Consider the following 72,089-nt stretch of genomic DNA (forward strand, 5'->3'; position numbering starts at 1 on the left):
TTAGCTGCACTGGTTTGGCAGTGACCCGATTGAAGCTTACAAATATAATGTACCAAACACAAATAAAATTCGTCCAATCTGCAAGCGATTGTTGATGTGACGTTAGCAATGCCACGCTTGTTTACCATGTTTGGTAAGGCATGTTTGAACGTGAGCAATGTCATTTTAATTAGTTAAAATTTGTTAACCTGTGTATATGCCTAGAAAATAGGGAGGAGGAGTTTACAGTGTTCAACAGATTAACTAGTTAAATGCTGAAGTCAGAGAATTCTTAAATATAATCGAGGACCACACATGTACACATATTTGAGACTCAACACGTGTTTTTATGTGAAACAAAATTAATTTATAGTATTTAGTTGATTTAAAGATAAACAATTTTGTCATAGGCTCCTGAATTTACGATTCATGAAAACTGTACACCTACATTTTCACTGCTCGTAAATGAGCAACATTTTAAATCCAAACCACACGATTCCAAGATTCTCTGTATCCTTCAACAAGTTTTGGAAAGGATCTGTTACTCAGATATGTAAATAACCTTGGCACATTAGACAGGGAGAGGGGGCAGTTTGGTTTGTGCCTCCCTGAAGTTGATTTTATTACAAAAATGTTTTCTTTTTTGAATTGAGCACTAATAATTTTGAACACAAACCCTACAGTCTGTTTGTAGTACTTATATGCATAAAATAATGCTGGTTGCATTCATGAGGGACTCTTTATTGCTGGATTGGTTTCATAAATAAAGTTAGCGATGCATTCATGTGTCTATAAGAAATCCTTGTGGCTCTTATCAGGCATATCATTAAAAATTGCAAATCAGATCAGAATTGTTTTTGGTGTTAGATGTTTCAATCTTTGAATGACTATTAATAACATTTACCTTACCTCCTGAATGCAGTGTATTTGGAATTAAGATGGTGGGCAACCATGGTCGTTCTTGACTTTATTCATGTAATTCATTTAAAAAATGTATACTGTAAAAACCATGCTAAAAACCCAATTACAATATATTAAAGTGCTATGGTGTTACCTTCCAAAACCATCACTTTACCATGCTTACAATATATTTTAGTAGGGGTGGGACTTCCAGCTGGGTAAATTGATTAGAAAGCCCATTCTATATTGTTGTATGCTTGTTTGTTTTATAGGTTCTGGCATGTTTTATTAGAATGTTGGCATTCATAACGAGATGAGGGTGGACAGATTTATTTATATGTATTATATGTTGTGCGTTCATTCGGTGAATCAATAATTTGAGTGAATTTTTTTCTCTCTCCAGCAGCCAGCAGAGATTATGGGGTATTGGCGAAGTTGTAATGAAATGAACCGCTAAGAGTCGACACAGCAGTCAAGGTTTTCTCATGTCAGAGACGCTGTATAAAATCTTTCTGACAAACCTTGACAGAATCTCCAAGCTATAGTCAGTGACTGAACCAAAATAAAGCTGTTTGTTTCTATGATGCGCTGAGAATATGTTGAGGTGTTTTGAAAGGCTATGCTATATTTACTTACCAAAATATATTTTAGTATCATACTAAAATGTAAAGTGCTCCAGGTATTGTCAACATCAATTCCATTAAAAATACAGTAGATACAGATAAATAAGTATGTTTAAAGAAAATTTTGTTGTGATGTCCTGAGGTTGATAGAAGATTGAGCTTCTCTTACTCATTTGTTTACATGCACATACAAAAAGAAAAGAGTCCAATTTACATCCAACAAATACTGTATGTACAAGACTTTTTCTTTGGTCTTTAACAGTTAACCGTACCAAGTGCGTCTCAGAAGAACTGCGAAATAAACAAGATGAATCACAATGAAATGTTTTTGTTCCAGTTACAGCTTTTGAACCTCAGACTACTGTTTGGATTATAAAGACATCTGTTGAGTTTTAATCTCATCAGTAAGGAAAAATCTCTTTAAACTATTTTTGGTGAAATCACATCTGTGTTTATGACATCAAATTAAATCCTTTATTCCCCAGTTAGATCTCTTAGTCTAACAGTGGTTATCAGTGCAGTACTAAATATAATATCTGTAATATTCATATTCGTTTTAATTGAACTGTGACCGCTGTGCCAATGTCCAACAGGCTTTTTTCCTGTGAATAACATTTAGAGATTAACTTTCCGCTGAAGACTAGTTGCAATTCTCTGCATGTTCACCCTTCCTCCGCCTAATGAGCTAACACATGCCGATTAAAGACTCTGGACTAATTGTGACGGAACAAGTGGAGTGAGGGTTGTTCAAATGCCATTGCCCTCCGGCTGGATGCCCTCCAATCTGGATGGCAGAGACGCACGACTTGTGGGTCTATGAGACAATAAAGCTGACGCGGGACATACCGCTGCTAAAACCGCCAACTGGAAACTATATGTGGTCATGATCGGAGAGCTTTCTAAAGCTACCTCCCATTAGGAGTCCATGGGCCTCATTTATAAAACGTGCGTACTCACAGATTTGATCGTAAAACATGCGTATGCAAAAATCCACGGCAACGTTCATATTTATAAAAACGGTCTTTGACGTGGAAAAGTGCTTAGCGCCACGTCAGGGTCTGAGCAGACGTAAGCACGTTTGCTTGTCCAAGTGCTGCAGGTTTTTGGAAATTAAGTCATTCTTGCCGCTTATATAGGATTTGGATGTTGAAAGTGAAGTGAAAGTGAAATGACCTATTAGTCAGATATGGTGACCCATACCCGAAATGTGACCTCTGCATTTAACCCATCCAGAGAGTAGTGAACACACGCACAACAAGTGGTGAACACACTGTACACCCGGAGCAGCTATCACTGCAGCACCCGGGGAGCAAGTAGGGGTAAGGTGCCTTGCTCAAGGGCACCTCAGTCGTTACCCGCCGGCCCTGAGGATCGAACCGGCAACCTTCTGGTCACGAGTCCGACTCTCTAACCATTAGGCCACGACTGCGGAAATCTGAAACTGTACAGGCGTTTTCTGTGCGTATGTTCATTCTATGAATCACACATACGCACTTTGAGAAATGATCGTGAAATCAAATTTAGGACATTTTATGAATGAGGCCCCGGGGCTTTAAGAGGCTAAAGTGAGGACATTACAAGTGTCAAATGGCTTTAAGTTAGCATCTCCCACGCACTCTCTTGGTCACATGACTTCTTCCTGTAAACATTTACCAGCACCAGTGGTGGAAAGGGCTGAGATTGACTGGTGGAACCCTAGTTGGGGACATTTCGTATGGAATGGAACAATCTCCCTTGAAATTCACTTTCTGGACTCTGTAGATTAACATAAAGAAACGTACCCCATGTGTCAAAACATCTATATTCATCCTACAGATAGTTTACTTTTTACATTTTAAATGAGGGTCTTACTTTAGTTATCAATAACCTTTAATGTCAAATGTGTAGATTTTGTAAGAATGTTGACTTGGATGTTAACGCTTACACATATAATCAGTGGAATTCATGTAATCACATATAATTGTCTCACATAATTGTTCAGGAAGTCATAAATCCGACATTCAGTCTTCTTAAACTAAAACAAATGCTGTGTTGATTCAACCCATGGTTGGGTAACATATGGACAAAACCTTGGACTAAATTCACATGCTATCCTTCTGAAACCTTCTATCACCATATTTTGTGATTATTAGTCACCTTTTTATTATTAGTCACCCAGTTTGTCAATGGGTTTTGCAAATATCTTACCCATAAAATGGATTCAGAAGTGCTTGTGAACTTTGACAACACAGTATTTTATAATTGAACAAGTACAGTGTTTTTTCTATTTCCTGAAAAACAGCAAATTTGGTTTTGGAAGGACAACAAAGATACGCCGGGTTGTTTCAACCCATGGTTTGCTCATACAGTTTATGAACATTTTTAAGGTTGGTTTTGTCCTTATTTTACCCAACCATGTTTTAAAACAACCAAGCATTTTTTTGAGTGTATGGTTGAATTTCCCTGTGAGTTTTTTATCGCCTCTTCTCAAAGGTATTGAAAGCATTGAAGCAATCGCCTTCAATTTTTGCCTCATTGTTAACATGTCCTCAACACTAATGTGATTGATTGTCATTTAAATCGCCTTATAATGCAGTTTCTTTAATAAATGATGAGATCCTAGTACCTGATGCATTGATTATTTCCTTATATTATGCTTGATCTGATTTTAGAGCTCACAGTGTGAGGATAACCAGACCAAACATATGTGATTAGATTTAAACAGCTCAACAGTCCCTTTAATTGTCATTTGTTATGTACATTGAGGTAATTCATACTACATGATAATATTTACTGAATTATTTGCCGTGTGTTATGTGTCTGTAGAGGGAGAACACGATATAAAATTAGTGTTTATTGGCCCGAGTGATGCGTGAATATCTGGCAACCACAGCTGCCAATTTAACAGGATTTATGAGTAAGGGTCTCGAATGTTGACCCACGAATCATGTAACACAGACACCTCCATTTGTTCAGCCTTTACAATGACACGGGGAAATAGTTAGATTTTTTTTATTATTTTACACAACATAAGAACACAGCAGATGTTGTCTTTCTGTACATGGATTTTTTTGTGCCTTAAAACTAAGGCAAAATTAACATCACCGAAAAGAAAAGGTTTGATTTTAAAAAATATCAATTTAATAACAGGTCCCAGTACCGAGTCTTTATATACTTGTTTTAAAGTTTTCTATAATATGCAGGAAATGTCATTTCCTTGAATAGAAAGGCTTTTTTGTGAAAACTCGCAAGTTTATTTCCATCCTTAGACAAAGCTCACATCCAGTAGGAGCCTCTGGCAAGAGGACACAGGAAGGCACCAATGTTTTCCTCTTACCATGATGCTCGGAGAGTGTAGTGAAGGTGGAGGTGAGTCTCTTTGATGGTTGCTATGTGGATCTTAATCTAAGCAGCTACCACCTTCAGAGGAAGGAGACCCTTGGAGAGGACTCCCTCAAGGCTAGCATCCGCATAATTCGTGGGCTTCCAGAAAACAAAAGAAATGACGGCGGAAAATATGATTTGAAGATGGAAACAAAAGAAACGGTGCAAATCTCTGACTCGCGTGCGTTCAGGCACATTCACTCATTCACACGTGTATATACTTTGAGTGCCTATGCACGCACACACGCACACACTCACGCGCAAACAACTGCACATACACAACATGAGAAATGTAGGCACATGGCCTTCAGAACAGAGTTGTACATTCACACCGTGCTTTCTAAAATCCACTCTGAACTGGACAATGTGGCTTTCTCACTGTCTACATCCGAGTTTGCCATCTGTACCAGCATTCCGTTCATGGACATACTCCGCTTGCAAAACACGTCCCCCAGCTTCTGCGGACCGATATAGCAGTGATGTTTTGACAGGTTCTCGTTTAAAGAGTACCTGCGTTTGGCTCGCACTCCTTCCACAGGCAGTGTCATATACTTGGATGCAGAGGGGCGTGCCCTCCGTAAGATCGGGGTGTCTTTGAAGCGAGAAGAGGGCGCAGGGGCGGGCAGGAGAGGCTGCTGCAGGGCGGTGGAGTTGTTGCGGTTGGTGTTTTGCGTCTCCGCGTTGGGTAGCGCCTCCACCTTGGGCTCGGCGCCAGCCGTGGGAACGGGCTTTGGCGCCGGTTTGCGCTTTGGCTTGAGTGATCCTGAAGAGCCGGGTGTCGTCCAGCTTTGACTTACAAGGGAAGTGGTAGTGGAGCAGTCCAGAATGGAGGTCTCCGAGGTGTGGGTTTGGGAATCTGGAGGCTGGGCAGAACTCTTTTGGTAATCTTCACCTCCTTCCAAGCTCAAAGCACCTTGTTTGGACACGGAGGGGGTGACTGAACACCCCTGTGACTGCGCCCCGTTGGTTTGCGAGTGCACCTCGGTGACCGAGGTCCCCTTGGTAGCGTCGCCGCTGTTGCACACCTTATAGCGGATCATGAGGATGATGATAAAAATCAGGACGGAGGCGACGATTATGCCCCCGATGATAATGATCATTGTGCCGCCCAGGAACTGGGACTGCATGAAGTGGCAGCGCAAATATTCAGACTCCGTAGTGAACTGCACACAGCCCACAACCCGCGTGGCCGTCAGCGAGGTGATGCCGTCGTCGTAGATGGCCAGCACGCAGAGGTCGTACTGCGTCCCTGCAGCCAGGTTATTCACCAGGAAGTTTTTACTCGTTGGGGGAATCATTCTGTTGGGCAAAGGAAAGAACAGTGTTAGAATAGAACATGACATGTTTCATTCATCCGTCTTAGCAACCTCAAGAGTGAAACCAGTGCCTGCAAAATGTTTTTTTTTTCTTTGTTTGTCCTCACAGTGGATGTTATTTATCGCTTGGTGCTCTAGCCAAGAAAAGACATGACACCAGCTCCATTTCACTAAATTCACAAATATTCAATACTTTAAATAAATAATACATATTAATGATTTAATTAATAATAAAAAAATAAATATTCTGAACATATAATAAATATTAACCAATAATTATAAAATTATATTCGTGAATACAATTTCTAATATTTATTTTTTATGAATGAATATTAAAACTAACTAATAATAAAAGCATACAGTACAATTATACAGTTTGCAACCAGAAACATTGCAATCACATGTTTGCAGCTGTACATCAAAAACAGTGTCCACACTTACAATATTTTCTGATTTCATTGAAACGGGACAGAGATAAAGTGCACATTTAAGACCTTTACAAAAATGTAAATATTTTGGCAGCCTTTTCTTTTAAATGGCAAACTCAGACCTAAGGGAGAATGCATTATGCTATTCTGGGCAAACTGTGATATCTGCACGATCTCTTATCGGTTTTATGTTTACCCTGCTGAAGGCATGTTTAATCACGTCATCTAAAGAGCGTGAGACCGAAGCGGCATTAAATCTTTATCTACAGGAAGTACCGCTGTACCTGCGGGTACCCAGGGTCCGCTACCGCTCTCCTAGTGGTTCGTCGCAGACGTGAACAATAGCATCTCTTATCATTCTTCCCCATGTGCCCCACCTGCCTCTTTCACAGCCTGGCAAACATTCAGCGCATTCAGGCTTCTGAAAGAACTGCTCTGTGCAAACCGACTGGATTTGGAACACAAAGGCTCTCAGTAGAAATGGGCTCATGCTCTTCTGCCCCGGTCGGTCAGAGCGTTTCAGCACGCTGGGTGATAGTGTGCGCCACCGTCCATACAAATGAATCAAGGGAGGTTTTTAATTGCGGGGTTGTTATAAGCATCACAAAGTGTGTATAATGCTGTTAAGAGGTTAGTTGATTAGGTCGAGTTTCACAAAACGGTTGAAAACATTTGCATTTTTTGTGCCGGAACATTAACAGGTGCGCGTGCTGATTGTAATGTTCTTATAAATGATCAACTGTACTGCTCTCAGTGGACTGAGTCTGAGAATTTTATCTCATTTATAGAAGCTTTATAGTTAAATACAACATCTAATTAGCACCTGCTGCGATTCATTAGCATCATGAATTGGTGTTAAGAGAAGAAAAGCTGTAGGATTTGCCCGGACCGACAGTCAGATAGATAAAGGATGGGACATCATCATTGTGACCTTAAAAAGGAATTTAAAGGGCTAGTTCAGCTTTTAACATGAATATGACTGTGGAACACAAAACATATATTCTGAAAAATGTCTCGGTGGTTTTGTGTCCATTCAATGGTAGTCAATGGGATCCAATGTTACATTCTTCAAAATCTCTTCTTTTGTGTTCTGCAGAAGAAAGAAAGTCATACAGGTCTGGAGTGACATGAGGGTGAATAAATCATGATAGAATTTTCATTTTTGAGTGAACTATCCCTTTACATTCACGTCATCTGGCGATACTGGCAAATATAGCAATTTCTGCCCTGTTTGTGATGTCTATTAAATTATGTTGTTGTACATTTCACTAAAACCAGCCAGTTACCAAAAGTGTTGCCGAAACTGCCGGTGTAGTATATCAATTTGATAACAACATGGGGTATAAGCCTCACTGGGCTCTTCTCTAGTAAAATAGGTCAATATCTATCTGTAGTCGTTCCGTGGGCTTCATTCTCATCATTTCAAAAAGGACTTCCCACACGATGTTCTCAGTACACAAATTACAAGGTAATTCACTGCAATACTGTGGGTTTGACTGAACTGAACACTCATGGGCAATGTGTGCGTTATTGTGATTAGCAGCTCATTTACAGCGGCCCATTGAGATAAAGTAACCCAAAAACCGACTCTCTTTTTGATTCCCTCAAGCGTGTCTGAATAGAACATAATTATGAGAATATATTAGGGCGTACAGAGAGTATGAAAGGGAATAATGTTCGAGATAGCACTAAAACAGAGATTGGCTGACACGTGCAATGGTTCGGAATATTATCGCTGCTGTAAACTTAAGTAATTAGTTAATTGTACAGTTTTATGTGCTCTAACTAGACACTTTAGCTAATGCTAATCAGAGGTCTACAGATTTTATTCATTACTCAGGAAATTATATGATAGTAAATACCGAACGCTTAAAGCTCCAATAGAGCAAATGACACAAATAGCCCAATGTTTTAAAAATGACTTTTAAAGCCGAAGTGCCTAATTTCCAACACAATTTCATGGCAATTCAAATCTATTTTACAAGGTGGATCATTCGTAAGAGTTTCTCCATTGTACATTTTAGTGCAATCTGCTTTTGCACCAGTGATGTTAGGTTTAGGCGTGAAGCTTCGTTATTGCTTTTTTTTGTAAAACTCTGATTGTTTTTGTACAATTCACATTTTATCAATTAATACGAAATCTCCAACTCAATCGATTACATTTTCCTGTGAGATCAGGTTGATAATTTTTGCACTTTCACGCGAAATGAAATAAAGGATGATTTCAAAGATGCTTTCTAAAGACGCACCCCTATTTTAATTGGTTGGAAAAACAGATAGCCCCACCCCAAACCCAGACTTTCATTTAAATCTATTGGATGTTGGTGTGTCAGGCTAGTCAGGATGCTCAAATAAATGTTTTGTTACACTAATCACACTAATTGTTAGCGTACTGTTTACACTAATCGGATAGCAACCAACAAATGACTTGCATAACAGTCGATGCATTTCAACCCGGGATGGGTTTTGTACCATCAAAAATAAAAACTACACACCAGCTTCAACAAGAAAAAATCTGAAGTCAGTGTACAAGAACTGCAGCTGAGTATTTGAAAGCTGTGTCAGACGTTCATAAATATGTAGAATACAGTAGTTCTTGTATACAAAAAGCACGGAAAAAATATTATATAAACGCAGCAGTCATTTCACACACAACGTTTTTAAGTACCGCAGCATTACTTGCTTAAAAGAAAATTAGAAATGGATTTCTGTTCTCTGGTTTCACTTGAACAAAGAGCACGCAACTGATTTAGAACAACACACAAACTGGTGATGGCTGTGTGTGCTAATGAACTTTGCATAAGCTGTTTTCCAGGTTTGGCCTCTTTAAAACCAAGCTGTATCACCTGTGTTTTTGTAAAGACAATCCAATCAATTCCATTTAACACAAGGTTATGCATATCATCCAGGGATCCATTCAGGAAATAATGACAGAAGATTAGATGATCATATACTATATACTAAAAACTGAAACTGTGCAACATAACTGTCATATCTGATGTCTGTAAAAAAAAAGTTTATTTGAGTGTGAATTAGTAATCCTCGTTTAAAATATAAACAAGGAAGTATACCTTAAACAATTGCTGAAGTGGTCACTGGGGCTGTACCCTTTCAAAAACTTCACTTTTGCACCTAAATGGTGCATAGTAGTACCTCAAAATACATGTTCTACCAAATGTATACATGTGTCTATACTCAATGGTACAGGACCCTTTTAAAGGGTACCGGCCCAGTGACAGTTTTTGTACTTTTTTTCTGAGAGTGTCGTTTTTATGCACTTCTCAGAAAAACGTAGTTTAACACTAGTTGCGTACTAAATGTTAACTACACTTAAAGTAATTTAGTCCCAAGTAGTATACTAGTACTCACTACATACTTAAGTACATATGAACTATACTTAAATACACTTTGCTAATTCACTTTTCTTCTACAAAACACTAAAGATATTTTGAAGAATGTTGGTAACCTGAACAACGCCAGTACCTGTTGACTTCCATTCTATAGACGCAAAACCAATGCAATGGGTACCGCCTTTATTCAGTTACCAACATTCTTCAAAATATCTTCTTTTGTGTTCTGCAGATAAAAGAAAGTCAAACAGGTTTGAAATGACAAGAGGGTGAGTAAATGGTGACAGAATTGTCATCTTTTTGGGTGAACTAAATTCTATGTTCAATGTAGATCATTAATCATCAAATAAGTAAGAATGACTGTTTCTCTAGCCTTCAACTTCCAAAAAAGTTTGTTATTCTCACCTGTAAACAAGAGAATCATCATAAGTTCCATTATACTGAATCTGAAACATGCGTATTCCGGGTATATTCCTCTGGAAGTTAAATTTGATGAGAGCGGTGGATGAAGTGGCTTCGGCGATAACCACCCTCTTATCCAGACTGGTCTTGGCATCGCCGGTGTGGTTACTGCCGTTTGCTCCAGCCCTTGTAGAAGTGGAGATGTCTGAAGAGCCGGGGTCAGGCTCTTGGATGTTGTTGGTGCTGTTGCTAATGTGTGGAAGCTTGATAATGACCAGCTCCACAGTCTGATGGGCCTCCCCGGCGGGATTCGAGGAGATGCAAGTGAAAGAGCCCGTATCCTTTACCGTGCTTATCAGAATGTCCAGCGTGCCGTTGTTGTAAACCAACGTACGTGACGAGTTCGAAATTAACTTCCCGTCAGGAGATATCCAGTGAATGACAGGTTCCGGGTCTCCCCTGGCTTTGCACTTCAACGCCACTCTCTGGCCCTCCAGAACCCTCATCTCGTGGGAGCGGCGGGTGATGAGGGGCGGCTCGCAAAGAAACTCCTCCTCCGGGATGGACCAGAAGTAACGCCCGGAGAGGTGCGAGGGCGTGGCACACGTCTCCAAGTCGTCCTCACGTTTAAGTCGCCTGAGCCACAGAAGCTCGCAGTTGCAGTGTAGAGGATTTCCTCCGAAGCTCAGGGCAAACATGCTAGAGCTCAGAAGACCCGACGTGGCAAGAACCTGCGCCCGCTGGAAAAGAGGGTCCGGTGGGAGTTTCTGGAGCTTGTTGGAGGTCACGTCCAAGCGATTGAGCTTCTGCAAGAGGGAGAAGGTTCCCTCGGGAATGTAGTCGATCATGTTGTGGTCCAGGCTGAGAGTGTGCAGGCTGGTCATCCTCTGAATGGCCTCCCAGGGGATGGATTCCAGGTTGTTGTAGGATAAGTCCAGTTCTTCCAGGGCTAAAAGGTCATTGAAGGCTCCCATGTGAATGAGGGTCAGTTGGTTGTTGTTCAGAATCAGGTGATGTAGCTTGGACATGCCACTGAAGGTGTCGTTGGATATTCGGGTCAACCGATTGTGATCGAGATGCAAGGCTCGTAGGTTTTCCAGGTCCGCGAAAGCATGTGGGGTGATGAAGCTTATCGTATTCCTTGACAAAGTGAGATCCACCAGCTTTGTCATGTTGGCCAAGTCTTTTCGTTTTACACTGGTGACAAAGTTATCAGCTAGCCGGAGCTCCACGGTGTGCCTGTCAATGTTGGGCGGGACAAAGAGCAGTCCTTTTTTGGCACAGAGAGTTGCGAGGTTGGGGGACAGAACTTGACACACGCAGCGCTTCGGACAGATCTGGGCCTTCACTGCCATTCCAATAACCAACAGGCAGACAAGCAGCTTTTCCATTGTAAATCAGGTACTTACACCTGGAAAAGAGAAAGGAAAATGGTGTGATTATAATACGATTGTGACTTTAAACAACAATTTTATACAAATCAGACTTTTATTATTGTTAGGACATTGCTGTAGTTTCAAAACTTCAGACGTCAAAATTTGCGTTTTTTCAGGAAATGGAAAAAACACTGTACTTTTTAAATTATTAAATACCATGTTGTCAAAGTTGACAAACACTTTTTAAATCATTTTATTGGTTAGATATTTGCAAAGCCTAGTGACAAACATAAAGGGTGGCCAAAAATAAAAAAATATGGAGATACGAGGTTTCAGAAGGACAGCAGCGATTTGTTGATTGATCATGAATTATCAAATGTACAGGATTATACAAACACATGTTAGAACAGAATGCTGGAGCTATTCTGCCGTTATTTCAGGTGTTTTGAGCAGTTTATCCTGTACAGTACAAACAAAACCCCACAAAAGATGAGAAAAATCAGCACTTTTGAAACACATCAGCAGCAGCATTCCAAGCATAAAACCAGTGTTGCCAGATCTCAAGAAAAACAACCAACCTGGTCAGATAAAAACATCCCTACACGGGACTCGTCTCAACAAAATAAGAGTAGAGTAAATAAGTTGACACATTTTTCCTATTCTATTTGTTAGGGCGTTTAAAAAAAGGGGGAAATTATTTGAATAAATTTGGTTTATTCTAGCGCAATTCCAGCATAAAAACAATATTAAACAAGAATTTAAAAAATCCTTTACCTACCAATGGAGAAAAGAAAACAAATGTGTACTTACATATTTGTAGAAAGGCAAAAAAGTAATAATGATTTACATAATAATACAATGTATACATAATTTACATAATATAATAATGATACACATTTACATAATAATATAATACAAGAGAGAGGGGGAAAAGTTATATTTTGGTCAAATTTCATTGCACCAATATGGACCAAGCATAATTCTCAGGCCATATTTATAAACAACTTTAAAAAGTCGCTTAAGTTAAGTGCACATGGCAACACTGCTCAAAATAGACCCACGTTGTCTCTAAGGAGCGTGCATTTATTTCAGGCTCAGCATAACACAAGACTAACAATCCTCATAACACACAGGAATCATTTCAACACATCGGTTTATTAAAGCTCTACCAATTAAGCACAACACTAATGCATTCTACACAATGTGCTCTTGTGGTTGGAGATTTCAAGGGTTTTAACATCTTCCTCTCGTCTCCTCGGGCTTCAACACATCTCTTAAAGGTGTGACTCATTTCTCCCACTGCAGAGTCCTTCACTTTGCATTAGAACTGTGTGGGTGTGCAGAAGAGCTGTTTCATAATGACTGTGTGTGTGAAGACTTTTGTGAGACCCTGACCGAGTGGGGGCACTGGTATTATATTTAATTATATAATTGCAGCGAGCTGAGTGTGTAATGACACAATACAGGGTCTAACAATTCATAGCTCTCGTAGAGTCTACTGCATGAAAACTCTGCCATCATTAAATGCAAAAAGAATCTGACATCAGACTATAAAATCAGTATCAGACGTGAAATTACAAGAGCATGAGACAGAACCTTCTGACTGACTACATTATCTTGTTGGTAAAGTCTTAAAGGGATAGTTCAACCCCAAAGGGATTGTCATCACTTGATTGATTTTCTTTCTTCTGCAGAACGCAAAAGAAGATATTTTGAAAAATGTTGGTAACCTAACAATAGCGGTACCCATTCACTTCTATTGTACAGACACAAAATCAATGCAATCAATGTTGTTCGGTTACCAACATTCTTACAAATATCTTCTGTCATGTTCCGCAGAACAAAGTCAGTCACACAGGTTTGAAATTACAAGAGGGTGAGTAAATGATGACAGAATTTTTATTTTTGGTTGAACTATCTAACATTGCAAATCTGTATGCTTTTCTTTCTTCAGTGAAACACAAGAGGTTCAATTGTAACTACAAGTGAATGACCCAACAGGGCTCTAAAACTCCAAATAATGACACAGAGCAACAGCAAAATGCCATAACAAATGCATTACATTCAAAATAATCACAGCTTTAAGTGGGGAACAAAATAAAAAGTCACTAACATTACCTCATCCAAGACGTGCGTCTAATTAAATGACTGGCATGCCGTCACATCACATTAAATCACATAAACAAGATTTAATGGCTATTTCAACTTATACATACCATCAACTTTTATGATACTTTTACAGTGCTTTTATGCCTTCATTTTTGGACTTGCACAGCCTCTGTTCACCACGGTGAGCAATCAGTGACTGCCCATTTTTAGGTGAACTATCCCTTTAAATAAGAAGGATGACTCATTCTGTTATATTAACCTCAGCACGTGCACGATAAAAATAACACAAGTAAAACAAATGTAATTCTGCCACCCAATGCAGAGCACATGCAAAGACCATGTTCTTTCCCACACTGTAAGTCTTTACTATTGATTTCCATTCCACTCTGTGGATAGAATTAAGCACCAGGATTTGAGTGAGAAGGGCGAGAGAGGAAAGGCAAAGTGAGATAGTGAGTATTAAGATACTGTGCATATGAACAGTATGTTGAGTGTGTGATTCATGGCAGTGGATCTGATTCATGAACACTGAATCCACAGAAGAACAAGTCATATTTTTGATTTATTTATCATAGGACAAATTGAGGTCATGTGGATGACAAAATAGAGTCAAACCATTTAAAACAGGTTTTCAATTTTCAAAGCAGCTGTTCACTTGAGGTGACAATTTTACCAGTATTAACTGTAACAGTGTCAATCTTAACACGTAGTTCACTTCTCATCCCTACCGAACAGCTAACAACGTTTTTCTAATGCGTTTTTGTCCATTCCAATCTCCAAATATCCTAAAATCTTCGGATTCATCAAACTCATTTGTCCTTTACGCATTCAAATGCAAGAATTAACACATTAGCACTTTCCAATTATTTCACAGACTTGCATCCGCATATTTCCTGCTTCATTAAAGGGATATTCCACCCAAAACCAAAAATTCTGTCATCATTTACTCACCCTCAAATTTTTCCAAACCTTTGTTCGATTTGGAAGAATGTTAGCAACTGACATTTTTGGGACAAAAAATCCTGTAAAAAATGGATAAAGTACTGGCAGAAAACTACCAGTAAATTTTCCTTTATTTGACTGACATTTCCGTTAATGCTAAAATGCAATTTAATGCCGTGCAAAATGTAAAATACAGGCAAAAACGAATACGGAAAATTCCTTCATATTAATACAGTATATTGTGCACTATTTTTACAGATTTTTTTTAGAGTGTACCATAGTAGGGAAATTATTGTATCATTTTTTTGTTCTGTTGAACACAATAGAAAGAATATATTTTGAAGAATTTAGGAAAACATACAGTTCTAGGGCACCATTGACTACCATTTTAATGTTTCCTACTATGGTAGTCAATGATGTCCCAGAAATGTCAGTAGCTAAAATTTTTCCAAATATCTTTCTTTGTATTCAACAAAACAAAACAAATTATACAGGTTTGCAACAACTTGGGGACAGAATCATGAATCATGTGCATTTTCATTTTCATTTTTGAGTGGAGTATCCCTTTAAGAGCATTCAAATGAAGAACAAAAAATGAAGAAAAACGATTTTTAGGCATTTTGAACAAGTCACAAAACTGCTTTTTTCTTTATGTTACTCCTGTTCTGAATAAATTTGTACACAAATCTCAAAATTTAAGATGTGATCTTAATAAAAGGTAATCACTAGTTTGCAAGGGTTTGGTGATGCAGGAATCACACACCTTCTCTACGTTTTCCACAACGATGTTACTATGTGCCCCAAACAAGGAAAATATTCTAACTAAAGAAAATTATGTGTCCGTTATTAGCTGCTCGTGTTGCAATGCATTACGGGTACTTGTTTTCTCTCTCATTCAGGAATGTAGCACCATTAGCTACACTCAAAAAAATGATTTTACGGTACTGTTCACTTCATTTAAACAATTAATTTTGTTTTAAAACCATTGTAGTAGGTTTTATGTTCAAACACAATTGCATTGTGTTAATCGGACTAAAAACAGTAATGCTTTGGCTTAACTAAATGTTTACATTTTAAATTAACATGTTTCAATCAAGTAGATCAAAATCATATTTGATGCTTGTTCAATTTACTAAAATAAATCAAGTTAACACAACATAAATTAATTTAGTTGTGTTAAAGTAGCGTTTCCACTTCCCATCATGCTTTGCACGGGGCTGAATAGGGAGAGTAAAAGTTGCATTATCAAAATGATGAAACAGGGATATTTGTTCATGTTTAATACTCTTTTATGTTTGTATTTAAAAGAGTTTCTGGTATGTTAATGTTTTTGGGGGGTTACCATTGTGGTAAAGTGTAGAGCATGTGCTTGGGTTGAGGACCTGCTAGCCAGATTTAAAATTGCTTTAATAAAAAAGCAAGTACTTGGGGTATGCCGAAAGCTTAACAAAACCAACTTCTGGCTAACTCCGAACAATAAGAGCTTTATTTAGCTTATTTAGTGTGTTAAAAATAACAGCTAATATCTTACCTTAAATTAACTTATAATAATGCATTTACGTACATACACCCAAAGTGTCCTTGCACATTTCAGTTGCATGCATAAAGATCCCGTCTTCACCACCTCGTGGGATTCTCAGAGTTGCACCTTTTAGAGGGTTGTACTTTCAAAGCAACTTTGTATAAAAGGACAATTTAGTTACAGACAAGTGACTACAGTATAGTAAATATCAAAGAGATAAATAATAATAATAACTCATGAAATGCAGAAGAAATACCCTTGCACACATCACATGGAACAACAGAACACCGCTCAAGTTTGTGTTCACAACCACACTTACACAATAAACAAAAAAAAAACATATACCCACTACCCAGTTGCATTGCTATAGAAAGTTCTGAACTTGGAATATGGCATGATGTAAAATCCCATATCTGCTCCATTAAGAATAAGAAAAGGGATACACTGCAGATGTCCGTGTAAATATGTTCTGCTGTAAAAGTCTTAAGAGGGAGGCTGACTTTCCCAGAGGACGTAGATTCAAACTTCAACAAGAGAAAAATGGAGCTGTATGTTTTCCTCGCGCTGAGGGATGGCAGCAACATTTTTCAGACTGCTTATTCAAGATTAATCATCGCCTAATGGCAAAACAGAGTGCTAAAATCTCCATAAAAGAGAGAAAGGTACAGACTGAGAGAGATGGATTGAGATAGAGAGGAAAAAATCATCAAAACATCCGCTGTGGTTGCCTGGAGCAATGACCACCCACAGCATTACTGCCAGTGAAACACACAATACAGCATCCATACTAAACATCTCTCTCCTCATATTCACATCTCTTCCTTCATTCTGGCCAGCTGGCTTTGCTGCCCGCCCTACATGATTTGCTTTCCCTCATACAGGGAAGAGAAAGCACACATTAGTTCTCTTTATTATGTCAATTCCATCTCCTCGACAACAACGAGAGCAAATGAAGAACGAAGATTGCAGTCATCTCACATTACAGCTTTATAGTTTCAGGAAATATCTCAACAACGTCACAAACTGTGTTCTGATCCTCCAGCCCATGGGGGGTCTTTAATATTCAGTTGTTTTCTCTAATGTCTCATTTAGAGTTTCAGATCAGAACTCAACAAAGCAAGATTCATTTGCCAAGTCTGCATATGCACAATTTCTTATCAAATTTGAATGCTATCTACTTGTGTACCTAGATACTCTTACTGTGCGTGTTTGAGGAGAAACGTCCTTAAATATTTCATTTGAAACATAAGTAAGAATCTCCAGAGCCACGCACGATCACGCAATGAATCTAAGATGCAACATTTTCCTCTGTGTGGCAGTGCGTCCCACGTTGTTGCTTCGTCTCTCTTGTGATCCCTGCAGTTGTACATGAAAAGGCAAAATAAAGCAATATTGTACACCTCGCCCTGCTCCGCCAACTTTTCCCAATTTTCTAGAGTTACGCTTTAGGGGAGCAGAGTGCAGCAATCATGGGAAATCTGCGCTCCGGTGAGATAACCTATTGTTCGCCACTGATCAAACAGGAAGAAACCACGTGAGCGTGTCGCATGCAGACGCAACTGCTAGAGACAGAGCTGGGTCACTTAATTGGATGGGAAAATGAATTCCGCCCCGCATGCGATGAGATGAATTTTAATAAAGCATGTGAGCTTGTGACACAGGACAGATCCTATCGGGGAATCTCATTTCTCCTTTGGTTTGTGTGTAATCCCGGAGTAAAAGGCTGCGGGCTGGAATTAGACACAAAGAAGATGCGTCTCTGCCCACTGACCCTCGTAATGCCGCTCTGCCTGTTTATAAATACGAGACGATACCATCAGACAATATGCTCGACCGTTTCTTTGTATGTGGTCTCATAGAAGAACTAGATTTGTGACGTTTCTGGAGAAGAGGCGATGCTTGAAGATGTTATACTCACCGATACATAGCGAGGAAGCTGTGGGTCATTGCCAGGGCATTACTAGATGGTTACCCACTGGTCCAAATCGAAAAGGCCAACCTTAAAGTCTCTATGATATTCTGGTCTTTTGATCATTCAGTGTTTGTCTTATTTTTTTATTTTTTTTTCCACTAATGAATTAATAAGACAATAAGCAGTGGACGTGCATGAATACCTGAACATCTTTACCGTGGAAAAAGATGCACTGTAAAAAATGGTACAATTTTGGAAGGCAAGGTGCCAGAAAATAAAACAACATTTGTATTTGGAAAATTTGGAAATTTGCAGTGTATTTCTATTTAATGTTTTTGTAATATGTGAAAATTCTGTAAAATCAGGGCTGATTAACGATTGATCACGATTAATCGCATCCGGAATAAAAGTTTGTGTTGACATAATATGTCTGTGCACTGTGCATATTTATTTTGTATTTATAAACATATATATGTACACATACAGTATAGGAAACATCTGCATCTGTCATCATTTACTCACCCACAAGTTGTTACGAACCTGTGTAAATTACTTCGTTCTGCTGAACACAAAAGAAAGATATTTGGAAGAATGTTAGTAATTTTCAATTCCTGGAAATCATTTACTACCATAGTAGAATTGTGTATTTTTTGTTCTGTTGAACACTAAATTAGATATTTTGAAGAATTGAGGAAAGCACACCGTTTTCTAGTAGAAGAGCATACAAATAAACTTGTTGTGAATATAAAAAAATCGGTGAGAAACCCTTTGATTATGTGTCTAGTTTTATACAAAAACACACATCTTAACGTTTACAGAACATGCAGCCATTTCTTTTGCACACGTTCATATGATTCGCAGTTTGAAGATGCCACACGAATGAGACTATGCTTGTCACGATGGCATGCGTGTGACTTCACGTGTCACTCTGGCATATGTGTTAATAAGGTCTCTGTGTGGTTTCCTGTGTCTGATAACTGAAGCTCAGCGGGAGTTGTAACGTTCAAGCTGTCTGCTGGAGGTCCGACCCAGAGCATCCTTATACACACAAACACACCCACAACTCAAACCCAATTGCGGTGCCTCTGTAGCCTCTCTCTGCCCCCTGTGGCCTGTCTCTCACAGCTTGTTAGAAGATCCTTCACCCCCCTTGAGTTTCCGCCCACCTTGGCCACTGATCACATCCAGCAGCATCAACTGAAGCCAGGCGAGGAAAGAGCGCCCTGCGGGCGAGGATGGTCACAGACGCCTCCAGATATTTCCGCTGGACCGCCGTCATGACCCTTCTGATTTGAAACAGAGCAGCAGAACTCTTTTAATCTCGAACAGAGCATCTGTAGCACTTCTGGCTGGGAAGATGATTCCAATTTTTGTTTATTTATAGCGCTTTTCACAATACACATCGTTCCAAAGATGCTAACAAAAATCTCCTAGTATTCATATCACAGGTGACAGAAGAAACTCCCTAAGATGTTTATGGAGATGAGATAAAGAAACATTGGGTGGTACCCGGACTCAGCTGGGGAAGTTTCACCATCATTGGGCTGCCACGTATTTAATCTGTTGCAACACATGGTCCCTGCGTGAGTCCTTAGTCTTACTGTAAATATTATAAAGTCCAATGTTCCAATTCACAGTTGCATTGATAAGCCCACAACGTGAAACTATGGACCAACACAAGACACCACCAAAGACATGAAAGCAATAGCAAATAATGTGAAAAGCATTTGTAAAGTAAGCTTCCAAACATAACAGCCCGTCCCAAACACTTTTTTTTACCTAATCTGTCCGTCAGATCCGCAACAGCAGGGTTTATCAGGCTCTCTTTCTCAGAACTAAGAGTAATTGAGTTATCTCCTTTGAAACCCCAGGGATCTCGTCTGATTGGCAAGTCTGTTTAATGTTATAATGCAGGGCGGCTTAAATTTCCATCTATCATTATTTGCGATTATATCACATCAGTGATTTTATGTAAGCGTTTCTGCTAATGTTATATAAATGGCTAATACGCCAACAGCGTTCACAGAAATCTCGATTGAAAATGGCTCGTGTCATAACCTCTGCGAAATCTGTCAGCAGCTGTACAGTATATCAAATCCATTACTACTTAGGAGTAAGAACCGAATGAGGCTCACGGTCAACGAACCCGAAAAGCTTTTAATGTAAAACATCACAATTGTCTGGAATATTTAGACGATCTTTATGGAAACTAATTTGTCTTGCTGAGTAGAAAGAGAAGGACAACATGAAACGAAAATATATATATATATATATAGTACATTACCTAATGAATACATATCAACAAACATCATGTAAACGCAAAATTAGAGTGAAAAATAAATAAAAGAAAAAGTAAAAAGTGTCTGTATGAGTTGAGATTGCCCGCCATGCTTCGGGATATGCACAGAAGGGCGTGTTTGTTTGCTTGGTGTTTCGCTTGAATGTATTTGTCATTAAACTCTCTTTTGAGTATGTAAAGTGAAGCAAGCATCTTATCTCTGAGCCGAGAGACGGCGTTCACAGCTGGAAAAGCTGGGCTTTATGAAGATCAATAGTTCTCTCTCTCTCTCTGGCTTTGTTGGGTTTCAGAGTGCGAGGAAAGAAAACACACCCAGTGAGGTGATTACCTCATGCATGAAGTTCACAGCACCCGTTCAGCCAAGCAAAGCTTTATGGGATTAAAGGAAAATACCGGTGGAAAGCAGAAGGATGAGTACGGGATAACTGTCGGTGCACCTCAAAGGAGAGGTTAAATATGAGGGAATCGCCTCGTAATGGTCATAACATTTCACCCAGTGCCTTTGTGAGTGTCCCTGGAGGTAACTGTCAATATAATCGCTCCAGAAGCTGAAAATATAACAAGCAAAAGGTTACGATTTGGCGCTTAAAGGTGTTTATTTAAAGAGGGATATAAAAATAAGTATTGCATCGAAGCAGAATGGAAGGTGAATGACAGCACTTGCTATGTAATATTATGAAATTACCCAAGAAGTTTTCTGTGTCAGCCTCAGATGTCACAGTCCAACGCGTCTCTCGGGAATTCAAGACATTGTCATGAACTGTTATCTATTGATTCGTGTTCATGGACACGAATTTCCCCCTTTTTTCGTGTCAGTCAGCACAACTTTCAATCTAACGTATTTTAATTTGCGGTATCTTTCATTTGTATAAATATATATCAGCGCAAACTGATGGGGATTCATACCTACTTTACAAGGTAAATTCCTATGCTCTCATTCGTACGTTTCATTGTGATTTGATTATGATTTTCCTCTGTGACTTTAGGTTTAGGGGCGGGGTTAAGGAAGGCCTTCATTGCTTTGCCACTTTGTGAAACTCGTGATTTTAGCGCAATTTGCCTTTGTGGCTGTGATTTCAGGGTTTGGGACAGGGTAAGGTGTTGGTTAGTCACCTCCAAATATGAACGACTTTGATAGCAGGTTATAAATATAAATGTTCATACACACGCGGTCTGCGAATTAAAAGTCGTGCTGACACGAAAAAAGATGAAATTCATGTCCATGAACATGAATCAATAGATTCCAACTTTTGTGCCTATGCCACGAACTGCTGTGAGACTTGGTTGCATAATATCCGACCATTCACAGACTGCCTAATGCATTTTATACAAAAAGGCAAAACAGAAATATTGAGTACATTTTTAAGCTGTGAAATAAATGAAATATTCTGCTAAATTGAGTAAACGCAAGTAAAATATAGGTAAATTTGAGTAAACTCAAATATAAAAATATCAAATATGTGTATTAAGGGTATAGTAAAAATATCATCTGTTAATTAAATACTTATTATTTTCATTGAATGAACTTAAATGATGTATGTAAATTTTTACAATTACATTTATGCATTTGGCAGACGCTTATATCCAAAGCGACTTACTTTGCATTGTATTATACATTTGTTTCTGACTATGTGCAACCCCCTGGGATCAAACCCATGACCTTGGCGTTGCTTGCACCATTGCTCTAACCACTGAGCCACAGGAAATCTTTCAGTTTTTTTTGAGAAATTAACGGTTAGATTTTTTGTCAAGTTTAATGTCCCATTTAAAAAAATCACTTAAATGATTTCAAAAGATTTGATTAAGTTAATATAGGTTTTTATTTTTGTGATATTTACTAAGCCACTGGATTATTTTTAAAGTGTGTCCATTAGACTGCTGCACCATCATTTTATTAAGATTCCTGGTTTGATCTAAAATTGTGGTATCGCTGAATTTACATTTTTACACCCCTAAATGTGAAAGTGGACTGTGGTTTTTATTACTTATTTATTTTGAATAGATGCGTGCGAGTAGAAGGATCTTGGCCAACATAATTAGAATTTGTGCCAAAAGTGAAAAGGTTGGTTTGTGAGACCAGGCGGAACTAGAGTTTCATTGTCTTGTGAAGTTTAGAATCGTCTTGTTATTGCAAAGGTACTTCATGCTAATTCCAACCGGACCCATAAGAGCTCGCTCGATGTGTACACAACTCCATACAGACACACCGACTAATATATGCAGTGAAATGAGTTCAACCAAAGTTCAAATAATATGCAATAATACAGAAATCAACTACCATCCAAACAGCAACCAAAACAAATGGGGAGAAAGGAGATGGACTGTGTTAGCCAATCCAATCTGACCATTAATTTTAAAGTTCCTTTGGGAATAGATGAACTGCACTGCTGAGCATGCAAAGACGCAGGTGTTGACACAGATACACACGTACAGTACATACACGCATGTACACACTTTCCTATGATGCATTTGTCTTTAGTTTTATTCTCTAAATCCTCTTTTCTCACAAATGCAGTCCACTCGGGTGTGAGGACAACTTTAAAGATTAACCCTGAATGTCACGGTACAGTCGATCACCGCCATCTGTGTGAGTGCCTGCAGTATGTACACAGCTTGAACCGGTGGGCTTAACGTGCATCCTTCAGCTATCCGCACCGCCCGTGAACGCAGACATTAAACCTGGAACAGATGGACCTGCCACAGCCCAGTTAAAAAGACCACACATATACACCCCAAAAACTCAGATCTCCGTGATTCTGAGAAACAGACAAAAATACCATTTAAAACAAAATAATTTACAAAAGAAACAACGTCTTATTATTACTACCTTTTGGGGTTTAGTAACTTTTTTTTTTGCAAGTGTAAATCACGAAACCCCATGATAATAAAATAACCTATTGAAATCCTCATTTGTCTTTAAAAGTGTATAAAAGGCTTTCTATGCATGTCTCAGATCTTTAGATGTCTCCTCGTTTTCTCTAAAGAAGCAAGAACGCACAGTGTGGGACAAAATGAACAAACATCTTCTGGAAGCATGACTTGCACCAGCGTGTGTTTCGCTCTGCAGAAGAGCTCTGATCTCATTTGCCTCTCGGTATTGATTTTGCATTTAAGGATTAATGCAGAGTCTAATGGACAATCCGTGAGAATAGCAAGCCGCCTCCCTCTCAGCCTGCCCGGCATCAGAAGGATGGGACGGACTGGATCTATAATCAATTTGTTTTGCAGCATAGCTTGCTGTTGTTTTTGGCAAATTGTTGACTTGTCTTTATTGCTTAGGGGCTGAAGTATTCGGGATTGCTCATCGAGCACGTCATTTTCCTCCGAATTGGTGTTAGAAGGCATCATATTCTCACAAAATATCAGAGTGCTGCTCATTTATTAAAGCAATAGTTCTAAGAAAAGCAAATATTTTGTCATTGTCTACTCACCCTTGTGTTCTTTTAGGTTTGTGGAATTGACCCTTCACAAAGCCCGCCCCCTTTTGCTATGTCCGACATCAGCCAAAGCGCTCCCACTGCACTAAAGAATATTTATCGTGAAATAATCATTTTCTGGAAAACTTTTACTTTCAGCCAAAAGCAGTAAGAAAGTCTGCGATGTGCATTTGAAGTATATATTCAGGATGTGAAAGTGACTCGGAATAAAGTAAACACAATAAAGATCGAAGCTCTAGCCTCACGTACTGTGCGCGCTGTAACGACATGACGTCTGGATAGCGCCATTGGTTTCTGACACCTTTAGGCAACGGGTGAAACCGTGATTATGACCATAAAGATCAAATTTTACCTGTGATAAAATTCTGGCAGTGTTGATGAGATGCAGTCCTTCTGCGCGGATCACATGACAGCCAGTCTATGAAGTAAAACTCCGGACAAGTCTTCTTGTATGAGTCTGTTTTAAGAAGTCGGTATTGTTATTAGTGCTGTCAATCGATTAAAAAAATTAATCGGATTAATCACACATTTTCTGTGATTAATCGCGATTAATCACACATAACAATACTATTTTAAAATATACTTTTACATTTGAATAATTTCACATTTAATCTTCAAATTGATGTAGAAACAACATATTTCTTTAACAGCACATTTTATGAATGAAAGAAAACATTTTGATATTAGTACTGTAAGTGATGTCTCTATTAAATTTATTATTTTAACATTAATTATAGCCATTCAACAATATAATTGAGAGCTATCATGAAATATACGGAAATTGAAGCAAGTTCTCAAACACTTTACAGTCTTTAATGCTAAATTATAAATTAAATGCAGAAGAATTCTCATTAAAGCTACAAAATCACATTGATTTCTTCTTTTATTTTGTTCTTTGATTAACGTTAGTGACAGGAGTCACAGCAGCACGTTTAAGAACGCGGCCCCTTTAAGAGCCGTCTCAGTACGCAGATCTGACCGTCACCGCACTCCAATTTTCACAACTCTTTGCATTCATTTAAGATTTAATTTTACACTTTGAAGTCTTGCTTAAGAAAATGCTAGACAAAACGGGCTTTCTGACATAATCTTGTGTGGTTTTATCCATTCAAGCACGAAAGAGAATTTAACACGGATGCGCTGTCTGACAGAGATTCACCGACGCAGCCTTCAGCCCGTGACTGTTTACACCAGACTGGACCTCGCGTTGCGTTTTGCCGCGTCCCACAGTTTAGAAGCTGTCTATCTTCATTGAACGCGTCAAAGCAACTGTTTAAAATCGCGCTTAAGTGGTTTAAAAGCCTGTACACCAATAAGAGCGTGATTACATAATGTAACGCTAGACAAAAAATGTCAAAACAAACGGATGCTGCGTTAATTGCGTTAAATATTTTTCACGCGTTAATTTGAAAAAAATAATCGCATGCGTTAACGCGTTAACGTTGACAGCCCTAATTTGTTATACATTATGACAACTAAGATTCCACAGTGTCATGACTTTTAGCTGGGATCATGTTCGTACCGTGTGACGGCCAGCAACAATGGTGAAGCACTTTTTAAAACCACATAATGCGCAGCCAGTTAAATTCATGGTTTGATTGTCGGACAAAATGGCGAATAGTAAAGGGGGGGGGGGCGCATAATATCGGCGTTATGATTGGTCCGGTCGCCTGTAGATCAAACTCCACGCAAAGGGTCAACTGTCTTAGGTTCTGTTTCCACTAGGGGTGGGGGGTAATCGATTTGGCGATTTATCACGATATTTTGGCCCGCGAGACGTTATCGATACTCTGGCACCAGGTATCGATTTTTTCCACATACTTAAGATCTAAATCCGTACCTACGTACACTGTGCTTACCGGAGCGGCAGTACACCCCGATTTCTTGTGGTGGCGCTCCCAGATTCCGGATGGTCAGATGAACAGAAACTGTAATTCTGTAAATAAACTGTAAATTGACCTTCTTTCAGTCTGTAGTTTCGTGATATGCTCCAGTCTGGCGCTTTCTCTCTCACCCGCAGTGCTCGTGCAGGGGTGCAGTGATCTGCGCGTGCATATTAAAAAAGCTCATTCTCACGTATTTCAGAAGTCCGATTGTTTTGTAAAGCTGTTAATAGTTTTAAAAAAGTTCCACTTTAGGCGAGCCAACGTGAGCGCTTTGACGTGACGCGCCACAAACCCCCGTTTTGGGAGACGCATGCAGAGTCACCAGAGACTCACAGTGCAAAGACAAGCGCGAGAATAAACAAACCTGAAGACAGAGAGTCGCAACACATTAAAAATGTGCATCTAATAGAGAGTAAAGAAAGATGAAGACCTACAGTACAGACCCCATGAACACCAGTTTATAACACCAGTCATATACTGTACTCTCATTGTTTGTGCATATATTCATACTTCATTGTTTTACTTGTTGTCTATCTTCCCACTGTATACATATGATATAGCCAGAAGATACATAAATAATAAATCTGATTATCAGAACTTAATTTGACATCTAATAGTACATTTTCATAACTTGCCTACATTATAACTATGGTGAGCATGCAAATGAACTGTAACAAATAAATAAAGTCAATCTAAGAACAATTAGGTATAAGAAGTAGAATTTTAATGGGAGATTATTAATGTGAAATATATCGTTACCGTGAAATAAAATTACTCATTCCGTGAAATAGATGTTTGGTCCTTCCGAATGTCCACCCCTATGTTAAATACATCATATGACTTTTTGATGCCTTTTTCCCTGTCATTTACAGATGCCGTGATGTATCGGTAGCATCGGTGCATCGTGGTATTATCGGTATCGTGAGCCATGTATCGCGATTCGTATCGTATCGTGAGGTACCCTGTGATTCCCACCCCTAGTTTCCACACATTAAAAGTAGATAGCCTATAATTGTATTTTACTGTGCTCAAAAAAGGAACTATTGAGTTAATAAATAATTAAAAAGGCCTGTGCTCTACTTTTTAGTATAAGAAGCCATAAAAATAGCTTTGTGTGAGAAAAATATCAAATCGTTTATGAGCATTTGTCCTCTATACTGTAGCTCGTAAATGTTTTAAACTGCAATCCATAACTTTTGTCTCTATATTATCTGTTTGAAATACAACATTTTAGGTATACGTACTTCTTATGCGACAGCTCAATTTATACATTATTATTTTAAGCTTACTGTTGTGAATCGGGGTAAGAGACACTTTTCCCAATCGGATGTCATATTCAGTGGCTTTATGGTCCTCTAACAGTCCTTTTTCATTCCTTTTTGCAGTAAATCACCGCCCACTTTTGTTGTTTGAAAAATAAGCCTTGACTTTACACAGAAAATAAAAATAGACAAAAAAGAAAATAATATGAGGTTGGAATGGCACGAGGATAAGTTGACTAAACGGTAAACCTTCCCTTTTTAAAGAGTTTTGGTAAAATATTTAGCTCATTTTCTCTGACAAACCCAGCGATAAAAAAGCATCATAAAAAAATGACGCCTTCTGCAAATTGAAGCCAATGTTTTTGTCCACGCAGCATGCACTTGTCAGTACTGCATTGTGGGCTTTTAGATGTTTTTTTCCACCCAGGTCTGGTTGAGCGGGCTGTCTCAGCTCCTCTGGGTTCTCCAGCACCTGTGCCAGCTGCACCTGGGGTCTCGCAGATGGAGTTCCACCTCACCCCACTGCCTCTCACCTTTCCTCCCATCTCCCGGTGGGGTCTTATCTTCGCCGCTCTACAGCTTGAATCTAAATCGTGATGCCCGTGGGTACGTCTGGCTCAACGGTCTCGAACATTCCAGATTGTTTCCCTTCTAGTTCCTCTTCAGCACTGTTTGGCTGCAAGGCACGAGGTGGAGGTCTCTCTGATCAATGACGCTCGGATTGAGTCCGCTATCTCGCTTTGAAGCTGCCTGTAGTGTACACACGTGCATGCATTTACACACACATTGCTGCCAACTCTAGCAACGGTGCAGCTGAGGTCACGCTCTATCCTGCGATCCAAAGCAAATGATGCGCATCCCATTATTCATAGAAGTAGGTCACAGTTTATATACTACAGGCTCGCACACAACATTCACAGGATGTCCATATCCAGGGCGTAGAGAGAAAAAAAATGTGAAAAAATACAACAACAATAAAAACAGAAGGACTTAGGCCTTAGTATCGTTCAAAGGTTTAGGGTCAGTTGACTGAAATTCTTTTCATGATCTTAAATTTTTTTTAAAAAGGAATATGGCTAAATGTTTGAAATCAGTTGCGCCAACATATTTCTTTCTTTCATTACAAAACCAAAACTTTATTTTAAAAACTTTTAGATGAAATAATGTAGAAAAATATTATCCGATAAGAGTTCAGAATAAATGTGAACTCCGTCAATATTGCTTCAAAAGCTGCTTGAAAAAATGCAAATTTTTGCAAAGTATAGATAAAAGATGCCAAAATGTAAGGTTTTTTTTGTCACAACATGACTCCTATAGGCTAGTTACAGGTACATAGTAAACTGTTAAAAAGTTGTTTTTGTGTACTTCTGGTCTCTCCGGAAAGAGGATTCGTTTGACTTTCATTTGTGAGGTCAGGTCTCCACAGTGTTGCTGTCAATTATGTCACAATGACTGTCTCGGTGTACAAAGACCGGCTGGTCCTGTTGTGAGCACCACACAATAACCGAGGGGTCATTCAGATCACTTCCTAAAGCCCATTAGAGGCACTTACCCAAAGCAAATACACTGTCTGATTGTCCACCTTTCAGTGTTTTGTTTGGCCTGAAAGCCCTCATACGTTCACAGAGCATCTCTCCATAGAAAGAAACACAACTGCTAAGCTCTCCTAAAAGAGGGCAGAGAATCTACAACAACAGCAAGAACGAGTCCTGCCCTACCTGCTTTATTCTGCCATTTTATTCCAACTGAGGCTTTTCTGCGGTGGTCTGGATGCATCCAGCAAACGGTTACGGCCAATTCAGAAGCAGCAAAAATGCAGAAGCTAATTACACCGCTATGTAGAAAGAGATTTGTTGCATGCGTGTGTGGCTTCAATAAATGCGAACTGTAGGATCTCGGAACACGTCTCAAATGGCAACCGTAGGGGGGAAAAGGCACAGCAAGCTCAAAACTCATAGGCTGTATTGATCAGGCTCATAGCACATTCATTCAAGCACTGAGTACTCAGAGTCATTTTTTGATGTTGCAAAGGCCATTCTGTCACGAAGTGCCGCCCATGATTAATATTGAAACTGTACCAGCCACGTTCTTCTCACTTAATTTCTGTGAATATGTATAAAAAGATATAAAATGTAACGGTGCTTTATCTATCTCAAATGCAGTACACATTTGTCTTTCCATGGGAATATAATAAAATATATAACCACCTGTGAATGAGGAATATATGTTAAATTGGTTTTCATTGATGTTGTTAACAATTTCAAAGTTTTGGTAACACTTTATAATAAGATTGTATTTGTCAACATTAATGCATTAGCTAACATAATCCAACAATACAACATGTTTTAACCTTAGTTAATGTTAAAGGGGCCACGCAACTGTGTTTCATTTTTTGACTTTTGACTTTTTTACAATGTTAAACCTCTTCTAAACGTAAGATGTTTTCTCATGCTTGACATTGTCAACTTGTCAAAAAACAAGTTGGACGTATGACGTAGTATTTCTGTGCTCGATACACTCCCCCAGCGTTCGTATAGGTTTCGGAAAGTTTTTTTCAAACATGAAAATCCGTTTCGTAACAACTTTTCTTAGTCTCTTATTGGGCAATTCTCCCGGAAAAGCACGCCCTCGGCAAGGTGAATGAAATAGCCCGCCCACGCATCAACCAACGAGCGAGGAAGACCCACTCGCCATCAAGATTGGCTGCGCTGTGTCAAGATTGTGACAAAAAATGCTAAATAAATTGAACTATTAGATAGACTATTAGATCTTTAACAAACCCACCCTTTACCTAGAATTAGCAAAAAAAATTAAAATGTACTGACACTGTCTAAGGCCAAACAAGTTTTAAGCTAAACATGAAATAAATATTGCAAAAATCAAAACTCCCCATTATGTGGATGTGCCTCCTACCTAAAGCAATGTTACCTTGGTCATGCATAATAGCCCATCGGTCAGGAAAAGCAAAAAGATTGTTGTGTTTTGCATCACAACACATCACAAGCACTCTAGATTCAAATAATTACGCATACAGGAATGCACGCACACGAGAGACAGGACTAAGGGCTTCAGAAGGTTTCACAAGACATTGTGTCTCAGCATAAAAACCCCTGTATCATCAATATACTACAGCATCCTAATGATCTGCTTCCTCTGAAGGTCAAGATGACAAGCCACAAATTAGGGGTGATCGAGCCAACAAAGCACAATATGGAGAGAGAATGGAGATGAATGCGCTCCAGGTTTATCCAATAGATGCAGGGGATCATTACAGGCTCATTAGAGTTTAATGAGACTGATGATTTGGCCTGTTCTCGTGCAGTACAAATCACCTGGGGGGAGGAGAGATGACATACTGTTTCTGATCTAGTGTATACCTACGAGAACAAAACTGCAGAAAAATGTCCCTGCACCAAGTTAGAAAACGTTCTTTGGGGGATGTTTCCAAATGGAAAAATAATGAATAAAGAGACAAAATGGGGAGTTTCGAAACAGCTAAAAAATACTATTTATAATTTTCTTCACCCTTTTCTCTTGTTTTTGTCTAACATGGTCTATAACAAGTTACATAGACACTTCTTGTGTTATTGCCTCCCTATGATTATGCTTTTGTAAGTCACTTTGGATAAAAGCCTAATGTAATGCCTAAATGTAAATGAAGTTGACAAATACTGTATACCTTACATGTTTCCTATGGTGTGACAAAGCAAAAATGTATGAATGAAGATAAATCTATCTTATGCTGTTTTATATTATAAAAATACCGTAAATATTAATAACAGTTATTTTCAAAGTTTTTGCTGTCAGACCGAACACTTTTACATTGGTCAACTACCCATAGATCACACACAAAAAATTATTTTGCATTTCCCATACTGTAATACTGTATGGTAAAACATATCCACCTGTCAAAATATTTGTTTTATTACAAACAGCAAACATTATACTTCAGTAAGACAAAAATGTGTGAAATACTTATTATGTTATATAATAAAAACATTGAAAATACAATGTAAATCAACTAGAGCATTGAGTTAGCAATGCAAATGTCAGGGTTTGATTCCCAGTTAACACATGCTGGTAAAATGTATTGCTTGAATGCACTATACAGTAAGTTATGTTAGATAAAGGCTTCCGTCGAAAGCAAAAATGTAAATGACTGTATATGGGTCAAAGACGAAAAAGAGTTTAAGCATAAAAACAATACTTGTAATACTGCTTTAAATTGTTGTTGTTGTTAATGAAAAAGTTTTCTGTTTAATTTAATTGGATTTTTGTATTTGTTTTTCGGAGCAAAAAATAAATATCATACATTTTCCCTTGATTTACAGAAGACGCCCACTAAAATGTCATTCAGTGTAACAATCTTGTCAGGCATATTTACAACAAAAATCAATTTATGAAATATTAAAAGACTAATTACTTTCACCCCAAATGCTAATTAGTCGTAATTTTACATTTTTTTAAATTTGCCACTATCCTAGGTTTTGCCCATTTGTCAAAAAGATTTTTTTTACTAATTTAAAGCACAATAAAATGTAATATGCTCCCTTATCCTTTATATATTTTAACATGTACAAGTCAGAATAAGCATGCAGTTTGAATTTGTACATAAATATTGTGCTAAACTGAATGACAATGTAACATTATTGCAACCAAATATTGAATGACAATGTAACATTATTGCAACCAAATTTACATGTCTCGCATTACAGTAATGAGTGAGAATTATTCACATCAATTATATAGACTAAATATGTATGTGCTTGAAAAAAAAAGTAACAATGCAAAAATTCTTAATGATCCAAAAGCTTTTTCTGCTAAACAAATACATATTGAATGTATTAATTAGTCTGGTTTAAAAACAACATAAGTCAACAGCATGTTTCCGCTTAGTTAGCTAAGTACACAGGCAGTGTGTTTGCGTGTGCATGTGTTATTAGTGAAACGTCTCAAGTAGGCAGACGTTCTGAGATTTTCAAGACAGTTACCACACTAACCACGGCAGTAACCAAGAAGAACAAATCCTTGGGTGTATTTCAGTAAAGTTTATTGCTCAGATAAATGTTTTTTTTTCTATGATTATGACATCATTCCCACCTTCAGTGGGAGGGGGGCTGCCTCTATAAAAAAGGTCAAGTTACATAACAGTGGACAGCTAGAACTGCATTTACAAAAATAACAGTGCTTCCAAAAATGACAGCAAAATTATAGTGTTAAAGTTTCAAGTACATAATAGAAGAGCTGAAAAAGTAATTCTGTATGTTAATCAAGACCGTGGCTACAATATGAAATGTATAAACATCAGCCTGACTCGTGAATATTAATGAGATGATGTAACAGATGCAGTGTAGTTTGTAAGTAATTTGCAGAAAAGCAGGTAAATGTGTGCTAGCCATATTACTGTTTACCACCTGCTCATCTGCTTGGTCTTAAAACTTTACTGTAAAAGCTATTTTGTTTGTCCTTCTCATGTGGTCAAGCAAAACAATTCTCATAAAATATAAAAAACGATCACACCCAAAATGTAAAGTTCATACAGAACAAAAATATAAACAACGTACACAACTGAAATTGCCTACAAAAGTGAGGCATTTATTTTAAATGGCCAGAGCTAAAAAAAGAAATTGCAGCATAAAAAAATAAGCACAACATTAAATTATTCAGATGAGCAATGCGATGGGCATCACAGAGAAAGTGGTGAGCAGAAAGAGAGAGATCAAGCAGAGAACCTGGAGCTTTACAACACAGTGCCAGTGGAAACCGAGATCAAAGCTATGCTAATGCTGTTAAACAGCACAGATAAATGCGACCATCACATTTGATCTCGCGATCTGCCAGATACCGGCAGCCAATGGTAAACACTTCAGTGTCTTATTCCCATGTTGCACCACAACATTATGTGTTTGGAACATAGCTAAACGTTTGAAAGTTTCTTGACATCTCAAGGGGCTTTTTCATCCATGTGAATATATATAAAGAAAACACTATTCAACACACGCAATACTCACAGCCAGGGGCGTCTCAAGTGGGGGGAAAAGGGTGACTGAGTGCACAGGGCCCTGGCATGTGAGGGGCCTTGAAGTTCCTGAAATTATATTTATTATTATTTTACAATTGTGCGACTATACTGCGCGTCTGTGCAACTTCTCCGTTCTCCGCTAATTTTGAGAAGCTTCGGCAGACATCGGTCATGCCTCACACAAGCATAGCACGCATGCAACAGCGAACTGAATGATAGGCTGTATGAGTGAAGTGGAATAGACTCACATCCCTGCTGAAGGCATTCTGTTATCACTCCGCTAGAGATCCATGTATTCCGCTCCGGGTTTTCCATTTTCCGCTCGCAGTCTGTTTTCACCGACTCCGCTCACAGCAGATGATGGCTAGTCTCATCGACAGGTAGATGAAGTACAAAACACTTTACAGCTAGTGCTTGATCCGTAGTATTTGTGTAATTTGTTTTTAGTATTAGAAATGTATTGTTTTTGTTTCTGATAGTGCAGTGGATTTTTGGAAGCCTGCTTAAATGATTGAAATCGATATCGGTGGTCTAAATTAACACCGTATTTCCTGTTCTTAGCCTTCACAAAAATTAGGCAGGAGACTGTGAGAGTTATTTTCAGCAGACAAACAAAAAATAGCTGGAATTGAATATAGCCTACAGAGCAGCCTGCTAACTTTAAAACAATCATTTGAAAACAATGTACACCGGACTACGGAGCACACAGAGGGACAAACATCTCGCGCTTTTTGTTTTTATCTGCATATTGAGGTCAACTTTGGATATGTACGACGTTCTTCTGACATAATCATTTTATCCCTAATAATATGTAAACATTCAATTAAAATAGTAACATGCTAAGTTAAAAAGGTCAATAAATATGTAAGTAATAAAAAGATGTGCTAGTGTATTTAGGCCTTTATATTTTTAATAAAAATTGATGGGGAGCATTTTTTTCTTGACATACTTGACTTGGCATTAAACTTTTTAAGAAATATTAATTGTCAATCTCAGTTACAGTCATGAAGTGGCATTATTACTACCATTTCTGCAGTACTAGTACTAGATTATTTACTAGTTAAATGTGTAATGTTTTGGACTACACTGCACAGTGTCTCTATTAATGAAACACAATTCAAATTAAATATAGTTAAACTGTCAATTCATGTTTAAGGGGATACTGAGGTGATCTATTTTGATTTAAGTATATCACAATTCATACAGAAACGAGATTCTGCATTATAAATAAATCTAACAATTTACTTTATATAGCGTGGAGGGGCTCCACACATTGCCTTTGCACAGGGCCCGAGATTTTGTGCTACACCCCTGCTCACAGCACTACTACTGTGATTTGTACTGTGAGATCTGTGCAAAATAAACAACAGATCTCATACTCAACCTCATGTGTGAAAGTAATCACAATGTTTCAAGAATGAATTACTACTTTTCTATCATTTGTTCAGTTACTGGAGGCCTCGTGCAGCCTTGGACAGCCCACATCATGTGCACTGCATACAAAAACGTACGTCCATCAGACAGGAAGAAATGGACATTTCTGGATGTCAGTATGTCCACAAGAAAACAGCTGTTTTGCAAAACATTTTACACATTTTTATTTATTCTGGGGTTTGAAATGACTTTTGCAGACAATGGTCTACCAATCGAGCTACAGGAACCCCAAAGAAAATATATTTGGCTCGAGACACCAATTCATGAGGACATCCTTAAGCACGATTGTATTGAACTGCTTTATTTATGAAAAAATCTACACCTCTTACTTGAGGACAGATGTAATAAACATTTCCCACTGATTTCTTTGGTGTGGATTGTTCAACCTTACTTAAAGGCTGGTGGGATAACTAAATACTTAAAAATCACATACTGTAAACAAACCGGTTGGTTACATGTCACATACCTACCAATCCTACTGGACAGTGCTTTCCCAGAAAAAGATGCACTTTATTTCTACTGTCAAAAGTCTATGTGAGACCAATCATCATTCAGTCTAATCAATTGCTATTAAATAGGGCTGTCGCGATAAACCGACGATAAATATCACGTGATTTATGCACAGCTTTTGAGTGAAGTACGGGAAAATGCTGCTGCATCCGAAAGCCAGAGGGCGCTCTCGTGCGGAAACTCCAAATACGCACTGCAGAAGAAGACCATAACACGTTCTAGAATCTAGGAAATGCCTATGGATCTTATTTATCACTGTTACTCAAGCCTCATCAGGTATTTTTATGATAATAAAGTATATTTATAATGATCATGTTTGACGGGTGTTGCTTTTTCAAATGCACATTGTAAGCGACTCAAACTCGCACTGCTTTTAGATCGAGCAGCATTTCCTACTGATCCCAGAGCCGTGCTTCACGGACAAGCTACGCATTAAAAAACATATCGACACATTGCATATCCCAGCCAGCTTGATTTCAATAGGATTTTGTGGTATCGCGATAAATTATCATGCAGCCCTAACATGCTGACTGTTAAAGCAGGCATTTAATCTAAAAGTGTTATAATTCACATCCATCTGATTGATTGGAAATTCACCGTGTTCCCAAAGCACTCACAAAGAGCCTCTTTAGAAGGTCCTGATTCGGAACTGGGCCGAATGAAGTTATTGAATCTCCCGATGATTCCGCACCTCTGATGGGAATGTATACTATAACAATTAGATATGGTTCATGAGAAATCTAGAATAAAAAATAACAACCATGTGTACATAATAATTAGCAAAATCCCTGTTTCCATCCCTAACAGTGTTCCTCTCACCAGTTTGCTTTTAATTCACAGAGGAGAGAATCTTCCTTATTAGCTAGTAAATAATCCTATTTACACATTCATCTGAGATTCATTCCACAAGCAACAGTGTAGAACAGTGTTCCTGGGGCTCGGGACAAAACAAACTTTAAAAAAAAGAAATAATCTGGTTTAGGCATTTCATTTACAATGAATTTACAACTTTCTAGTTATGCCAACCATATTTTATTGGGTGGGAAATGTAAGCTGGGGAACCCTTAGATACTTGTAAGGGAACAATGGGGGTCTTGAAGGTCAAAAAGCTTGAAAATCCCTTATGTAGACTTTCCACGATATACAGCTTTGCTCATTTTAATGGGCGCTCTGCAGTTAAATGAAGCCTTGCTCATAACCAGCGATTTTATCCTCTAATAGAGCATGACTGACCTCTCACTGCTCTTTGATTGACACATCGTAGGGTCTCTAAATCCTCACAGGTGCTCTTTGTACTCCGTGGCATCTCTCGAGACATTGAATGGCACCTCTGGAGTGACAGAAGGCTTTTGCTCAGCTCATGAGTCTGTCTGCTCTGGGACATAAACTCTCTGTGACAGCCTCTTTTCAGCCTCCCAGGTGTCTCTCCTAAAACAGCTATTCAGCCCTTCAGCTCCTTAATGAGAATCAACAATGCATCAATGCTTTTCTGAATTCAGTCTACCTGTCTTTCACTAAATTCATCTCTTTTCCATATGGTACAATGAATGCCAGCCGAATTGGTTTTCTTTACAATAACCTGAACTTCTGGATATTATAGTTTGTCTCTGAACTCCTGAAGACCAACTTTAAGGTCCATTGTACACATAACCATATCTTTAGAGGTGTATAAAGACCTTACATAATGAAGCGTTGTTTTATTACCTTAGAATGAGCTATTTTAATCTACATGGGTCCCCTTGCATGGAATTCGCCATGTTGCCCTAAACGGAAAAACTGCTCTACAGATCTCATTCGGCATAGAAGCGAAAATGTAATGACATCTTTGTCCTGTGAGAGCCACCGTAGTGCTTCAAAAGGGAGGGGTGCAGCCGTTGGTTGCAATTCACAACCTCACCACTGGATGACGTTACATTTCATAAACTGGACCTTGTTAGTAAAGGCTCATGCATCAAATACAGTCATAATGACCATTTTGATCATGTTCAACTTGTTGCTTGACCCTTAGAATCCAACAGGCCTTATTTTTACAATTTAAGTTATTGCTGGCTTCAGAAAACTCAAATGCACGTACAGTAGATCACTATAAATTGTCATTATATGAAAATGAGCTATATTAGAATTCTTTTTTCATTTCTAGACATGCTTCCCATAACATGTCACCCAGAGTTACAACACCAATTAACCACATTTTGTCTTCCAGGGAGCACAGCGACATCTAGACTCATACCAGTCACACTTGTGCATCAAGGGACTGATTTTATTTTACTGTAAAATTCAGCTCATTCGATGGAGCAAATAACTAACTGCTTCCTTTCATCTCGGCTCAGAGGGATTTCGAGACCCTCAACAAAGCGGAGCTGATTTTGCACATGTAAATCCTTCTGCGGGATACTTGAAAATCCAACCGGCCAAATTAGCCATCCCCAGATATTTACCGACCTAAATCGCTCGGATGTTAACTCACATCATTCCTTTGTAATTTAAGGTACGCTACTCAGGCGGTCCTCCCAAAAATGTATTTTTTAGATAAATAAATAAAACTCGCTGAACCGCAGAGGTCACAAAAATAGTACCATCGGCCCCATTAAATTGGGGCCAGGAATAGTTTGCGGTGTGTGATAAATCATTGGATAATGAGAGAGCGGGAGGTGGTGCATTTGTATTCCGCCCAGATGTCGGCAGCCCCCTGTCTGCTTTGAACCTCTCATGGCTGTAGAACGAGAGAGAGAGAGAGAGAGAGAGAGAGAGAGAGAGAGAGAGACAGAGAGACAGAGAGAGAGAGAGACTGCATTAAGCCATTACATCCCGGCCTTTCCTTCAGAATACAGATGTGCGTACGACCATCATTTCAGTCCATCATTTAGCATCAATGTGCGAGAGACAGAGGCCAGAGGAGATAATCATCCACGCAATAAACGCACCCACTGAATCTTTACTTTCATCAGCTGCCCCGACTGAAGTGCAAAAGGGTCTCGTGCTGTAGGACTCATCCCCCCACAGCTGCATATAGTCTGTCCTTGCATACGCCAATGGATTAGCACGCATTTCCATTACCAGAAACCGGCGCAGGGATACAGCGGGTGCTTTAATGTGCTCTTTACTACTTAAGAAAATATATCAAGCACGCAAGCTGGAATTGGCCCATTTTATAGCTGCGGCAGATTCTTTTACGACTCAATATCTGCTTACTTTAGTAAGATCTGCTTACTGCCAGCCGAGGCAGCCAGGCTAGCGCAGGGGTGAAGGTTTGTAGCCGGGGAAGCGTATCAGATGCAGGAGATCAGATTAGGAGCGCTTTACGCCTCCATATCGGTTTATCAGAGTTACAGTAATGTGCACTGTGCTATTGTTCTCCAAGTACTGTACGTTTGTGTATGCATGCCTTTACTGTGTATTAAAACTACCTTGTTCGGGTTCTCCCGAGCCCCATTACGAAGAAAAAGCTTCAGCCTGTGAGCAAAGGAAATGTGTAAATCTAAAAGCACACAAGAGACCTGTATTTTCAATGTTTCTATGTCACAAATAGATGCTTTGACATCTAAATAGCATAAACGGGCCTGATGACATATATCAACCAAGATTAGTAGTTCTTGCCTGTGCAAAACCCCACAATGCAATTCTGCTATGGTACTATTCGTAGTGCTTTGATCTTCTAGCGTCTAACAAAATGATACATATTTTGGCCTAGTTAGGAGTGAGAATAAATGGCAATGTGCATAAACTGTTACGAGAGGCAGATACACACTGAAACAGAGTATTGCATTTGGTTTTGTCCCAAGAGTTTAGGCTTTGGTTACACTGCAGGCTTTAGGCACTGCAATCTAATTCGTCATGTGACTCTGCACTTGCATTTGATATATATACGTATATATCGTGTGCATGCACATACCCATGCAAGCATGATTGCGAGCCAGATTAAATCCGTCCATGTTGAAGATGCTTCTTCCTATATGTCTGTAATCTGATCAGATCAGACTGCTCAACCAACACAACGCTTTCTTTCCCAGCACATAACAAATATATATTGCATTTTAACCTTGTAAATACAAGCCTAAACAGATTAGTCAAGGGGTTGGTGTTGTCGAAGGGCCTCATAATAGAGATTTGACAAGATGCTGAGAATGTTGCTGATCACACTGTCGGGCTTATTTCTGCGATAACAACCGGCTGCCTCTACATTATCCCTTACATATTAAAGGGATAGTTCACCCCTCAATAAAAATTCTGTCATCGTTTATTTACCCTCGTCTCATTTAAAACCTGTATATGACTCTTTCTTCTGTGAAAAACAAAAGAAGATATTTTGAGAAATGTGTCTTTGTGTCTACATAATAGAAGTCAAAAGGGGCCAGTGTTGTTTGGTTATCAACGTTCTTCAAAATATCGTCTTTTGTGTTCTGCAAAAGAAAGAAAGTGATACAGGTGTACAATGACATAGGGCTGAGTAAATGATGAAATAGTTTTCAATTTTGGGTGACCTATCCCTCGAAGAAGCTGATTTATTTCTAGATCAGAGAACTCTGATGAAGCTTCATTGACCAAAGACTGAGTAAAGCTGCCACAACACATATCTAAAGTATGAAAGAACATCACCAATACTATATTCTGTAAAAAACTATACATTTTCTTTTATATCAATCAAATATATAAATATATGTGGGTAAATGTAAGGAAAGTCTGGCATAATTTATCTTAAAAACAACAGAAAGTATTTGTGCAACCACTGCATATTTTATGAATAATACGGGTTTTTTTTACATTTACATTGTTGCTATTATGTACATAATTTCGCAAAAGCAGGGTTTTTTTGTACATTTTTTTCTTTTGATTTTGGGGTAAATATTGGCATAACGGTTTGATTTTGTTGTATATTGTGATATATCATCCAAATAAGGAATGTTTATATGGGTCTATGACAAAAACATCTAAGCTTTTGAACAACATTAAAAATAAACCCTACGTTATTGTACTTTATCAGCGTGCTTTAATGAAATCCATGTCTCATTTCAAACGGAGGACATTGAATTGAGTCCAGAAGAGTATCGATAATGCTATTAAAATGTTATCAGATTAGATGACTCATCTGGAGTCACTTCGTCTTCCTTTTAATGATTTTACACTATATTTTTTACACGTGATGGTCTCTAATTCATATTCATTTTTCATGTTCTAGTGACTCAACCACATCTACCACCAACTCAATCCTCCAAATTAACCCAGAACACGGGAAAAAGCATCCACTGGCCACTGGCCAGCACATACACATAACTAATGACATTACAGCCTCATTGGCGTTTTCACGCAGAATCTATTTTGCAGCTGCCACTTTCTCTTGCTTGAAGCAGCAGGGTGGCAAGATCAAAACAAGGCGCCAGTGCTTTAGTGACAGCTCATTATCACAGACAAACACCCCCCAAAAGTGACTCCCGCTCGAACCTCTGCCATTTTCCCTCTCCACCTCTGCCGTCACCCTGACGACAGACGCACCATCGTGCACGCCTGCTCTCCTGAAAGCACCATTCAGAATGCTTGGAGATGATCGCGACCTTGTCGTGGTTCTGTTGTGATTGTGCCGCTTCGAAGTCTGGCTGTTTTCACTGGAATTGTTTCAGTTTCGCACGCTTGCCAATATTTTCTGTCGCCTGCCCAAAAGCTTTTTGCATCCCGGGGACTCTGTCCTCTGTGACTCCAAAAATAGCTTCTAGAAGTTTCAAGTGGCGTCTTACAGCATCTGCAGACATCACAAAAAGAAGGGGACTCTAAAGTGTAACATTTGTCCAAATAACTTTAGTAATATTGAGATTTTTATGTAAAGGATGGCAAAGATTCTGAGCGGATGTATATTTCTGTAATAAGTTATTGATATGAGGTCAGAGCATGCGGGAGCTGGAATTAGGCCTGATATACAAAGTCTAACCTTTTCTGACATTTAAACATGGGGTATTGGGGTCGGACCTGTATTGTGTTTAATTCATCTGTTTGCTTTGAATGAACTCAGGGGCGGATTGGACAAACCAGGCACGCTGCACAAATCACCCACAGAAAACAACATGGACGACGGACTGAAAGATTTGCTTTAACCTTGTAGTCCATGACATCAAACACACCCACATAAGATACAGGAATTAATAAAGGATTATTCTTTACTTGATCGTAGACATACTGATCTATTTTATAAGCAAGAAAGTCAAAGGGGAAAAACAGAGATGATGTGATAGCAACGTCTCCAGACACGTTCGGTCTTCCCATCTCAGCACAGTTAACATGTCCCATAATTACTCAAAGTGTGCGCAAAGTCAAAACCCATTCAGCCGTATCGGTCAAAAGACACAACTGTCCGCACTGTTATCTGGTAACACACCTCCACAAATAAGTAATGCAGCATCTGTCCAGCCTCCTTGTGTCAATTCCTTATTTAAACAGACAATCACACAAGCTGTTGTGCACTTGCTGACTTCTTGGCTCCATCTCTTATCATGAGTCTAAGCGCAGCGAGAGTAATTAAACAAATCTGAAGGACTTTCTGGCATTCTGGCACCACATCCAATGGTACGCGTAGCTCACGGGAACTGTCCGTGGTGGTGCATCACTGCTGCTAATTTCAACGTTATGTAACATTTTATTTGTAACAAAGTGTAACATTTCAGAAATTGCATGTTTTCATAATGAAAGCAAATTAAAATGATTCTTTCATGCAATTGTATGTGTTTAAATTATACACTTTCAGGTTACCTGGAAATCAAACCCATAACCTTTGCACTGCAAACACAATGTTCTACCAACTGAGCAACAGGAACTCAGAGCAATATGAATATCTCCCTCCTCATAAACTGTCTTGTCAGCGGGCTAAAACCGTAGTTTCCCACACCTCTATTCAGGAATACAGTGCATGGCCGTCTGGACTGCTGCGTGAGGCATAAATTGAATTATAGCACCACCAGCCAGTGAAAGAGGAGCTGCAGTCAGACACACATCTACTCTATATGAGAGCTACGAGCATTCTGAGAAAAGCATGCAATTAAACCACATCACACATCATCCCTTATGCCTGTTAGTCTTTTTAATTTATGAACTAACAAGATAATGGCACATCTTATAAGTAATTCAAAACGAGTAACACATTAAAAATGGAGTATTGTTCTGCATTGTAATGATGTACTTTTAAATAATACAGCCAATAATAAAATAAGTTATTGAAATAAAAATATTTTCAAATGTTAAAGGCAGGGCAGTGTGTGAGAGTGCATGTTAAGAGTGCCTGTTACGTTTTATTTTTCATAATTTAACTAGACTATTGCTATTTTTGTCAAATAAAAGATGATACAGATTATTCTCATTCTGCACTGCTTCAAATATTTCAGGTGCACGAGAAATTACGATACAATCTAAATGGTAATAACACATGGTAGTGAAAATAGGCCTAAATAGACAGACATTTTCTTCTAGGTGTTCAGAATACTGAAAAATCTAATCTAAACGACTGAACAAACACACAAACAAGTTATTTGTGACATTCAGAGAACACTGCAGGCACTGGACACTGCATACTGCTTCTTACTTTCAATACTCTCCCATACTACATTACCCAAGAAGACGCTTTAAATTCATTATTAATTCAAATTGTCTGGAGAACATGCAAGGGAAAAGACAACAGTTTATTTACTAAGATACAAATGATTACGAGCTTTAAAAAACATTTTAGGGAAAATTAGAAAGCAAATTTCCAGTCCTAAGAAATGTTTTGTTCTAGGGCAAAAGAAAAAAATCACTTTAATCCAGAAAATGATATAAAACTGAGTGCTCATAAAACAGGGATACGCCTCTTGTATCATCGATGGGATCTCTACCAATGAGAAGGCTATTACTTCATTGCCTTTTCCAGTCGATATTTTACCTGATGACATAGAGAACGTTGCTCTTAATGTCCCCATCACTTAGAAAAGAACCGATTGGGGATGTCGGTGCATAAAAACACGTTTTTATCTAGTCTATTAAGTCACCAGTGAGACACAAAAGTGTGTCTGCGTTAACGACCACCTCTACCGCCCAACCACACACGCACGCACGCACGCACGCACGCACGCACACACGCACGCACACACACACACACACACACACACAAACCCATCAATCCCATTATTGAATGGGAATATTCAACCACTTAAACCAAATGCAAATCATGGATATATATGTTATACATGGAGTTGATGTTCTACGACATGCCATTGAGTAAGGGGTGACCATCAAAGAGCACTATCTTCCACCAATTTTCCATTTCTAATTATTTTAATTACTTTGGATATAGAGCAAGGAAAACAAGTCCCACTACTGTAGATGCATACAATTGACCTTGCTTGCGTTTTAAAACCATATGCTTCCTATTTACCAAAGACACGACAAGAAGATACATTTTAACTCTTGTCACCGATTCGTCAAGGCAGTCGAAAGGGAAAGCGCGATGTGACAAGCCATTCTATGTTCAGACAGAAAAGTTTACCTTGCAGACGGAACGCCAGTTCTGCTTAAAGCACCGAGGTCAGAGGAACCGTATCTTCTCACTTGTCATATTTTCCCATGTTGAGGTTGTGTTGTGCTCCATTGGATTCAGACTAAATTTTCTCGAAGCAAATGAGCGCTTGATTTGAAGGCATCCGACTTCAGAAAGCCCATATCCAAAACCACGAGGTTTGTATCTGGCCACAACCTTTAAAATCCAATGGTTTCCGTTTTGATGCAATGGGTAGATATCCCAAAAAGCCTGCTGTGACGGACAGTCAAATTCCTGCGCAACGTGCCCGACGCCCCTCAAGAAAGCCGAGTACTTGTTTTCCCTCTATGAAGCGCTAAAGCCCGTTCCATTCTCGTCCCGCCCGTCGACGCACCTCGCTCGGACGCGAGCTTTCATCCGCATTAAACCCGGCTGCGCTCGAGAACTCGGATCAGATCTCAGCACGAAGACCTTGGCGCCGCCGCACCTTTACGCGTACTTCTCCGCGCTCTGCCTTCTCCGCGCCGGGTTAATCCACACAGTCACTGATCCACACAGCCTGCCCTCCATCCAAAAGATGCCAAAAGTGTCGCTCCTTTCCGCACTTCACAAAATCAATGATAGAAAAACTCTCAATTTCTCCAAGCAACGTGGAATTTAGACAAACAGGATGTTGTACACTTAAAGAAAGGTCTTTTTAACTGCCCATAAAGTGCGTGGACGAAGCAAATTCCTCATCAGCCCCCATAAAGCCCATCGCCCCGTAACATCTAGCCGTTAAACCAAACTAGTTTTGCACTAGCTGGGATCATCCGTACAGCGTCTGTTCTCTCTCCCCTGCTGTTTGGATAGGGGGGAACGCGCAGGAAGTCATCACGGATTGGCTCAGACTGACGCTCGCAATACTCGATACGTGTGTCACTCTGCGCTTTTTAGTGGGAAGTGCTGTTCATGTAGCGCTCCAGGACGAAAAGGATGCTGTCCAACGAAAAGGCAAAGAACAGCAACGACACGGTCTTGTCCACGGTCTCTGAGTTCAGTTTAACGCAATGCATTCTCTACCCCAGCCCTCAGTTCACGGAGACCAGATGGTCATGATTAAGCACAAACGTTTTTTCGCCTGTGTACAGGAATGTTATTGTGTCGATTAGAAGCATTGGGCATACTGAAAGCAAGTTAAGCAAGTAAACAGAGCTGTAGCTGATTAAGCTTTAAACGTTTTTTTCAATATTGTTTGAAGCGCTCCTAATAAAATATCGCGTGACGCACGTTTGATGTTCAGTGGGACAGGCGATCGATACCAATAAAAGCGTCGTGTTTACCTTTGAGTCAAGAGTCAACTGTTTACATATTGCCTGACAATTCAGTTGTCGATACAGATGCAATTCTCGCGTGTTATGCCGTAATGTTACCCACAGATAGCAGTTTTTTTATTAGTTTAAATAGGCTTATTTAAAATGAGCCTATGGCGTTATCATCAAAACGTATATTGCAATGTGACTACTGAAATTTCTCCTGTAGTTAAATTATGTTTAGATGAGTGTAACTGCCACGACACATACATATACCGTCCACAAACCACATAATGTGATTATTTTGTTGTTTAGTGTTTAGTAACAATCGCGTGGCCATTCAGCACCTCGGACAGCGCAAACGCACGCGAGTCACATCCCTTCAAGTTACAGTAAAGCCACATAAATGATCACAGGGGTTTCAGGTGGGATATTACATGTGTTTTTCACATGTGAAATTCATGTGGCTTCTCTGTAAGCAACTGAACTGAGCATAGTGAACCGGACCGTAGCCTGTGGTTTGTTTTCTCTTAGACCATGCCACTGTTTTAGATTCTAAGTTTCTGTGTGGGGTCAGTCTGATTATGTTAAATATAATAAACAACAACAATATACAATTTGAGTCGTTTATTATTTGTTCAGTACGATGTGTGTAAGCAAAATATTACAGGTTTAGTAATATAATCATTTTTGTAAGTGCATTACAATGGCAGTGTCCTGAAAATATGAATAGTCATGTATATAAATGTAAATATGTAATTATGGACCACCACTATATTGATAAAAAAAACTAGATAGATAACTAGACTAGAGACCTTTTATTTGACAATGCAATCACACGTGATGCTTTTATGGCCAATGAATCATACATGGTCCACCCACTACCTTAACACAGAGCCAACATAAATTTATTACCACCATTTGTATGTGCTTGATTAGTGTTTAACGGTTCTTTGACTTGGTTTACATTGTTGATTGATTTCTAAAGAGCAATTCGCTGTTGTTTTGATCACTAGTTTGCTCCCTAAAGACCAGTCCTTGCATGTAATATACAGTACATCCAAGTAGAACATATCATTAAAATGGTTTTATGTGCCGGATCAATTTAGAAGCACAGTATGCGTGCACGAGGTCTGTTATGAGGGGGTGCTGTTGCACTGAGCACTATATTGCTCTGGATTATTCAATTCAACACTTACAGTACACTAATTTATTATACGCCAGGCTGAACATTTTATGCTTTCTCTCAGGGTGAATTACAAAATGGCCCTGAAATGTCCTTATTTGTACGTTCATATTGCCACTCATCCAGCGTAAACACATCCACTCAGCATTAACCGGCCCAACAATGTTTGACCTACGAAACAAAATACCCCCTTGCTTATCATCTGACTATCAAGCTCTTGTTTAGCAGTTAGTACTTACATTATTTCAGATTTTAGATTTTTGTTAGCAAGGCCGTGTTGGTAGAGAAAGATAATTTAATTCGGGAAACATTAGAGAACTATGTAGCTAAATTATTTTTTGGTCATGAAACTGACATGAAACAGAACCCAAATGCAGACAGCTCTCGGCAAAGAAAACACTTTATTGACATGAGGACAAAACATAACTCAAAATCCCTCGAGGGGGAAGACAAGAACAAGATGACAAAACAACTAACTAAACTTGACTTGACTTCAATAAAACTTAACTTTGGTAGACCGGGATAACGTAGACAGGGACGAGACAGACAAATGATCCAGCACAGGACCGCAAACACAAGGGCATTAAAAAGGAGAGGAACAAAAGAGGCATAACGAGCGCAACAGGTGAAGGGAGTGAACTGATAACGGGATAATGAATAAGGAAACAAGGGGGCGGGGCTAAGACGCAAGACAGGAGAGCACATGGAAAAGCCAATGGCACAATGGCCATGTGCTTCCAAACACAAACACAAGACATGGGACTGTCATGATCCTGCCACTCCAAACTAGAAAAACAACCACAAGAAGGCCAGTATCATGACATTTTTTAGTTTGTACTAGAATTGAATATAAATAATTTTGCCAAACTGATCCGATTAAACTGTTAGTAAGTGGGTAACTGTGCCAACCTGTCAATTAATAGAACCTTGATTATAACATTTGCATAAGAAAGCCTTTTGTCAGTTAATTATCACTTTTCTCTTCAGAGAATCTCTATACTAGTGAAAAGTGCATATTGCCTGATAAAATTCTACGTTCTCACGTCACCATTTAATTAACACAGACAAACTCATGTTGAAAAGCCACATTTTTTCATTTCTTGAACATTTTGGAAGATAGCTTTTGGTATATAGTAATTATTTGATTTCCCTTGAGGCGTGTCTCTTTTCCAATGTCTAATATGTTAATTAAATCACTCTTAAGGTTCCTTTGTACAGAAACAGATGTAAGTTGTCCCCCATGCGTGACCTGGACTCTTTGGTGCTATATCTCATTCCTTCATCAGAGAGAAGGAACACCTTTGGTGTAGCCCCTGAGAGACACACGCTCAGGCAGCTGATCCGAGTCGCTGTTCTCCTGAGACTGCTTTTCTTGTAATCACGCCATGCGTTTCAATCTTCTGTCTTTAGAAAGGAAGGGATGCTAATAACTGTGATGGAGTCTAACTAGCTGTAATTTTATGCAGTATGACGAGGCTGAAAAAAGAGTTTTCTCTTTCTGTTTTCATGTGTCAAGGAAACTCGTTCAGATTAAAGGAATAGGTCACAGAACATGAAAAGAGTCTTTTTTACTCACCCGTGTGCTGTTGTTCTCATCATAAAACCCAAACGGAGAGCCTAGATGCAGTTATTTTACATACAACAGATCAAAGTGAAGATAGCTGTCAAAACCACCATTAGAGGGGTAGCTCGTCCCAAAATGAAATCGAGCAATGGCGGCACCCATTGACTTGCATTGGTTTTGTGTCCATGCAATAGAAGTGAATGGATACCGCCGTTGTTCGGTTACCAACATTCTTCAAAAAAAAATATTTTGTGTTCTGCAGAATAAAGAAAGTCATACAGGTTTGAAATGACAAGAGGGTGAGTAAATGACGACAGAAGACCAACACGTTGTTCGCATGTCATACTCACTATATTGAAAGTCTTCTGAAGCCATAAAAATGCTCCAACAAGATGGGGAGAAATCAAAGCCGTCACAACGTGGCATTCCTGTAAATGAGATTTTAGAGCATTGTCATACATGAAGACAGCATTTGCTCTATGATATTTACACAAATTTCTTGCATGACTTCAGAAGACTTGGAATACAGTGCCAATCTAAATAACCTTACTGTGATTTGTGTCCCTTTGGACTGAATACATAGCTTGCAAATACAGCGTTTGGGTGAGAAAATACCAACAAAAATGTCATTTTTGTGCGAAAGAATTATGTTCGTTTTCACGTTAGGCTGTTGGGAAATGGTCGCCAGATAAAATTACAGAAAGGTCCACGGTGTCACTGTACTACTACAGCTACAGCTCAAGGGTTGAGGTGGAATTATGCGTCACATGGGATTGTGAGTGTGTGTTCAGGTTCAGCGTGTCTGACAGGTCATGTTCCGTCTGATCGAGGGTGCTATTTGTTCACAGTGACACAGAAACCATTTGGTTCCATTTCCTCCATGCGCAAGAAAATTCCTCTGCCCACCTGCTGGTTACTCAACCTGTAGAGATCATCCAGGCAGAAACCTTCCCCGAGTCACATTATCCTCCACTCCTCTGCACAGCCACTGACCAGGACAGACCCGGGGATTGATTTTTTCTGGCTGTGTTATGCTGATTGTGCTTTCAAGCTTTGGCCTACACGTCTAATTACTGGCCACAAGTGGTGTATGATGGCAGGTATCTGCATATTGATGAGTAAGCAAAGATGAAATACAACAATACACACACATTCTGGCAACACTGTCAGTAATTTGAAAGGAAGCCAAACCGTGATGGGATTTTATTAAGAGAGTGTGGAGTAGACATCACTTTAGGATTGAACGACAAATAAAGGCCAAATTGTTTGGAATAAACGATTGATTCTGCACTCATCATTAGATTGCTGTAAACTTAAAAACGCAGAGATAAAATGTTTTACAAACTCAGCCGAGCCAATTGACATAGTCATTTAAAGTAAAATCTGAAGAGGCAATACGATTTTAGTAATGATTTTAGCAACTCTGCATACTTTTACATACAGGCCCCAATTAAGAATTTAACATTTTTTTACAATAATTTAACCAACCATACAAAATTACCAGAACATTAGATGTGCATTTTGGGTATTTAAAAATACTAATATTTGTCCCTGTGAGAATTCAATTACTTAGCATAGTGTCACAGGATAACAATGATACGAGTCTGTCTTTGTGAAACAGCACCTACACAAAGAGAATAAACAACAACAACTTCAGGTGTCGTGGACAAACCTAAAAGAAAAACATTTCCACAGAGAAAACGAATTGGAAGATGCTCAACTTGCGACAAATTGGCATCCCTTTAAACCATGTATTATGTTGCAGTTCCTAATAAGATTATTGGCCAACTGTCAAGTAGTTCCTTATGAACCTCAATCAGAGTAGATGGCAAGTTTAATTTGAAGTAAATAAAAACAAGGTTGTGAGGTACAATGAGTTAATTCTCTCACAGCCTCATTTTCATTTGTGTCAAAATAAATATGGCACACACCTTACATTTATGGGGTATAGTTGCATTCGGTGCTTAGGCAGAGATAATTGTGGAACCTGTGTAAATATACGCTTACCCAGAGACAGCATTAGCATATAAAGCAATCACACTGCATCAGCAACACTACAGGGGGTGGGGGATGTAAAAATAATGGAAAAAATATAATATGGGATCTGCAGGAATGGGAAATACAAAATATATATATTAAATAAAAGTTAAACCATGGTTAATGTTGTAAAGGTAAAAAAGCCACATCTATGATGATCCCACTGTCATACTTTAAAGATGATTTGATTTTTTTTATTATAAACATTATCCTGAGAAACGGCTTGCAAACAGCAATATTTATGACATCACTGTTGTCAGAGTTTATAGCCAATTTGAAAAATGTTATCGAAACATAATGTTGACAAACAGTTTGCTAAAGGAACACATTTATGATACCACTGTCAAATGTTATAGTGCATTTGAATTATGATATTGTAACATAAATTCAGCTTATTTAGCAAACTGTGAAACCGCTGTTGACATATTTGATAGCTAATTTGAAATATCATCTTAACAAACTATTCTTTCAAAGTCTTTCAGCAGTTAGGAGCTGTACTTGTGTGACTACCCTCAACATCATCCATCCAATCCAATCCTGTCTTGTCTTAAGTCTTGAGTTTAGCTCCAGCCTTCGCAAAATACAAACTGCCTGTAATGTTAATGTCACCTGATGACCTGGTTCAGGTGTGATTGATTAGACTTGAAGCTAAAACCTGGCACATCTGTGGCCCTTGAGTACACCAGCGCGTATTTCCATGTATCAAAACCATTACATGCCCCCCGGAGTGATGGACAGAAATGAAAATTCTGCACTGAAACTGATACCGAGAACTCAGGATGCACTTGGCCGCAGACCGATCGTTTTCGGACGATCCCTAGTTCTCCATATTGTCACTAACTACTCGGGACTGTTTGTGGCAGAGGGTCTTTTCATTTTGTTTGGTTAGCGGGGGGCAACTATGCAGAATAGCATGGAAGCAATCTGTTCAATCTCAGTCAAAGGCTAGCCTCAACACCTGCTTCAGTTTCCTGCTCCTCCTTCCTATCTGCTCTTCGCTGCGTGTCATGTCTGGGGCTGTTCGCTGCCCCTTTATAATTGGATCCTGCTCTGTAACTTTCTCCCTTTGCAGCCATTATTTTGCGGAAGCTCCTTGTAAAAATGTAAAAGGCATTTACTGGTTGGAAAGTACAAGGGAAAATGAGATGTTCGTTTGCACTGTGTGTTTCTCACTTTCAGAGTCTTCCCTCGCGGGGTATACGGCAGGGATTTGTGTAAAGAGAGCAAGCTCAGTGGTTCTTAAGTAATAAAGAGACAGACGTTGGATTGTGGTGGAATGATTCCCTTGGGGCTTTAAGGATCATGGAGTGAGTGTCTCTGCTGTCTGGACAGGTGCTTCTTTGCAAGCTTCCTGGGACCGTTCGGAGATGTTTATGTTGTTGCAGGAGGGGGAGATTCAATGACTCATAGCGGCAACAACAAAAAAATGTCAAAGTCCAAGATTTGATTCTAAAGCCAGAAATAACAACAGCTACACAGTGTTCAGACATCCAACAGTCACAGTCATGACAAGGCTACTTACTGCCTGTTGTCTGTTCGATAACCATCTAATGCACACAACCGGGTATCAGATTGACATTCCTATGCAATTATTAAAATTCAATTACAGTCAGTTACATTCACCCCTAAAAAGCACATAAAAACAAAGCAAACTGGCACTGATCACTTTACATAACAACTCAGATGGTTGTTGGTAAAGGGATCTTGGCTGCAAAGTGGACCAAATCATATGCCAATAGTCAAATGTCTGGCAGCACAAGACTAAAAAGCACTAAACAGTATGTTTTATTGACCATAGTTGAACGCTGATGTTGACAGCCTTACTGTAAATGCCAATTCTCTTTAGCCTCACTGCCCAGTAAAAGAACTTAAGCCCAATCCTATATCAGACGTGAACCACAGATAGCACAGTAAGCCCGAGCCTTAAAACCATCCCCATAACAAAGGCAATAAGCATGCCTACCAGTGGCGATCGGTGCCTCCTCTTCAGGGGAAGCATTCAAAATACGTGTTCAGCGCTTCACGTGAACCTAAGTGCATCACACATCATGTCAAAATACGTGTCTGCTGCAGATGCGTCGAAAGGGTTTAGGATAAAAGAGACGCTCGCGTTCAGAAAACACTTAACTCTGATTATACATGAGACTAAGCGAGTATCTAGGAAACGCAAGCGTCTCTTTTATTAAAAACCCTTTCGACGCGTCTGCAGCTGGCACGTATTTTGACATGACGCGACACACACATGACGGGCTAAATACATGTTTTGCCGAGCTTCGCATTACTGCTTCCCCAGAAGAGGAGTCACGGATCACCACTGGTGCCTACCAAGCCTGTTAGATAAGTGAGGCAGCAATCTATTGATGCATAGCACTGCAGGGGAGGAGACATCTGTGGTGCTTTTTAAGGTCACAACTACATCTTTCTGCTGTTCTGTTGATGTGAATAAACAAACACAATATATCAAACTGTCCCGCTCGCTATAAAAAGCCTCGACGGCTTCCTGCTGTTTTAAGTGCACCGGCCAATGGCCCAGTTCATTTCCGTAAGAGAAAAAATACTTCAACTAGTGCACCGTGAAAAACTGCATGTTTTGATTCATAGTTTTCAACACTCATAGTTAATAATCCTTCTATGATGGGAAATGGAGGACTATATATATATATGTGTGTGTGTGTGTATGTGTGCATGCGTGTGTGTGCGTGTGTGTGTGTGTGTGTGTGTGTATGCATAAAAATATATGTTTGAAGCGTCACCATTCTCTGCCCTGCTATATCCATAGCACATGGCTGTAAATAATGGAGTCAAAGATAAAATGGTGAACTAAACCTTCCTGAATCTCCAATAAACTGAGAATAATCTGATAGCAGGATGTGGTTTTGTGTAGCCTGGAGTGGAGAATACACTGTAACATTGGTGGTCGGGTGTAATAGCAAGGGGGCTCGGTTTGTAATGCAATGAAATCATGGATGCTATAAGCTGGCGGAGCAGATTTGTTCCATTTTCTAGATGTGTTGCATGCAGACTTTTGACTTTTAGTATGCGCCTTACCAAACCAACTGATAACTGGTTGTTTTGTTTTTATGCCTAGTGGGGGTTTATTAAGAAAAAGAGTATAACACAAAAAAAGATTTACAAAACTGAACCTGATGCAAAACTATAAACATCTTTCAAAACATGTGATGCCACCAACCTGGAAAACACTGGCAAATCCAGTGATCAGTTATTCCTTTGACGTGATCATTGGACCATCCTGGTACCTAATATACACGGCTTTGTTGCCAATGGTGACTTCAGCTAGCTGTAACATTTTTCTGTTCGCTGTCGGAACAGATTCCAGACGGACCGGGAGGGCTGTCTAGCTTTCTAGCAGTCTGTGGTGTCACATAAGCATACACAATTTTCCACCTGTAGCCAAAAAAGAGAGACAAAAATCATGTCCGAAAGGGCATGTATGGATAATATTTGCTTTTAATTACCCAACAGGTTCAAGTAAAGCATCAAATTATTACATGTATGCTACAAAATGGAGAAAACGCAGTTTTACAGATTGATTTGGCAAAAGGACAAAAAATGTTTTATGGTAATTAGGGCTGTCAAATATACAGAATACATAATATTTGTGTAATATTCATAAACAATCACGCACATATTTAAGAAAAATAGAAAATATAAAAATGTCTATAATTTAAATTATTGGTAAATATAAATAAATACATGTAAATATTGCCTAAATATATATACAGGGATGTGTATGTGTTTATAAATACAAAATAAATGCACAGTACACAGACATTTTAATCGCGATGAATCGTTTGACAGCCCACATGGTAATATGAGAAAATGCATAAATAAAAAGCTCGCTGGAAACAGAACATACATTAAATACAATTAAATCAGTTATCAATATTTACATAAACATTGATTCTGTCCTGTTTTTTATGGCAGGAGTCATTCTCCTGGGCCTGGACTCTCCTCCTAAAATACTTTGCAAAGCTGAGCTTCAGTTTACATGTAACACATATACAAAATTCTCTACAAAAAATACAAAAATCTTTAATATGTTGAAAGAAGGGTGAAGACATTATCTCAGAGTGGCTGACATGACTTTTGGCCACTAAAACAATTATGCAAGACAATTAAAATGGAGTTGATGTAACAAGTTTGTGTTATGGGTCCATGGAATAAAACAGGGTAAAGCTTAGCCTGCTTCTTAGACACCATCCAGGTGTTGACCGAAAGGATCTAATTGCTATTCACAGGAATAAATGCCCGATTAATCAAACCTCTAGCACAACCCCAGTAAACAAACACACAGACAACCCCATACACACACAAATCTAACATCCAACTATTTGCTTTCACCATCAAGACAGCATATCCTCCAGAGTTTTTTTTTTCAAAGAGTCTCATATTCATAAACCAGACATTTATACAAGTTGAGTCTATTTATGCATGGAATTCAGCTTTATGGTAAGCCAGCATGTGACAGCTTCTCCGATAGATTTATCTGGATCAGAAATCTTCGAGTACTTGAGCTTACTGTTTTAAATGTGAAATATAGTAGCAAACTCAGTCCAAAAAAGTAGCATGCTAAGCCTGAAGCGCAAAAGAAGGAAAAGTACATTACACGCCCACAATGCTTTGCTGTCTATTTCAAGCCAGGAAGGATTATGGTCTGGCGCTGGGGCAATTTCCTCACGGAAAAGCCCTTACGCAATTGCAAGCATAAAGTCGTAAATATGAGAAATAAACATAATTTTACGAGAATAAACATTTTACATGAATAATGCACCACACAAGATAAAACTGCATTGCAACAAATATACAACAAAGCTGCGGGAGAAAAGATCAGATGTCTCTGTTTATGCAGCCGCCTGTCTTAAAAACCTTACTTTTTAAGGTGTAAGTCACATTATCCCAGTTACATTTTATTAACTATACTGCACAAGACCTCTTTCCACCTTTGTGAAAGCATGCACAATTTTATTCAGAGGCGCTGGACAGAATGAACAGGAAACAGAGCGTCTAGGTTATCTCTGCATGACACCAAAGAGAGGCAAAGCCCTTACCACCTCACTCTCTCTCTCTCTCGCTTGCGCGCTCACTCACCCTTGGAAAAACAAAAGAGCTCCTACTAATGAGCAGCACAGCCGACAGGATAGAAAGACAGAGTCAGAAACAGAGATGGAGTGTGTATGTATACTGTTATGCGTGTGTGAAAGAGGACAGAAAACACACACAGTCACCTGCCACTCGAAGCCTTAATGAAGCATACAGGCTGTCATGCCCTTGTGTTTGATAAACACACTGAACGCACAGTGGTGACAGCATGGGTCCTCCTGGGAACCCTCTCAGCCTGAGACACGTGCAGCAGGGAACCACGACTTCCCAGAAGATCTCATTCAAGATCTATAGGGGAGGCTGGGGCAAGTTGTCACATAGGCTTCTTAGGCTATATCTGAGTGCATATAAACATTTGCTTGCTAACATTTTTATTATATTGTTTATTGCACTGTACTGTGCTATTTAGACTTTGTTTCCCAACTAAGAATGTGAATGTTTCCAAATTGTATCTTAGATACGAGTCGAAATCTGCTAATGAATAAGTGAAATTAAGTGTACAAAACATGTCATAACGTTTTTAACTGTGTTTGATTTGTGGGGCAATTATAAAACAGACTGGATACATTCAAAATGCTTTTTGAGTAGTTTATTTTACTTAAAGGTGTATGACATTTCGTGGCATCTATAAGTGATGTTATGAACTGCAAGCAGCGGCTGACTCCACCCGCCCCCCTTTCTTTCGAGGCACTACGGAGGCTGACACAGGGCTAAGATGTGGTCACGTTTTCGCTTCTTTGTTGAAGTAGATAACGTATTTACGAAACCCGCTCTGCAGAGCAATTTGTCCATTTAGGGCTACTGTAGAAACAACATGGCGAATTCCATGTTAAGGGACCCGCGGTGTATGTAGATAGAAATAGCTCATTCTAAGGTAATAAAAACATAACGCTTCATTATGTAAGGTCTTTATACACCTCTGAAGACATAGTTAATATTTAATATACCAATATATATACCAATTGGCTTGGTTAAAAAAAACTGTCTCTTCTCCACCAATAAGCTGGTGTGTGATGGGCGTTCTGGTGCAATATGGCTGCCGTCGCATCATCCAGGTGGATGCTTGCACATTGGTGGTGGTTGAGGAGATTCCCCCTTTCCATGTAAAATCGCTTTGAGTGCCCAGGCAGAAAAGCGCTATATAAATGTAATGAATTATTATTATTATTATTATTAATATTACATTTTAAGGAAGGAAGTTTATTTCACATCTTAAATAAATTGTTATTCGGAGACTGATATGTTTGGCTTGTCAAAAATGTTCGTTCAGCTGTCGCAAATTTGGTGCCTTAAAAATCATGTTAATTTTGATGCAAGTTGTTTTTATTGTCTCTTAAATCTTTTTTGAACCCTGTAAATAATATCTTTTATTACTGTAAATAATGGTGAAAAACAACACTTTTTTTGTTCCATTCTTAGTGGATTCTGACACATATAGATTGACCCAGCTACTGTATAAACCACTTCAGAAGATGTAACCACTGGTCCAGCAACATCTCCGGTTAAATTTTTGTAATTTTATTTTTTAAATCTTACATATATAATTAAATCTCAAAGATTCTCAAAAGAACTCTCAAAGAACATTTTGATTTGCCTATAATTCTTCTGCTGGTTGAATTCTGTTCAAACGTTTGTGAAGTGCTAAAAAACTGAAACAGGAAGTTCTTCTGGACAAGCGTTATGTTTTCTGAAGTGGTCTATACTACACTTTCGTGTATGTTTTCATGGACTTGTTTGGAGACTTGTGTGTCTACTGTACTGCAGGTGCACGTATGTGTGATTTTGGCAGAGAGAGGTGTGAAACAGCTGCGGTCTCACCTTCTGAGAGACTCCTATCTGTGCTAGTAAAATCAGGAAAAAGGAAAAACACATGCCCTTGTGTGATGGTAAAACACACAACAGGGAGCACAAAGAGGATATTAGCACTTGTTCTTTATATAAATAACTGTACCTGTGATAGGGTCTTGTGGGAAGGCCCTGTACTGATGCCAGTAGCGTTCAACCAAGTATGACTTTTTAAAAATGCCATGGCTTTCTTAACGCTGAAGATAAATCCAATTTGCTTTTGAAATCGGATCTTTCGGATCAACTGTTACTGTGCAAGGGAAGAAATAAGAGCAGTTTGGTCAGACAGAGTAGTCAGTATGGGGTATATCTACATCGGTTGCCATGGTAATGACCTAAACATCAATCAGCGCAGTACCAAGGGACATAAGAGAGCAGCTATCATCAGGAAGAGAGGACGGAAAATGGACAATTTTGCCAATTTGTGACATCTCGCCACACTGCTGGCGCATCAGAGGCATCGGTGTATCAACACATTCACGTACGAGTCTCAAATCACTCACTCGCTCACGTATTTATAATTCAATAAACAGTGAATGCCACACAAATAAGTGAAATCGCATGCGGCTGTGAAAACACCACTAAAATAGTATAGTCACGTCACATCCTGAATAATAAGGAATCTAATATTTCACGTTTAAGATGCATTTAAAAAAAATTGGTTTTCATAAAGGGTTTGGGTGGACTGTAGAGCTTTTCGCTTCAGTGTTACAGCATGTCTACGAAATGGATTAACGCTTTTCATTTTACAAGAACATAAAATGTCATGTATGCTTTAAATCTATACTGCCCATACTAAGCTCTTTTGTCTTGGATAAATACACTGAAATGTACTTAATGATTATGCAATGCTCAGAAAAGCACATATAATGTGGGGAGCACATCACGGAACAAAGATTTATTTTTTGAAGCGATTGCTTTTTGAGGTTTCCTTATTCTTTGCAGTACGAGGCTGCTGAGTTTGAGATTGCGTAAATGCTGCATACATACGATTATAGGATATCGCACTGTGGCGTCCCGCGAGGATTAAAGAAAATTTAAGAGACGGAGAAAAGCCAGAAGCCAGAGGAAGCTAAAGCACACATATGATATTAGAAAGCGACATAAAGTCTGCATTATAAATAAACTAAGAATTTTTCACTATTTCACAATTCACATTACATTTCACAATTCCCCTTCAGGAAGATGACTGGAGCTGGAGTTGTGAAAGCTGTGGCAAAAAATTCCTTGACTTCCTACAAGCCAGACAACTTTAGTTGAGACTGGATGATGTGCCCAAGCCATTTCGCCGACGGCTTTCGCGATGCCAAAAAGCTGATTATCTCTCTCAGCCTGCCAAGTAAATGGGCAGTTGCACTCTGGACATTAGAGCACCGAAAGGTTTACGGTCAAGTCTGGGTGTGTGAACAAGCACAGCTCAGAGGAAATATATACAAGCGTAATGTAATGGCCGTGTGCCCGTGGGTCCAGGAGGCTGAATCAGTTCGTGCTAAAAGCATTGTGGGTGCTCACTCACTTAGACATATGACTCAGCAATGCTTAATAACACAGCGTCTGCTCACAGCGAGACCTGATACATCTTTACTCACAATCTGATGTGATGGCATGCGCAAGCTGAAATCAGTCTCAACGTTCCGTGGTAAATGTATACAACCTTATGTATTGGTAAACAGAAGGGTGGGAATTGATTTGGAGTGGAAAACAGGACTGGATAAAGGATAAATATTAAGATTATTTAACTTTCAAAGAACAACATGGAAACTGTTTGCAGTGCATTTAACATGTGTGATGTGATGGATTTCGGAGAGAAACAGAATTTATCGCTGGAAATGCCGGATTGGATTTAATCGTAATGCTTAATATTGTTTTTCACCACCTGTGTGACCTTGGTTATGTCAGCAGAAATTAAAAGTTGTTTCTCAGGCAAAAATAGTCATTAGATATTGATGAAAGTTTGTGACTAACATGCACGGAAAAGCATGCAGAATATATCATTCATTATAAAAGTAAACGGGGTCAAGTGTGATTTTAACTTCATCTTCTAACAAGACACTAAAGCACAAAACTTTGGGACATTTTACAGCATAAAGAGCCAGCATAAACTGTGTTTTGAAACGGTTACGATGCGTCACAGAAAATATCAAATCAATACAATATTAAGAAGTGAAACAACGTGCATACAATGCATATACCGTAAAACACTTCATGTAAACAATCAAAAAGTGTCAGACACGAAAATCGGTCACTCTTGATAGAATCTCTGATGTGTGTTCCGGGGACGGAACGCATTTATTTAAAGGTGACGGGTCGAGGTGACAGGATTAGCCGGGATAGTCGCACTAATGAGCTTTCTGGGCCTTGGAGGCCATCTGCCAATCACGAAGGGATTTTTAAGACTTGTGAAACAAACAAATGCTCCCGTTCTTTGCACCTAGCAGCACTCTTTCATTCTCTCGCTCTGCTCGAGCATCTCTCTGCACGTCTCTCGTTTGACCTCTGAGGCTTCATTAGGCAGAAGCTGCTGATTTCTATCTTTCTGAGTCTATAAAAAGAAAAAGGCCATGAGAGAGTGGGCATTACAATGAGTTTCCCACGGTGTTGATATAGGTACCGCAAAGCATATTTACCCCCCAACTATGGTAAAGTCACGGTGATGGTCTTAATGACTTATTGCTTTAATTAAACATTATAGATGTATTCATAGCAATCACAATAAACAATCATTCTTACAGCTAGCTTGAAATTAAATTGTACCTATTTACTATTCCTTAAATATATTCCTGGTCGTATTGCGAATGCATGTTATACAGTAAGAAAATACATGTTTGTTTTTTTAATCCATCATCAGAATGTAATCCTCCTTGACTCTGAACTGACCTGTTTGTTCGGTTGATGTCACCAGGCCAACCTTTTGTCATCATGTAGAAGCCACATTTCACAATCCAATCAATTCCTGATGGATAAAATCAGAAAACAAACTCAGAAATATAAAATATAAATGCCCATGTTGATATTAATGTAGAATTCAACTGATGTGCAGTCACAAGTATGTTCCAACATGGCTCATCTAATTAGCTTTAAACACACGACAGAACCATGAGCTTTATAATTAGGGTTGGGAATCGAAAATCAAAATGTGCATCTGTTAATTTGTGATTTGCTGATATTTCAATAAAAGCCCTTCTAAAAATTCACAATATTATTACTGTGGTAACCATAGTTTAACTATGGTATTTGTAGTCAAGCACAGTAACCACAAATGTACAATAGTTTTATTACAGTAACTACAGATTACATGATATTTGTAGATAAACTATATGGTGTTCATATGTATATATATATATTTCAACTCGGTTGAAAAACCAATCAAAACGTCAAATTCAGCTAGGGGGTGGGGTTACCCGTGCTTTGATGCTCAGCCAGAGGCACGCAATCGTCCGTTCATTACATATTGCTAACATTTACCGGAAAAACATTCTTTATCTGGAGTCCTTCAAATAAAGTAAGTAGTGCTGGAGGAAAGTTTGGGCAGAAATAGAGTAAAGTGACTTTTTAAAGTGATTTTTAAGATGTCTTAAAATGACTGCTGTTTGATATTGTGAATTATATTTTGCTATTATAAAATGCGTCTACCATCTAGCAATGAATGCTGTTTACATTTGCCTGTTTCTAAAGCACATCAATAACTTGTAGATTTGTGTTTGGATTGAAATTACATTAATAGGACTAATGCAATTGTTGTAATTGCTTTAAGTCAGTTAGATCACAGCATCCATCTTATATGTTTTTAGGGAGGAAAAGATATTTGATATACATTAATGTCTTAAACATTTTTATTCTTAAATATTTTTAGCAGTTTAATTTATATAAGTGGAATGTGAGTTCACCATAGTCTAGAAAAGCAAGCATTGAAATCTTGTGAAATATAAATATTAGATTAGATTCAACTTTATTGTCATTACACATGTACAAGTACAAGGCAACGAAATGTAGTTTAGGTCTAACCAGAAGTGCAATAAGCAAGTGCAGGATATACAGTTGTGCATAAATACAGGATAAAGCAAAATTATGAAGAATTTACAAGTGGGAATGTACTATGATAAATATATATGTCTATATAAATATAAATGTATATACGTATAAATATAAATATATATATATATATATATATATATACTGTATATATATACAGTATATATATATATGAAGAGTTTATTTCCAAAAAGAGAGAACTCTAAACTCTAAAATCATGTTTTTTATTATGTTATCATGATTTTATTGTATTTTATAGTGTTAGTTAGCTGTATATATATATATATATATATATATATATATATATATATATTAGTTATTATGGCTTCAATCAAAACAAACTAACTGCAGTTTGATCGATATTAATTGGAGTGCACAATAAAAAAACATGTAACTCCTCACATATATGCTTTAAATCAAAACTGGGAATCGAATTGGAACAGGGAATAGAATCGGAATTGATCAAATTCAAACGATACCAAACTCTTTTTTTAATGCACCTCATGAATTCAGGGTAATGTATTCCTTTTAACTAGACAAAAAAAAAACAGAACAAACTGGCCATGCTTCTGTGTACTATAGATCAAAACTTTGTCTGTGTATTGTGTGTGTGTGCTCTGAGAGGATACAGCTCACTGCTTGTTTGAGGAGTTGCAGTAAATATGTCTGCTGTGTGTTCATAACTGCTTCTGCTATGGCCACAGGCTTCTCTTCTCTGTAGCATCTGTTTCTGTCGCATACTGTAATCCTCTATGCTTGCCTGACCTTACCCCAGCCATGCAGAGAGCTGCCCAGAAAAGATCCAGCGGGAATCTCGCGGTCAGCGCATGGATAATCAATATATAGCTCTACATTGTATCAACGTAAATATAGTTTCGTAAATGTGTTTATGAATCACTTATGAAGCACAGACACATTATGCATCTCAGAAACTAATTTCACACATTGATCTACTCCTAGGAGTGACTGTTAAGACCACAATCTTGTTTTTTATGCAATTTTTTGAGTATATTCACAAACCTGGCTAGAAATTCAATCAACAATTATTTATTAAATAAATGTGGTCATTTTTAGTTCATTCAGTGAATTAAATACTTTTTTAAATATTTCATTTTATTAAGTTGACATGCAAACCAAATGCTAAGATTCCTAAAGAATGAATAATCCACCATTGAGACAAACACCAAAATACACCCAAAATAGCACAAAACTTTTTATCAAATGAGTCACAAAGCCAAAAGACATTGTTAAACAGCTCATATACACATAACTGTGGCCACACATCAACAAAGCTCTAGATTTTATTTTTATAATGAGGCAAATTATGTGTTGCATAACAATTTAATACAACTGAACTCTTCCTCATCATGCCGTGATGGATGTGAGCATTGTAATTTTGCATTGTAGCTTTGAAGATGTTGTTTATGCTTAAACAGCTACTACATTACACACTAACTAAAGTTAAAAAAAGTGAAATCCTGTTAGACCACACCTTTAATATACAAAACATGCAATTCTGCATATTACAGATTAAATTTATGAATCCAGAAATTTGCTCTGTATACACACAACAACATGTATTTCAACCCAACTATTACAAAGTCCTTGCAAAAATAACAGGCTGTGTTTTTCCAAGGTGTAAACCCAAACTACTGTGTACAGAAAATCACAGTGTTTGTTTTGTGTTTTGGTTGTTGCGGTACGTCGTCCTCGAATAAATATAAAAATATCCAGCACAAAGTCAGCGTGAGGCTGTACAGCCGGCGGGCCACCTGCAATTTTCCAGGAGTTCCAAAATGATCAAATCAGTATGAAATGACAATAATGAGGTGAGCGATTCATGCCCAATGAACCTCCCAATTCCTTTTTGTTTTTGCCTCAGTTGTGCATTGCCTCGTGTGGCAAGCTGACAAACAAAACGTGACTTGTCTGTTGCTCATGTCAGACATTGTGCTTCTTTGTTTCAAAAGAAAGCCATCTGCGACATCCTCACTAAAGCAGTCTTGTTTTTGTCTACAAACTAGAGGTCTAGGATGCTAAACAACCACCCACCCTGTCCCAACTCACTTTATTATCTTGCACTATGCTTCTATGAAGAACATACAAAAGTCTTTGTCTTATAATAATAAGCTTATCAAATCATGATTTGATACTTAATAACCAACTGTGGGTGGTACTGGAACACTCTTAAAAATAAAGGTTCTTCCCAGCGATGCAATAGAACCATTTTTGGTTCCACAAACCTTCAGTCAAAGGTTCTTTAAAGAACCAGTTCTTTCTTCCCTGTTTATAATCCGAAGAACCTTTTTTGTCACAAATTATCTTTATGGAACCATTTAGACAAAAAAAGGTTCTTCTATGGCATTGTTAGCACCTTTATTTTTAAGAGGGAAGATGGGGATATAAAGCTAACACAAAAGCCTCAAAACTACAAAAAAATGTAGTTTAGTTAATAGCATCATCACTGTTCCTCAGCTCCTCCCAAACTGCTACCCACTCCATTTTTTCTGCTACCATTCTCCACTGAATCTTCAAAGTAAAAACACGAAACTGCATCTGTAGTTAAACCAGCTTGCTATTGACATCAAAATGGGTTGGTAAAGCTATGCCAAGAGCAAGCTCTCTCATCTGTGCCTGGGAGTGTAAATACTGAATCGGCAGGGCGAGTTGGCGCTCTGGGGAAGCACAAGCCTGTGTGTGCCAGGCAAGAGAGACAGGAGAAGCTGCAATGCAGACACACTCTGTTTGTTTTCAGGATTAATGTCCTGTCTCGGCAGGACTCATGTTTGCACTACCATGGAATAACAGAGAGAGCAAAGGAGAGAGAGAGAGAGAGAGAGAGAGAGACAGAGGGAGAGAGAGGAGAGAGAGGACAGAGAAAGGAAAAGAGAACGAGAGAAGGGAGAGAGGGGTGGTGAGGGGAGGAGAGAGAGAGAGAGGAGAGAGAGAGAGAGAGAGAGAGAGAGAAGAGAGAGAGAGAAAGAGAAGAGAGAGAGAGGAGAGAGAGGAGGAGAGAGAGAGAGAGAGAGAGAGGAGAAGGAGAGAGAGAGAGAGAGAGAGAGAGAGAGAGAGAGAGAGAGCAGAGAGAGAGAGCAGACGAGAGAGAGAGAGAGAGAGAGAGAGAAGAGAAGAAGAGAAGAGAAGAGAGAGAGAGAGAGGAGGAGAGAGAGAGAGAGAGAGAGAGAGAGAGGAGAGAGGAGAGAAGAGAGAGAGAGAGAGAGAGAGAGAGAGAGAGAGAGAGAGAGAGAGAGAGAGAGAGAGAGAGAGAGAGAGAGAGAGAGAGAGAGAGAGAGAGAGAGAGAGGGAGAGAGAGAGAGAGAGAGAGGAGAGAGGAGAGAGGGAGGAGGGAGGGTAGAGAGAGGAGGGGAGGAGAGAGAGAGAGAGGAAGAGAGGGAAGAGAGAAGAGAGGAGAGAAGAGAGAGAGAGAGAGAGAGAGAGAGAGAGAGAGAGAGAGAGAGAGAGAGAGAGAAAGAGAAGAGAGAGTTCATGTGTCTGCCGCTCTCTCACTATTGCACAAGCTCAGCTGAGAAAGAAAATCCTCCAGAGCATTCCAGGTGTGGAAGGCAGAGGTCTGAGCACCAGTAAGGATGAGGACAAACTCGAGCTGCATGGCAATGATGCTGATATGAGTACCGCATGCTGTCTGGAATGGGAATGGAGCCTGCGTGAACAGAACTGGCAGAGAGGGAACTAGAGAGACATGCATAAGTGAATAAAGGGTTGAAATTGAGTCCAATAGCACACATACCTCTGAATCTAAAATGATGAGGTCACGAGCTTGCTGGTGGTTGAGGTCACGGGTTATTCCGGCCTTAATATCTAGACTCATTTTAGCACAAATATTGAGACTGAAATCATATAATCTGTCTCAGTTATGTCAGTTTGCTCAGTGCTAAAACAAAAAAATGTGTTGACTTTGATAAATGGAAAAGGCCGTTGCCCGGGGTGTCTTCAAAGGGGAGCTGGGTTAAGAGTACTCCTGCTGAAAAGATGCACTTATACCAGCATGAACTGACATGATTTTAGCTTTTTGCTAGACTTTTCCTACAGCAAAACATATTAAACCAGCATGCTCTTACTGACAGGGTTGGTTGAGCAATGAATTCTTGCTTGTTTAGCTAGTTTGGAAGGCCTTAATCAAGCCGCCTTGGACCTTCCTGGAAATTCATGCTAGTATGGGGATCTTTACAGCAGGGTGTGTTTTAAAATTTACCATGAATAATTTGTTGTAGAGGCTCGCAGCTTCCACATCGGTTTGTCAACCTTCAATTTCCATCTCCAAACAACGCCTGAGACATGCGTAAAATTAAACCTGAAGGCCCTTAACACAGCCTCTCGACTCCAGTCAGCATCTGGCGACAACAATATATACGAGAAATATGAAATGAAGCGATGCAGACGTGCAGCATTCCAGAAGCTTGTTAAGCACAAATTTGACAAATTTCCCCCTTTACATATTCCACCTTGAATAAGTAAAAAAAACCTTTCTACAGACATATCTGCAGTAATCAAGTCATGCATTATGTGTGTTTCACTTTAGCCAGTCGCTCTCTTCATTTGCTTCACCACGACTATGTTTGCTTCTAAGCTTGCCATTCTGAAATATCACAACCTTCACAAGCGGGAAGAAAATTTGAGGTCGTTTCTTCCATCATTTCAAACTGGCTGTCTATTACCAGTTAGAGGAGCACAAACGATGACGTTAACAAGTTTGTGTGCTCTCTGCATCTTTTAAAAGGTTAGGCATTAATAAAATATAAGATGGACCTTCAGGCTTTATCAGCGAACCCCGACCTTGACTAGTGATTTTGACTGTAAGCGCTCCTTTGCCCTTCAACGAAACTTCAAAAAAGGACTGCGGTCAGAGGAGAGACAGTCGCATTTTACCAGCTAATATTTCTAAGAGTAGCTTGATTTTTGAAAGGAACATGAAGAACATGTCTAGAAGGTTAGGTTACAAAGAAGCCATTAAAGATTTCTGCCCATTTTCCCAGGTGGAATATAATAAATGCAATAGAACAACTTCTGTAAATATGAAATAATAAAATATTATATTTAATTACAACCTCACCCAGCCTGGGATTTTTAAAAAAAGTCCTGCCCTAAAAACAAACTCTACCTTCATTACACAGTCGGAGTACAAGCTAATGTGGTTTTATTGGGTTTCAACAGCTACAGCAAAACCGCCACAGAGGATAAAATTCACCAAAATATTTATGTGAAACCAAAATAGAAAATTTCCACCTGAGAAAACACACTTGTGTAATTTTGAGTAAAAATTGTATATCTACCGAAAGCCACAGTTTCATTTTACATTGAGGTATTGAGCAGATGCTTTTATCAAAAGCGTATATATAAAATACATGTAGTGCCAAAGGTCAAAAGGTACAGCTTGCACACAGAAGATAACACTGACAGGTGAGTGAAGGCACGAGGTAAGTACGAGCTGTATGGGAACATCATGGTGAACCTACATAATGCACAGTTAGAGCTCAATGTCAGCTTCCATTTGTGCATCTATCCTTCACCATATCGGTTCCTCTGTGACCAGAGATCATGGATGACCGCTGAAAGACAACATCTCAAAATCCATTCTGAGGGCCTTGGTTTTTTTCAAACTGACCAAATGCAGAGGTTGCGCTAGACTTTTTTATTTTCCGTCATTGTGACGAACAGGCTCGTAAAACATCCGTCATAATCTATTTTTACTCGTCACTATGGTGCAAGGTGGCGTTACATGGTAATTAGCATGTTCGTTACGTCATCACGCTGTACTTACGTTTACTCTCGGAACCGAATGCCCAATAAAGCCGTTGTTGTTTATATTCATTTATATATTTAATGTTTCTGTTGTCAGACATAAAATAATAATTACAGACAAATGTTTATGTTCATATGTCTAGTCAGAAACAATGACAGGTAAAAGGTGTTTTGTACTCACTCACAATGTGCTGCTTCTGCCGGTCACTGAACAGAGAAGACGCTAAGAGAAACATTATTCCACTCACTGAAAGTTAAGGTTTATCCAAAACGACGCTAGTCGCTTTTCTAAAGGAAAAAACTCTGTAAACACCGCACCACCGCGCACCTTTGTGTGTGTGTGCACGCGTGTTTTATGCACTTAATGGATAACAGAACATAACACAATGCCCGAAAATCTTCCCAGTGGCGACCCAGAATCTAATTTCTATTCAGCGCTCCTATTGAACAGAAATAACTTGAAAAAAAAAACATGTCCTCCGAGTTGGTTTACATTTCAGCTTTCTGAGGGGGAAGGTTATCATTCTGCGATTGCAGTGAGATGCTCTCTTTCTTGAGAGCTTTTCTTGCGTCTGATTAAATTTGAGGTCTCATAGGATGTGTGACATTACTGTGAGCTATTGTGCCCTTTCTGCTTTCTCTGTCGACCTCTCTCTATCACTCTCTCTCTCACGGTTCCTCTGCTCTTTTTGGAGAAGGCAGAAGCAGATGCAGCTCGTGAAATGCTCTACTTCCCCCTGACACTTTCAGAAATGGCAGTGAAATTTCATAAATATTCATGTTCCACCACTTCGGCATAGTTCTGCACATCTACGGAAGTGAGAGAGAGGAGAGAGCTTTTCTATTAGCAGCCTTTCTGTTCGGATAATGTTAAGTTCTAAAGAGAAGCATTTTGGAGACTGCCTACAGGGGCGCCTCCAATCAAGTCTGACAGAGGCGAAGACACAGAGCAGACAGAATGTGAGTCACTAGGCAAGCAGACTGAATCGCTAAGAAAGGGAGTGTTCATGCTCATTTGTGCAAAGTCCAAGGCTAGTTAGCTCTGGTCCTGAAGGGACAGTCTTTGCACGGTTGAGTTCCAACCTGAATCAAACACACCTGACAGCTCAAGTCATACTAAAGACTTTGGTTCAAGATTTTATGAGGTAATTTTTGACACTAAAAGCATTCAGAGCTACAAATCTGCACGTCAATGTATGAGGACTGTATCAAGACTATTCAAAAGTATTTCGAAATTCAAGACATAAGGGCTTTTCACACTTGCAATCGTTTACCCCGGGTTATTCTTAACCCCAGGCAAACAGAATCCTGGGTTATCTGTTTCATGTTTCACACTGCTCATAATTTACCAGGGGTTAACCCTGGGTTTTCATAACCTGATGTTTCACACTGTACATCACTAAACCCTGGGTTTATTTAACATTCTTATTTGCATATTTGCGGTGTCAACCGTCATGATTGGATAAATACTGCAGCGTCAAATTGACTGAATAAAAATAGTGCATGGTCCCTTTAAATACCTCGTTGTTCCGCATCTGGAGGAAAACGACACGTCGCAAATCCTATTTGGATGTTTTAAGCCTCCTAAGGCCGTGTTCACACTTGACTTCTTTTTTGAAGCTGCCAGCGTTTGTTTTACATTATAATCTTATGGACTAAACCGTGTTTTCCAAAAAAAGTCACGAGCGCTTTTTTAAACGCCACCGCCGGGGTCTTTTTCTGCAGCTCCGAGTGCCTTTTTAAGTTGAAAAAAGTTGAACTTTTCTGAAGAAAACCCCCTACGTCAAGCATCTTTTTTGACAGCTGACCAATGACAAGCAGTACCGAGACCAGTCGTTTCCATAACAACATGCGAGGAGGGTGATTGGTCGAGCAGGATGCTTCTCTAAAAAATTAAATGGCGGCCGAAGCGCTGCTTTGAACATATTTTTATATGAATTAAAGTTTATGTTTCACCTTTAATAACTTTTGATTGCATTTCTAGCGAGAAATTAGTACTGTAGTTTTAAAATATGTGGTTGGTTTTTGCAAAGACGGTCTCTGTTTATAATTCAAATAGACTTCCGTTACTCTGCTTATATGAATCCTGTGTGCTGAGCTGCCTTCATGCACAAACGCTGCAAGATTTTCTTTTTACTAAAAAAGCGCTCTTGTCAAAAAAGATGTCAAGTGTGTTCATGGCCTTAGACGTTACTCAAATAAATAAAAAACTCAGTGAACACTGCGCACAGAGTTTCTGTTACTGTACACAGCTTGTGAAATGAGGTAAGTGCTGTTCAGGTTTTCATTGGGTGTCCGTTGCTAAGCGTCGGGTCATATTATTCTACTCCGCTTCATTTCACACTGCACACCTTTTGCCCTGCAATGCGGGGCTAACCCTGCAAAAGCGGAGCTAACCCTGCTTCGGAGAAATTCAAAATTACAAGTGCGAAACGTTCGTTTACCCGAGGTTAAAAGCGGGGTTTAGAATGAAGATAACCCGGGGTTAAGCTGTCAGTAATGACACTGGTCACTACTCCCACTTTTGGGGCAATTTTTTGACACATTTCTTGCTGTCTACTGTTTTTTGTCTCGTCTATAGTCTGTGAGAAAATATTCTAGAAAGACTTTCATTGAACTTTGTACTGAATATTTGTATGCGACAATAAATGACTTGCACATATTGACGTTTATTCTGCAAAGAAGCTGATTATGATTGCACAGCGGTCACTGGAGAAATGAGTGGAACATATATTTTCTACAGTACATGGTCTGTGACGTTTTCTTCCATATCTCTAATAATTACAGAATATTTGTATAACCCTGAAAACAGCAGAAAACAGTTGTGCTTGAGGAATTTGCAAATGCCTCAAGATTCAACCTTGAACTCCTGCAGAACTTTCTTAAAAATGCACAATACCAACTTTTAGAAACTTTTGTTTCAGAAGTGCTCTGTTCATTCTGCTAAACAGAACTCATGAGCGAACAAAGAGCATCAGACCACGAAAAACAAAAAATATAAATGATTTCTGGTTATGACCTTTTTGGTTTGAACTTCAGGAATAATGAAAGAATATTTAAAAAAAAAAAGAATTGTAACAGATGAAATGTGTAAATATTTTAAGTGTAGCTTTTCCAAAATTTCATTAAAATAAGCATTTACAAATGTCTGTGCTAAACCCACTGACTCTAGAACAGAATCTGTCTGACATCATGATCGTTCAGTTTATCTTTGTTCTCCAGCGAGGACTTTTTATTTTAAATCGGTTTGCACTACAAGCACAATTAAAAACTGAAGGTTTATTACTGTCAAAACAACTATACAGCTAAAATACACAGACATTACCGGATAAATTGATTCTTTTCGTATTGAGGATTTGCACGACTTTAACAGAACAATGGGAGCACATTTTCAAAACTCATTTTTCTTATGCCTGCCGCACCCCTGTTTATTCATTCACAATGTACAATAAACTGTGCCTGAGAAGATAGCTGGTTCAGAGAGAACATTTCTTACATTTACTGAACCACATCTATTATGGAAAAACTGCTTGTTTTCAGCCACCAGGACATGAATAAAATACATTGTTACCTCATTAAATTTTCATGAATCACAAATATACTGCTGTATATAAATGTGATGGGAAAAATGACAACTGTGCAAAAGCAGAGGAAGTCCATTTTGTAAAGTAAAATTAGGAAAATGACTTTATAATACTAAATATTGCAGACTGACACAACACTGGGCAGAATCAGGGTTGCTAGAGATGGTTGAAAACACGTGGCAGCAGACTGGTTTTGAATGTTGGGTAGCGACAAACGTGAGATAAATACCACTCTTAAATGTTTTCAAATTTTTTGTCCATGTTTGCTATGCTTCAAAAATAAGTTTTGAGTCCTGAACATACGAGTGTGTTTACGCTAAATGTTTGTGTAATTTGTCTTCATATATTTGATTATGTGCTCACAGAGGGTAGAAAACAAACATATACTGTCTGAATGTTTACTTCTTTTTTTCTTACTTTTCATGTTTTAATGTTCCGTTTTAGGTTTTTCAATACTTTGCTAGAATCATTAGGGCTAAATGAATTGTAAAATGTAAAATGTAAATGTATTTCACAATCAGGGACATTTTCTAAAATATATCATATGAAATTATATTAAAAACGCATTTAATATAGTCTTGCCTAAAGAAACAATTTATTCATGAAAAATATTCTGTTATTATTTCCTCATGTTGCTTCCTCTACACCTCTACATTTCTTTCTTCCGTGACAAACAAAGGGTTAGACAGAATGTTGGTGACTGACAGCCTCAGTCATCAGTTAATGTCATTGTGCTTTGCACCACAGAAGAAAGAGCAAGTAAATGATGACAGCATGTTCATTTTGGGGCAAACTGGTTTTCTGGAATATTCACTGAAATAACTTGTGTTGCCAAAATCTGACTTCATTGAGTAAACCCCAATAAAATTGAGGCAATTTATCTGAATCGAAGTCATTTATCTAGCAGTGAGCAAAGGCGCGCGTTAGCATAATAAATGTAATTTCATTTTACAATATGTAACATATGATGTTAGTATAGGAACCACAAGGAGGACACTGTTCGCTGCACTGCATGGTATATGTGTAATAATTGGATATAAATCCCAACGTAACGGTACATTAAACACTAACAAATAACAAAACACATACAAAAGCATTAACATTCATTTCTGCATCTGGTCGCATGCATGGCATGCTGGGAACAAAAATTGACACTGATAAAAATTACTTCGTTAATTTGCATTCGGATTAAATAAGTAAACAGAATAAATCAGATTAAAGCCACTGCCAAAGCGTTCCTTACAGGGCTCAAACCAGCAACCATCCAATGAACAGATACAAGCTTAATCCGCTACACCAGAACCCTTCTTCACTATATTACAATTGCATTCATAAATTGTAGTAATGCATTATTGTAACATGCAAGCATGGGCACTGTAATGTGAGGTGTTACCATACCAATAAAACACACAACTGTCAGAGACCAGTGTACAGACATGGTCATCTATGCACTGTAACGGAAATCTTATTCGTCCCTGTCTGCTGTATGTTCAGAGGTTCTGGTATAGTACTGATTTTCTGCCTCTTTCATACTCACGAGACTCACTGTGATAAGTCTCACCGGAAGCCCACAACCATCCTTCTGCTTTCAGGGCCCTGGTTCTCGGCCCCGGGGACCGAAAACGTATTAAATAATTACTGACTCGTCATTGATGTTGGATCTGTCAATTGTAGATCTCTTTTCTCCCCTTTATTAGGGACATTGATTTAATCTAGGTGAAGATCAGTCACGCTAAATAATTTGTATTGCTGCTTTGTCTTGGGGACATCCTCATTTACTTTTCATCTGATCAGGGCACAGCTCAAAGGCCATAGTTATTCTTGAGCTTGACCGAAGAATGCTGTTCAATTGTTCCCTCAACTTTTGCCAGAGTAAGACGCTCTATTATGCACAAAAGCTTGGGATCAAAACCACACACCACCAAATCAATGAGGAAACTACAAACTAGTAATAGCTGGGAATTTAAAAAAATATTTGTAGAAAAGTATTTTTTGAAAGGTTATGTTTGTCATTGCCTTTCCTAAAGGGAAAGGACAAATATTCAATAAGATTGAAAAAACCTGAATATTACCAAAAGGTATGTCTGCCTCGAATCTACAACAAT

The 72,089-nt window shown here is 38.8% G+C and overlaps 1 protein-coding gene across 1 annotated transcript; it reads right to left on the reverse strand.

Annotated features, from left to right (window-relative positions):
- Window positions 1–4,487: 4,487 nt before the first annotated feature.
- Window positions 4,488–44,516, reverse strand: lrfn5a (leucine rich repeat and fibronectin type III domain containing 5a). The gene is made up of 3 exons (XM_057344849.1): window positions 43,573–44,516; window positions 10,365–11,772; window positions 4,488–6,164 (listed from the first exon to the last, which is right to left on the reverse strand). Exons 2-3 carry the CDS (start codon window positions 11,750–11,752, stop codon window positions 5,192–5,194), a joined length of 2,361 nt encoding a protein of 786 aa, XP_057200832.1. The 5' UTR covers window positions 11,753–11,772; window positions 43,573–44,516; the 3' UTR covers window positions 4,488–5,191.
- Window positions 44,517–72,089: the final 27,573 nt, after the last annotated feature.

The sequence above is a fragment of the Triplophysa rosa genome, linkage group LG10 (genome assembly GCF_024868665.1).
Source record: "Triplophysa rosa linkage group LG10, Trosa_1v2, whole genome shotgun sequence".
In the NCBI taxonomy this organism is placed as follows: domain Eukaryota; kingdom Metazoa; phylum Chordata; class Actinopteri; order Cypriniformes; family Nemacheilidae; genus Triplophysa; species Triplophysa rosa.

Excerpts from the sequence above, each read along its gene's own strand:
- lrfn5a (XM_057344849.1), bottom strand. The coding sequence starts at position 11,752 with ATGGAAAAGCTGCTTGTCTGCCTGTTGGTTATTGGAATGGCAGTGAAG. Across the intron at positions 6,165-10,364 it reads GATGATTCTCTTGTTTACAG|AATGATTCCCCCAACGAGTA; the intron begins GTGAGAATAACA and ends TTTGCCCAACAG.